General features: G+C 44.6%; 1 protein-coding gene across 1 annotated transcript; it reads left to right on the forward strand.

Annotated features, from left to right (window-relative positions):
* The first annotated feature begins 4,381 nt into the window (after positions 1-4,381).
* On the forward strand, positions 4,382-60,671 carry NGF (nerve growth factor). Its single transcript, XM_077119790.1, has 3 exons — positions 4,382-4,432; positions 52,863-52,988; positions 59,884-60,671. The coding sequence occupies exon 3, from the start codon at positions 59,896-59,898 to the stop codon at positions 60,619-60,621; it is 726 nt and encodes a 241-aa protein (XP_076975905.1). The 5' UTR covers positions 4,382-4,432; positions 52,863-52,988; positions 59,884-59,895; the 3' UTR covers positions 60,622-60,671.
* Positions 60,672-72,089: the final 11,418 nt, after the last annotated feature.

Raw genomic sequence — 72,089 nt, forward strand, 5'->3', positions numbered from 1 at the left:
AATCAAGCTCACCAAAACCACGATTTTCCTTTTATAGGCCTGGCATATACTGTACATTCAGTAAATACTTATTAAAAGAGGGAAACAAATTACCAGAAGGTAACTTCCATGCCAGAGATTGTTCTATTTACTTGCCGAATCTCCTGCACCTAAAACAGGACCAGCACCCAGCAGTTGCTCTATAAATATTTCTGTTTATAGTTATGATGACTCAAAAAGAATAGGTCTTTCTCCCAAGGTCACACTCAGCCTCTGAGGATAGACAGGATAACTGGGCTAAATTCTCCCTGTTTCAAGCTGGTATCTTTCCTAGGCTGCAGTGCCCCTGCTGGAGAAGAGCTGAACTGTCCTCAACCCAAGCAGTTTCGCTGACCTCGGTTTCCTTAATGGGATCAGTGGGGCTACTGCTCAAGAAAGGGGCCAAGGATTTTGGATGGAGGGAGCTGAGAGTCAGAGGTGAGATAGAAACACAGATCTTGCCTAGTGCTTGTCCAGGTAGCCTGAAACAAGAACCTAGGTAGCACATAATGCACATAATGGATGCTCAAAAATGTCAGTGACTTGAGTGTGGATGAGAGATCAGGGCTGAGGCCATGGGCTGGAATCATGCAATTAGGAGGGGGTTCCTGGAACAGGGTACAGGCTTGGGAGGCACATGAGTTCACAGGGCAGAAGGAGAAATCAGAGAGGTAGACGGTAAGTACAGTTAGACGTCTTCAGAGGAAAGTGTTTGATAGAAGGTCATCAGCAGAGCCCAAGGCTGCAGAGAACTCAGCAAGGAGGTAGGTGACTGGCAATGTCAACTAAATTTGGGTAAACTAAGCAGGAGACCTGGTGTTTAACAGCAAGAGCTTCCGCCTCATAGGCCTGGGTTCAAATCTCTACTATGCCATTTGACCAGCCACAAGACCTGGATAAGTGACTCACCTCTTCAAGCTTCATCTTCCTTCCTACTGACAGAGCCTTTAAAATGTCTTGCCCAGTGCCTGCAATGAGGGAAGCACTCAATAAACGCTGCTGTTATTATATTGGTGGTGGTGGTGTTACTGCAACTGTGACCTTTAAGAAGACAATGTCAGTTAAGGCAGGGAGAAGGGAAGGGGAGGGGGGAGAAGATGGAAACCAGATTGCAGGAAGTTTAAGGGGAGCCAAAGAAACGGTGGGTGTAGATCACTTTCCTGAGGAATTTGGTGGTGAAAGGAAGTTGAGAAATCCAGTGGTTGGGCCAGCACTTTCTTAAAGAGAGAAAAGCCAAATGAATGTTTGCAAGTAAAAGGGAAGGAACCTGCAAAGATGGAGAAACAAGCTATCAGAGAGAGAGAGACAGGCAAATGCTGGGAGCAGATCCCAGGAGTAGACAGGGATGGGCCTCAGAGGTGAAGAGACCCAGGTTCTGGTACTTGGCTGAGTCCTTGTCTCGTCGTCCATAAATGAGGTAGCTGGATTTGGTCATCTCTGTGATCCTGTAACCATGTCATCGCGCTAAACATTATGAAATATTTCCTCTTCTGAAGTTTTTTTCTTCACTCTGATTAGAAGGCAGGGGAGTGGTGGTGGTGATGGTGGAGGGGGGACTTTGAAATGAGCTACCACTTCCTCCAGCAATTGGGAAGATATTTCTGTGTTTCACACATAGAGCAAGCAGATCCAAAGATTTCATCCTTGCTGGCAAATCACTGCTGAGCCTCTTGGTGTTTTAAATAGCATGTGCACTTTGTCCTGGCCTTCTGCAACAAAGCAATAGGCAAGAGCTTTATGCTGGGCTGAGGCTGCTGTTGACGAGGCACTCAATGGCTTCAGTCTTCTGAATCCTCAGAAATAACAACAATTACTGTATACGCCACAATCTGAGCTCCAAGTCAGCAAATCCATCAGCTGCTGGTTATTTTGATACCCTGGATAAAAGCTCTTTCGAGAAAATCTAGTACAGAAAAACGTTCTTTTCCTCTACTTGTCTGTACCATTCCTTCTGGTCGTTGCCCTCTCAGTTCTCTCTTTTTTTTTTTATTCCTATAAATGCAGCTAGCCCAGGCCTTAAAGTCCTTGTCACGATGACCCAAGAGAAGGGCATTTCATATGGGCTTTTCATGAAAGCTGAAAAGGCCAGAGAAGAGACACCTGGCTATAATCTCTGTGCCAAGGCCAGCCTGATCTGGAACCTGCTGAAAACAGATCCAGTGTTGTCTGACAGCCACAAATGACTCCGACTATTCCCAGATAAATGCTTCGACAAACATTTATTGAACACCTACTATGTGCTAGGCCTTGTGCTAACATCTGGGGAGACTGTGATAAATGTGGCCAAGGTCTAATAATCAAGCACCTCCCCCCATACCCTATATCTGTCTCATAGCACAGATCTGGCACATAGTAGGCCCCCAATAATCTTTGGAGTTATTGTTTGTTCTTTACGTGTCCTTATTTACTCAAGACCTTAAAGTTCAGGGACTGAAACAATGCTACTCAGGATGGAAAGGAGCTCTTACTAAACCAATGTGTGCCATAAGAATATGAGCAACAATTTGGGGGCTGGGACACTGAGACTTAGATTCTGCTCACATCATTTTGAATTTCCCTCTTACACACCACATGAAAAAGAACCACAAGTGCCCCAAATTCTTTTGTCCTTCTGGGTGATGCCACAAAGACACATGCAAAAAGCTCTGTATTCAACCCCAAATTCTTTGTTATTCTAAAATTTTCAACTTCATCTCTAAATTCTTGGACAGCTATTATGTAAAGCTTAAGGCGGATGCTTTCAAACAAGTTTATACTTGATATGATTGATGAACAAATTTGTTCTATTGCCTGGAAATTTCTTTGTTTAATTGACCATGATAAATTTTCTAATGGAGCAATCTGATTGTGATGCTACTTCTGCAGACAGGGCCATTTACGGTGTTCCCTGGCCTCTTGCCCTTGCCTCCAAAGTATGTTGATCCACTAGCCAGTATTTGAACAAATCACAAGTGGACAAGCTTTTGCGGGGAAATAAGGGGGGTCACACCCAAACTAAAGCTGACTCTTAATTCTAGGGCTTTCTTCCTTTTCATCCTTCTCAGAGCATGCCTAATATGCATGGACTTAAAAGTGAAAACAGAAGTACAGATCTCGAATCTGTATGTATTAAGGGGGTTGGAAGCACCCAGGCAGGTCCCCACCTCACTCAAATGCTGTCCACTGCAAGTTAAGGACCACCCTCGAATTCATAACAGGAGCCCCTGTGCCTGGCTAAGTTCCCACGCCCTGAGGGTGGTCTTCAGCTGAATTGTGGTGTCATGGCTTTCTAGAACAGTTACTACTAATCATGCACGTTTGGTGAAAACTTGACTTTAGGGGTCTTTCTCCATCACTAGCTTTAACTTGGATGTTGAGAACAGGTGGGGCAGAAAGACAGGCATCAGCCACGGAAACTCCCCTGGTAGGATGTGAATTCAGGGAACTCAGAAATAGTAAAGGGCAGGCCGGGAGATACCATCTCATTTAGGATCCTGCAAGTGGGGTAACAGAGGTTTCCGCTAGGGCATGCGGTGGGGCAGAAGACTCTATCTAGGCCAGTTTGGGGCCGCACATCTTGCAAAACTGATGAAAGCTGGGGGCCCTTTTCCCAGTAAAATGTACAGACCTCACATGAACATAGAGATTTGCCTACAGATTTCAGAGGGGTCAGGGTCCTCCCTGAAGCCCACAGAATCCAGGGCTGTCAATCAAGGTCTAGGGCCTAGGTCCTGACTCTGAAGCTCTTTGCCTCTTATTCCTTCCCTACTGGCTGGGGCTGGGTCTTCTAGCTGGTTCCTGCTCTCGGAGCTGCCGTCCTCCCTCAGGGCAGAGGAACCCAGGCACCTGCACCTGCAGCTCCCCTGGCTGCTCGCCTGTCCAGGGTGACCAGAGGTGTCACGGATGAAGAGTGCTCGGACTACTTAGGGTGCAGCCCATTCCTGGGGCGAGGGCAGCAAGAGCAGATCCCGGAGACGCTGGAGGCAGGCAACGCGCCGTAGTGGGGGGAGGGCAGGGAGGTGAGGTGAGCACCGGGCAACCTCGCCCAGTCCCAGTCTGTCGGCCCATTCGCGTCCCGGGCCTGCACCCCTACCTTGTGTCGCACAAAAACGCTGTCCCTGCCTGGCGCACCAGGCTCCTCTGACCCCCGTCCCGAGCGTTTCCCTTTGACCTTTGTTGGTTTGGACCCTTCGCTCTCTGGGTCCCGCCGGCCCTGCTGGGGGCGATCGATCTCCAGCCCCCAAGACCCCTGCCGCGGGGTGCCTCTGCCCAGCCAGAGCAGGTGCGGGGCTGGGGGGTGGGGGGTGGGGAGGGAGGGGGCCAGGATTTGGAGCGGGTGTGACTCAGGACCCAGGGAGGAGGGGCTAAGAATTGAAAGAGCAGCTCGGCGCTCCGACACAGCAGAGAGCGCTGGGAGCCTGAGGGGAGCACAGCGGTGAGTCAAGCTGCCCCGAGCCGAGCCGGGAGAGGGGCGCAGCGCGGGCTCGGGGTGCGGTTTGGGGTGGCTGGGCGATTCGGGAGGGTATGCATGGCTCCTGGTCGGGTGAGATCTCCGGGTACCTCCGAGGCTGTCCCGGGTGAGGTGCAGACCCGGAGGAGTGTCCCGAGTGGGTGCGGGGGCGCGGGACCCTCGGCGGGCGGGTCCGGGGAACAGCGTGCTCTCTGGTCCGCAGAGGTCCCAGTCCCCGCTTGGCCCGAAATCCGGAAGGCACCCCTGGAGCGTGCAGAAGCCACTGGGCCGTGCCAGGGACAGGTTCGAGGGCTAGAAGGGGACAGCGCGCAAGTGAGGGAGAGTGAATACGTGTGGAAGGGAGAGGATGCGCGCGGGCTGCAAGCGCGCCGGGGCGGGAGGAGTGGTGGTCTGCTCCTCGGAGAGAGAGTGCGGAGCGCGCGCGGGTCGGGGTGCGCGCCAAGTCTGGAAAGTGCCACGCTGCTTCCAGGTGAGGGGGCGAGCGGGACCCAGCGCGTCAGCTCTGCTGCCGGGAATGGAGCAGAGGTCCTAGGGCTCCTCCGCGCGTCGCAGGCCGACTAGGGTCCCGAGCGAGGGCGCGGGGTGTTGACACAGAACTCCATGAGTGGGGTCCGGCGCGCTAGAGATCTCCGCAGACCTGCGCTGGTGTTGCCCAGGTTAAGGTCGGCAAGGCTCTGCCGTCCCACTTAGGTCATACGCCTCACTCCCGGCTGTCTGCTGCCAGGTGTGTGAAGAAGCTGGCATGGAGCGGTGGGGCGGCGTCTTGGGTCTGGGCCGCGAGGATCCAGAAGAGGGAAAGAAAGGACTCAGGGGTCAGGGAGCTGCATCTCTGAGCCAATGTAAACAAGCTGCTTAGCTCCGTTTGATTACGACTTTCCTTCTTTAACAAAATCTCTGCAATTCTTATGGAAGGTGTTTTCTACTCGAACTTTCTCTTCTCTTGTGACTTGAGGGATTAAAAAAGAGCTTGCTTGCTAGGCTGGTTTTTCCAAGTTGTTCCAGGTTGGAAGTTGTAACAGTTTGAAGGATGATTTATGGGTGTTTCATGCATTAAAGTGTATTACAGCAAAGCCTTTTGGGTGCTGTGGGTATTAAGGAAAACTGAGTGCACGTTCCCAGCTGGAAACCAAAATAGTGCCCTCCTCGGTGTCCCTGCCCCATTTGTCATCTGAGGCCAATGAAAATCCTAGAGAAAAGGCACTTGATTAATTGTCCTGGCTCCATCCTCTGGGCACACCCACTACCAGCCTGGCCGCCTCCTCCCCCAGTGCATGCATCGCCAGCTGCATTCTGCAAATTCAGAAATGTTAGTGGAGAGCCCACCAGTGACTTCTCTTCCAGATCTGATCAGCTATTCTTCAAAGTCTTGAAGCTGTCAGTCAGGACTGCTGGCTGGAGGGGAATATTTTCTCCTTCTCAAGGCAGTGCAAGCACTGCAGCAACAGTTGGCCTCCACCGGTTCTTCTCGCCCAGTGTTCACAGTTTCCTTCTGAGTGTCTGAAATGTTGTCTCTCTGAAGAGTTAAGGAAGCAAGGCTGCATTAGACATCTGATGGGTCTCTTCTGTTGAATAAATTATATGCCAACCTGGCAACCCGAATGTCGAACAGAGATGGGCAGTGTTCCCAGAGACTCAGAGGAGAATAGTAGACTGGGGCGTGGGAGTGGTCTGGAGGCTGAGACTGACCCTGTCCACACCAACTCGCAGAAGAAATGAGTGTCCCTCAGCCCTCAAGGGTGGCTGCAGGGGGATGGGATTAATTTTGCACTGTACCAGATCCCTCCCCCTCACTTCACCCAACATTTTTATGCAGGTGGAAAAATGGCAGCCTTGAAGGGAAAAATAGTGTTAGGAGACACCACAAATCAGAAACTAAGGTCTGGGACAGGCAGTGGGGCATGGGAACATATGTTTTGATAAAACTGTAAAAATACCTCTGGTGATTTTATAACCAGCTACTGGCACCACTGCCTTCCCTGGGCAAGCTGTCTTATTCCTAAAGCAGCCCAGCCTGCCAGAGGATTGGAGAACTGAGCCCACACTCCTGCCAGTGTCGATGACCCTTTCCCTACCCTTAGCCCTTAGTGAGGTTCCCACTTTCCCTACTGCCTGCCGACAGCTACCCTGCCTCCAGGGCCAGCAGGACCAGGGGCTGAAGCTGTGGGCTTCCATTCTCTCCCATCAAGAAATCTCTGCCTTCGCCAGGAAGGGGCCCCAGCTGCCGACATCAGCAGGGAGAGTAGGGCAGGGCAGGGCAGGGCTGGAGCCTGAGGGAAGTTTCTCATCATTACTGAGATTAAACTGATGAGAAAACCACACAAATTTGCTTTCCAATGCGTGGTGAGCACTGCGGCACGTTTATGGAATGCCCTATTGCAGCAACAACTGTCCTGGATCCTCAGAGAAACTACAAGGGAAGTACAAGAGATGCAAGTCCCAGATCTCCAAGCAGACGTGGGTGCCAAAACAGGAACCAAGGCCCAGCCATTTACCCTTTCCTGGCAAGAACGTACAAGGATTTTGGAGTCCAGAGCAGGCCACGGTGATCCTTGCTGGCAGCTAATATTCTTGCTGCTCTCAGGAGGCAGTGGAAGGTTTACTGAAGGCTTGCATAAAATCTCTGGATATCTCTGAGCAAACACCCTCTGTTCCCAGAGGGTTTCTTTTCCTTTGACTAGAACCTCTGATCTTGCAAACCATCAACTAGCCTATCAGCTTTCAGGCTGAGTTGGTCCTGAGGAATTAGTTCTTTGGTGGTCCAGTTTCACAGAACAGCATGTGGGGGCATCAAGCAAATAAAGAGGAATGCGAGGCCCTTCCTAAACCCATTTCCAGGGACCTCTCTTCGTGACAGTGGGAAAACAGTTAAGATCCTAACTCCAAATAGTGGTGAGACCAAGAGATCCTGAGGCAAGCATGCAGCTGGGGCAACTGAGGTTTGGAAGTAGTTAGCCTTTCAGTTGGGTGTGCACAAACCTGGAAAGGCCACTATTTGAGCTAAGGAAGACAGACCTTCAGCTGCAAAGTTTAGCCAAAACCAGAAGAATATTGAAAACATACAATTAAGAAGAATTTCTCATGCTTCAGGGGGTTTTCTTCAGCATTCAGTGAGCTCCTTTACAGGTTTTAAAGGCATTTCTATAATCTGTTGGCCTCAGACTATGACAGTAGGAATCAAACTGAAACATTGAGATGATCTCTTGATATTTTTTTCCCAAACTTTGGGTAGATTTGCTGTGGTAGTTTTCTTAGTTGTAGTGAAAGGAGCTTTGTGACCTTGAGCAAGTCGCCAAACTTCTCAGACTTCACTTTCCCAAACTGTAAAACAAGTATATGAGATTAGTGGTATTTCACAATAGGGTTCGTGGCATTTGGGGACAATTCTTGGTTGTGAGACTGAAATGCACAATGCAGGAAGTTCAGTACCCCTGCCCTGCCTACTGCATGCCCAAAGTCACGGCGACAACCAAAATTGCCCCAGATGCAGCCAAATGCTTATTAAAGGAACATAAATGCTGCCAGTTGAGAACTCCTCCGGAATTATCAATAAGGGCCTTTCTTCCAGGTCCTACGACCGGGGCATCTATTATGCAGTCATTGAATTGTGGCTTCAGAAGTCCAGCCCTGGGCTTCATCCTCTTAAAGCCAGCATGTGGGACTCCAGGACGCCATTGGCAGGAACCTCAGGACTCTGGTCCAGCCAGGTGTCAGCCTTTTGCCTTTTGCCGGTGGAGTATGCCTCAAATGACCCACATGAAAAGCAAACCAGAAAGGATGGGAGGAAGGGGCAGAGGTATTAGAGCATAGCAGCTTCCTTCTCTGCCATATGCTATTAAAAACACAGGCAGACTGCCTGCCCCAGGGTGTGCATAGAACCAGGGGTGAAACCTTCTCTCCTTTACTAAACAGATCACACTCTGGCATCAGGAGGTCCCTTTCCTGAATGCAGGAACAAGGAAGCAGAACCGTCCCCATCACTGACAGCATTTAATGTAGCATAAGTATTTGATACCAAATTAATACAACTGTGCCCAAGCTATGAGAATAAATGAGAATCAATAATTTAACATTTGAGTAGGGGAAAAATAAAGGTAGGCTAGCCATGCTACATTTGGAGAGATGGTGCTTGTAGCATTGGGTTTACTCTCAAGTAGACGCTTACCTTATCTTCACCTCTGCCCCACGTTCTCACTAGAAAACAAAAGAAAGAACCATTTGTTTATTTGTAGTACAAAGATCTAAAATGTATAATATCTTTGGAGCATATTATAGGAACACCTACTTGCTACTCACTCCCAAGTCATTACTAGCAAGAGAGAAAAAGTGACCATAGCACCAGCGTTGGTAGAGTTTGGAGCTGAATCCTAAAGAGGAAACAAACAAAAGAAAAGATGCAGGAGATTTCAAAGTTTGAAATCTCTTCTGCACTAGTTAAAATGTACTTTCAAAATTATTGCTTTTTCCTTTTTTGTGTATATCTTTCACAAAAAATTAAAATATGAAAAAAGTAAATTCTGCACATGACAGTACCCCTTAGGGGGTGTACATTTTAATTGTTGTGAATTTAATTAAAAGGAAATGGCCTAAATTTAAAAAAAAGAAAAAAAAAGGATGCAGGAGAGTTTAGGGGACTCCCAAATGAAGTTGGCCTGATGATAAGAGCCATTGGGCGGGACTAGCAAATGCTTTTTGAATTGCCCAATAGTCTGGCCAATCTCTTTCATGTACAGGAAAGTCTTTTTATTAATAGTAGTATTAGTCAGAGTCAGACACACAGGATTTTCCTGAAAATTTACCATGGGACAAAGAAGGTTGAGTTGCTTTGGCACTGCCTGAGGTCCTTTCTGCAGGTGAGAACTGGAAGTGGAGTGACCTGGTATGAGGTCAATGGCAATGAATGGCCCAAGCTTCACACAGTAGCTACCCCATGTCAAGGGCAATTACAATTCACTCTACTGGAATAGTTTCCCATTAACCACAAAACATTTGCTAGCTTGTATAGTTGGGCTGATTTTCTCATTTCCTCTGGCTGTTCCTTCAGTATCTGGGATTAGTAGTTTATCATCTCCCCCTGCGTGTAAACCTCTTGTGCTGTTCCTAAGTGAGCCCAGGCAAGTAGCTGTGTGGAAGCTGCACGAGCTTAGCCCTTGCACAGGTTGTGTGTGGAGTTGAGGATGGGGGTAGGATCCCATCTTCAGCCCCTGATCCCCTTGGATATGAGATGTGAAGTGACCTGCATTTCTCACTTGTCCAGTCTTGTGAAATGTTATCCCATTTTTGGACCTGAGTAGACCTTGCTCAGAGGTCAGTAGACTGAGGTATCATGTCATCACTATAGCCATGTGGTAAGCCCCTAGAGTGCAGGGGAGATACCAAGAAAGGCAGGTTCCCTTCGGGTTGTGATTTCAAAGAAAGGAGAAGCCATTCTGGGCTCTAGCTGCATGGAGGATGCTAGGCAGTAGAAGAGCAGAGAGGAAGGAGATGGGCACTCCAGCCAGGAGAGAACCTCTGGAGAAGAGATGTGATCAGGTTCCCCAAGCAGATGGTTTGGGCTAGAATAGCAGGTCCCTAAAGCAAACAGTCAGAAAAAGGCTGTCAGGCTATGGCCTGGGTCCCCGTTTCTAAATCCTATAGGCTTTGGAGGTTCACATCGGAGCTCTATGATTTAATGACTGTACCTAAATTTCCACATCTGTAAAATGAAGACAACAGTAGTACCTGTGTCGGGCTTGGCATGCATCCGATGGGATGTTGTGAGTAAAGCATCAGCACAGTCCGAGCACATAGCCAGGTATTTAACAAACATTATTCCTTCCTTCACATTCTCCCTTGATAGATCTGATCTTGCATTTTCACTACAGGTAGGACAGTAATCTTCTTTGCATTTTTAAAATGTTTCTCTGTTTATAAAGCTTTGTTGCATTGGAAGGAGGAATCTTTCTGGGAGTGCTGAAGTCTTCCCTCAGAATTTATTTACCTCCCTTTGAATCTTCTGTAATTAACATTCTCCTTTTGATAGAACTTTAACCAAACATTTCATCTTCTGAATTACCTTTGCCTCATTATATCCAGGTAAAATGAGATTCATACATACTTCTCTTGTAATTTTCTTTCAGAAGCAAACTTGTCCTCGGATTTTTATTTCAGAAATCTTATACTGTGCTCTCTAAATAAGGCATTTCTGGAAAATGGCCATTTTTCACTGGTTCTTTAAGAGTTCTTTGGTTCCTTACCCTACATAACACCTACCCCACGTCTTGAAGATTTGGGGCATCTTAACAAGCGTACACAAGAAGGAAGGAAGAGGCAGTCAGTGTTACAGCAGCAGAGCGAGGGTGGCTAAGCAGACATTGCTAAACTGGATGTCACCTGAGGTTAAAGGAGGGCCAGTCCCCAACCCAAAGGAAAGAAAGGCCCATGGAATATCAGGCCACTGGCTAGATTTTTTTTTCTCTCATCGGTATTTATTAATATACTAACTGGGGCGGGAGGGGGGGCTAGGCATTATCGGGGAGTCGATAAATATAAGTCACGATCCTACCCCAAGGAACTCACCCCAGAGTCCCAAACTCACATGCCTTCAGAGGCTCATCAGATGATGGCCATGCGGTAAGACTGTAGGAATTTGGGGACTGCAGAAACTAGAGAGGGCACAAAAGGGGACAGGCACTGGCCAGCTAGTGCTTTGCAGGATGTGGCCAATGTGACCAGGTCTTCCACCTTTTCAGGAAAGGCTGGAACTTTGGATTTGAATGTGCAATTTCTCTGTTTTCAAAATAGCCCTACGGATAGAACAAAACCTGTCTGCAGGCATTTTTATCTTCTCACCCAGATTATCACGCTAAGGGCAGTTGAGAGCAGTATTAAAATAGAAACTAGCTGAAGAGACGCTAATTGTGTGGCTGTAGAGCTCCCAGAAGGGGAAGGGCTGCAGGGTGCAGAGGCCTGCAAGGAGGTTGAGTGAAGAAGGGGGACTCCTGGGAGCCGGTAGGATTTTATGAAAGAAGCCCCCGCACCAAATGAGCCAGAGCTGGCTTCAGATCCTAGTTCACTTCTTATTAACTGTATAACCACATTACCTAACCCCTCTGAGCCTCAGTTTCCTCCTCTGTAGAAGGGGAGAGTGATGCTAATGTCAAAGGGCAGATAAAATGCCAGAGAGTCTTTAGCACAGAGCCTGGAATGTAGCAAGTACCCACTAAAAACCCAGGGACAGAAATAGAAAGAACCTGCTCTGAGTTTTGCAGCTAGTTACTTCTTAAGGAATTGGGCCTCCTCATTTTTTTCTACCCCAGGAGAAGCACAGAAGGTGCAAATTATTTTTCTCCTCTCCTGCGTTCTCCCTGCTTTGCCTCCCAGCCCCCAGGTGCTCGCCCACTTGCCCTCTGCCAGAATCCCACCCTTTAAAAACCTGACCCAGCCCACAGCGGAAAAACTACAACCCTGCTCAGTAAGAATGAGAAGTGCTCTGGGAGGCTGTATAGACACGCACGGCAAATATTCAAGGAATTCTTAGGAATAAAAAAAAAGAAATTGTAAATCTGGATTTTTTGCATGAGGCCATCCCAGGAACATGTTTTCTCAATTAGCGTGCACATTGCTTGGAGTGAAGTCACCAGGCCGCTGCTCATCAGGACCCACTCATGCCGAGCCACCTGATCTGGACCTCACGTTCCATGACTTAAATCTGATCTAACTATCCCGGCCGCTGTTCCTAGCTATGGAAGCAAAACCATCTCACCATCCCAAACTGGGGTGGAGACCCGTTCCCCTGAAAGGCCAGCGAATTTCAGATCCTGCATGGACTCTTTCTCAAAAATGGAGAAAGATGCCACCACCCTCCACGGTGGACTGACTAGATCCCCTGCAACCCCTTTGATGGTGACTGCACATTGCACCATCAGAACAGATGAGTTCTTAGTTCTGAAAGCAGAGAAAATAGTTTCTTCTGTAATTGGCAAACTCAGAGCATGAGACAAACATCGGTTTTGCAAAAGCATGTATCAACTGCTTAAAATATTACCAGTCGGTGCCTGAGATCAGTGATTATGTTTTCTGGATGGTTTCCTGGACTGACTCTTTTCCAAGCGAACAGTTCTGTCAGATACTTGTGATTTTTGAAATAGTTTATTAACGATGCCCCCTCGCCAGAGGGATGGTTCAGAGTGCATAGCATGCTTCAGAAGCATAGGTGATGCCCACTTTGTAAGAGGAGCAAGCAAACAGTTGAAAAACATTTTAAATCAACTGCCATAAAATAGAGGAAAGGAAAATGTTTTTTCACAGTACAAGTTGAGATCCATTGGGGGGGTGTGAAGTCAATTGAGTGATAAAACTCTCTCTCATTAATAGAAGAGAATACGGTAAAAAAAATTTTTTTTAATTACAAAATGAATGTGTATTGCATGTACCAAGGGTAAGTGATGTTTCATGAAACTTTTGTTCAGTAATATACATGTGTACACGTATGTATATGTAAACTGGCCCAGGATGGAAAAGTTTTGTTTTGTTTTGTTTTGTTTGACTATGACTCATGGCCAAAAATCTTTGAAAGCTACTGGTATAGAAGACAGCATCATTATAAAAGGAAATAGCTCAGAAAATGGACAAACTTGGGATTAAATCTCAGCTCAGTCATTTCTAGTTGTGTTATCTTGGGTAACTTAAGTTCTCTAAGCATCAGTGTCTTCAGCCTAAGGCGAGACTAATAACTCCCTCATTGCGCTGTTGGTAGGTGAAGTGAAGAAGGATGGCTAAGGTACCTGGTACTGTGCCTGCAAACAAGTTGCCCTCTGTAAGTGAGAGCTGCTATCTTCATCTTTCTTCTCCTCCTCTTCCTCTTCCCCCCCTCCGGGACTTCCTCCTCCTTCTCCTTCTCATTTTACCTCCTCCTTCCGTCCTCTACCTCTTCTCTCTCTCCTCCTTTTTGTCCTCTCCTGCCTCCTCCTCTGTTATCTTCTTCATTACTATGCATCCACATCAGAGCAAATGACTGCCCTAGAAGTTTTTATCCCCGAGGTCCAGTAAAGCAGCAGCGACAATCATATTTTGTCTTTGCCCCCAACTTTCTATGCCATCTTTCACCCGTTTTGAACTTGCAGATCCATCTTTCCGTGAGATTGTTCCCACAGGCGTGACGATGACTGATTGTCCAAGGGACACAAGACATGCTTCTTTCTGTTCTGGGGAGCCGTGGAGAGTCGTCAGGGCCTTTCCTGACCTTGGCATCAGGATAAGTGCTTGGGTCCGAATGTGGACGCAGTGGCTGCGGAACGAGCTTCTGTTCCTACAAATCACATCTTTCCCCCTCAGTATATTTTTACAAGGCCAACAGGGCTGAGATACCATTAAGGTGTTGACATTGTCAAACTTCTAAAGTTCCTGCCCAGAACTGAGAGCTTAACATTTTCTCATGAGTGAGGCCCCAGACTGCCCCAGAAGTGGAGACTTCATGTCTTTCTCCTGGTGTAAAAGCTTAGAGGCCCTTAATTTTGACAATGGAGCTGACGCTTTGGTGAACGAGACCTTAATCCTAATTCCAGCCCTCGCCTCCACCTGGAATCTGTCCCTGACCCAGCCCTTCTCTTCCAGCTGGGGATCCAGGAAAGAATAACGCACCCCAAGGTTTGACTTCGGGGCCACAATGGTGGCAGATCCCAATTTTCTTGAGAGCCTGCCTAATGTAACCCCTGAAGACAAGTTAGTGATGACAAATTGCTTGCCTCTTGGTTCACATGGAAACAGAACCTTTTTCCTGCTCTCTTCTCTAGTTCCCTTTGCTCCCTCGGGGCTCCTTCCAACTCTCTTCTCATAAAGTGCCCTTCCACGGGGCCCCATTTTCACCACTAAGACTCAAAAAGAATGATTAGTGACATCTCAACTGTGAATGCCTGTCTCGACCAAAGATTTAAGGCTCCTTACTAGGCAGTTAAAATCTCTGTCCCTGTGAGGTGCAGAGCGGTGGGGCAAAAGGAGAGAAAATGGACCTGGTTCCAGAGATCATTTTCATCTCTGTCGTGGTATCCCCCATTCCCTTTCACCGCTCCTTCCAGTATTCCCTGTAAAAATTAAGGTCACCAGGCTAGCTGCACATTTGAAAAAACATTTACAACAGAAGAGAGAAGTTTGTCACATCATGCCCAGCCCCAACTCTGAAGCAGGTGGATTATACTGACCCACTCATGGGAGAGTTTGCGTGGACTGCAAGCCAGCAAAGAGGACGTTTAAAATTATCACAGTTGCATCTGTTTTTCAGGAGAAAGCAATTATTGACTTACTTTTTCTGTGTCCCCAAAGAGGGGAGAAAAACACCTATTTTTACCCTTTCTGAAATTCATGATAACAAATGGAATCAATTGTTTCAGAACATGACACACCATGAAGAGCGTTCGTTATGTAGAAAACAAATTACCTTTCTTTTCATCCAGATTCAGGAGTGTTGTGTCTGTCATTCCACTGGGGAAGGGAGAACAATTATAGCTTTTTTTTTTTCATTTTTATTCTTGAAGAGGTCAAATTCCAAAAACTAACTTTATATTTCATACCCACGTGTCAGCATGTCTGTAGCTTGGAAAGGAAAGAAAATATGATGGGGGTGGGTTTTTTTAAGTGTTGTGAATTTTTCCAAAAAAGAGAGAGGAACATGTCAGATACTAGAGGGCTTAATAAAGCAAGAAATATGTTTCAAAGTTTCTTTTTCAAGTATCTTTATGATTAAGTCTTAAACAAAAAGGTAATTTTAAATTGGCATGCTGTACAAAATGTCCATCTTCTATTCATTTTAATTTCTTAAATGATTATGGTCTGTTAGAGAATTCTGACTGGCAACACTCATTCTTGGGAGAATTCCACAAATCTGTCTGTAGCTTATTTCTTTTATGGATTTGGAAAGTTTTTACGTAAGAAAGAAAAATGGTTAGGTCAGGTATAGATTATTTCAATTCAGTAAATACTGATATTCAGGAGATGAGTTTTCTTCCTGGCTCAGTCTCTCACTAGCCGTGTAACTTGACAAGCCACAGAATTTATCTAAGCCTGTTTCTTTTCTTTTTTAAAAAAGATTTTTTAGTGGTAACATGTATATAACATCAAATTTGCCATTTTAAAGTAAAATTCAGTGGCATTAATTACCTTTACAATGTTGTGATACCGGCACCACTTTCCATTACTAAAGCATTTCCATCACCCCAAACAGAAACTCTGTACCCTTTAAGTAGTAACTCCCCATTTCCCCACTCCCGGGGGTGGGGGGGGGGGACTTTCTGTCTCTCTGAATTTGTCTATTCTAGATATTTCATATAAGTGCAGTCATACAATATCTGTCCTTTTCCATCTGGCTTATTTCACTTAATATAATTAAGTTTCATCCATATTGTATCGTGTATTGGAACTCCATTCCTTTTTACAGCTGAATCATATTTCATTGTATGTATGTATGACACTGCTTATCCATTCATCTGATGGGTGGTTTCCACCTTTTGCCTCTTGTGAACTGTGCTGCTACAAACACTGGCATACAAGTATCTGTTTGACTTCCTGCTTTCAGTCCTGTGAGCTATATCAGCAAGGCCCATCATTAACTGCTAGACCACATCATTAAGCCTCCGTTCCTTTATCTGTAAAATGAGAACACTATTGTCCTACCTACCCTATAGGGCTGTTGATTTGCATATCAAATGTTGACTAATAGATGGGAAAATACCTTGTAAAGGATCCTCAAATGTAGCTATTAGTGGTGAAATGTGTAAAGCCCTGGACAAGGACTGGGGAACTCCAGATGCAAGTGCTAGCTGTGCCCTTTAGATGGGTGAGGGGTCTTAACAGTCACTTGCCCTAGGTGAGTGGTCCTAGTACCAGCCTGTCCATCCCAACAGCTGCAGCAGATATGGAAGCATATCTCCTGTAAGCTTGATGGGAGTGTTGGAGTAGAGGCCTGTGCAGGCACCAAGCAGGACTCTCTGAGGCAGAGGCCCAAGGGTACTGTGGAAAAAGCAGGAACTTGGAACCTGGCTTCCAATCCCCCAGGTAGGGCTTAAAACACATGCAATTGAGGACAAGTTTTCCTGAAGATCCTCTCCCTGATTTTTAGTTTCCTCCGCTGTAAAATGAGACTAATAGCATTTACTTTTTAGTGCTATTGTGAGGATTAAGCAAGGTGATTTTTGCTAACCCATTTGGTTGCCCAAAACATGGTAACAGTAGTGGCTGTTGTCCCGAGAAACATAACTGAATGTCTGGGAGCTCACCAACCACTTGGCCACCTGGCCAAGGAAGTCTAAAGTGGGATGTAACTAGGGTGCCAGGATGCCTTGAGGACACAAAGCTCTCCCAGTGTCCCCTCAACCACACTGGTCTTTCTTTTCAGTCTCTCATAGGTTTCTACTTCTCCTCCTGCTCTCTACATATTGGAGCACCCTGAAGGTCAGGCCAAGATCCTCTTTCTTTCCTGAATCACTCTCTTCCTAGATGACCTCATCCTCCCGAGACATTAAATATGATTTACACTTTCTTAATGTCCATTTTCAATCTGGACCTCATACATTCTGCTGCCTACAGTCATGTCCCCTTGGATGTCTAATGGACTTCTCAAATTTAGGATTTTTGACTCCCAGACGACTTGTCTCCAAGTCTTATTTCTTTGTACCCCATTTTAGGTGATGATATCAACATGCTTTCACTTGCTTAGACTCCAAATCTAGAACTCACCCTTGATTCTACCGTCCTCCCTAGCTATCATATCCAATCCACCGGCACATCTATTTGGCTTCACCCTCAAAATATATTCTGAATCTAATTGCTTTTCACAATCCCCATCACTGCCACGTTCATCTAAGCCACTATCTTCTTTCACCTTGACTACCACAGGAGCCTCTTTGCAGGTCTCTGTTCTTCTACTCTGTTCCACCACACCCTTTTAACCCAACAGCAGCCAGAGTGCCCTTTTAAAAATGTACATCATGTCATGTTTATTTCCCAGCCCTCACCCCTCCAGTGGTTTTCCATTACAATGGGAATAAAATCCATATTTTTGTCATGGTCTTATTTCAGTGTTCCTCAAGTAGGGTGAATTTGCCTCCCAGTGGGTATCTGGAGACATTTTTGTTATCACAAGTGGGAGGGGGATGTGCTACTGGCATCTAATAGTTAGAGACCAGGGGATGCTGCTGAATGTCCTTCAATGCACAGGACAATCCCCAACAACAAAGAATTATCTGGCTCAGTATGTCTGTAGCGCTGGGGTGGAGAATCCTGCCAGCTATGTTTTGCACCTAGACTCTGTCTTTCTGAATTCTTAGGTCGCTATCCCCAGTTGGCTGCTATGCTGGGCAGCCACACTGACCTTCTTGTTATACCTTCAACACACCGAATTTGCTTCTATCTCAGGGCCATTAGCATATGCTATTCTCTCTATCTAGGATACTCCAACCCACAGATCTTGACATCATTTGATTTTACTCAACAGTTAGTTCCACTCAGATGTCAACTGTGGATCACCCTGAAGTATCTATCCCCCTGTCCACCAATCCTTGCCACCATATCTTCAATCCCCTTACCCTACTTTATTTCACAGTGCTTAAGTATGGTATTTATTTGTTTTCTTGTTCATTATCTGTCTTGTCATAGGATTGAGAACAGGAACTTTGTTGTTTTCATCATTAGATTATCATATAATAGGTGCTCAATAAATATTTGTGGAATGAATGAATGAGAAGTATGGCACAGACATGGATTACTGTCAAAGCTTAGGAAAGGAAGATGTGGGATCCAGCATTTTGGGGAAGGCTTCCTGGGGGAGGTGTGGTATGGGCTGCGTTACCAGTTTCTAGAGTTCCCACCCCTCCAGATAAGCTAGTTGGCCTTGAAACAGAGCAGGGCTTTTGAGCCTTGGCTCCCTCTCAAGTATTTATGTACATGGTACAGACCTCCGATGGGTTAGAGCCAGGTGCAGACTTTAATATGTGAAAGAATAGAGAACAAAGCTAACAGATTCCAGAGAGGAGTCAGGAGAAATGAAGGGGAGAGAAACAGGACCAGAAAGAGGAAATTTCAGATTAGGGGGAAGGGAGGAACCTGGGAAGAAAGCACAACCATCTCCAGAGGGAAATCTCTGGATTAGGTCTAAGGGTAGTTCGGGAGTATGAAGAAGGATTTCATACTTCTGAAAGTATGAGACCTGGGTAATAGAAAGGTGAATGAGGGGTAAAGTCAAACCTATCATGCATCCAAGCAGAGACTGTGTCCTTATGATGCACTGACCTGTATGGAGTTGGTACTGCATGAGATCATTAGGAAAAGCATGATTCCAGGATAGTCTTGATTCTAATGACTCTGATCCATCATCACACATTGGATCCTTGCTTCGGTTGAAGGAGTAGTCACCACTTTAGGTGAGGAGTGGCAGTGTCTGCACCCTCCATTCAGGTCAGCCCCTGTGCTTTCTCACAATGACAATACTGAGATCAAGTAGTTGAGGCAGGTGGGGTGAGGGGAGACAGACTGAGTGGCCCAGGTCATGGCTCATATTTCCAAGGACCCAGGATTTCAGGGGGAGCCCCAGGCCTTGGGTATATGGATCATGTAGTCTCCCGTGCCAGGGATGCTAGTTCTAGGAGGACGGTGGACCATCAGGCAGGGTATGTGCTCACAGAACCACCCCCGGCACTTACTCATAACTCAGTTTCATTTTGCTGCCTGGATACTTCTGAATAGATGATTGCATGAGATTGACCAGCCAACACCTCATTTTATTAGTCTGTTGAAGTAGGCCTAACATAACACACCTCAGATGTGAACAGCTTACTCTGACCTACCAGAAATGAAAATTTACAAGGTCTGAAGAGTGATATAATGGTGATGAAATTCAGATGTGTTGGACTACCCTAATGTCTAATTTTGATCTGACTCAGTCCATAGAAATAAGGATTTTCCCGCTGACGTCATCACAGAGCAGCTGGGGCTGTGTGCCTTGAAGGGAGGGCTAACGCGATGAGATTGGCCATCACACATCCCGGAAGCTGGCAGTCCCTCAGTGCTGCCTCAGAGAGCTGCTGGCATGCCACGTTGACTTTTAGACCACAAAATCTGCCTGCCGATCTGTCATGCAGCCTCTTTCAATCATTAGGTCTCCCCTTCTTGGTACCCAGGGATTTGAAGCTCTCACACTTCTACTTCATCAAAGTGCGATCTCCAAACCTGCATGCATACTAAGAAATGCATGGCTGATAAAAGCTCAGACTGATGCTTCTCCCATAGGCAAAGGTTTTTAATGGCCACAAAGTTCTCTTGGGTAGGAGGCAGTGAATCACTCAGACAGTGGAGCAAGAAAAAGGCTGGCCTTGGTGCTTCCCCCTTGCTAACTGTGTGACCTTATAATAAATTATATAAACCCTCACTGACCCTCAGTTTCCTCAACTGTAAAATAGGAACAACTGCAATCTCTCCCTCAGTTTCCTAACTGCAAAAGAGGGACAATAACAATCCCCCCTTCAGAGTAGTGATTAAGTGAAATAATATATGTGACACTTAGCACGGTGTTTGGCACAGAAAAGCTGTTCAATGAATGGCAGCTAGCCACATATTATTATATATCTTGGAAAGTAAAATTCCAGACATCAACCAATGACTCATGGAAATATTTGGGAGTATGAGGTCTTCATAAAGTGAGAGGGGAAATGGGAGAAGAGTTTAAAACACACGGCAGAAATTCCTTATACAAGATATGCAGAAGTTCAAGTTAGGGTGTCAGTAACTTATGGCTCATTTAGAGTTAAGCCTCAGTTAAGCCATTGGTAAAATAGGGGCAAAAACAGGGTTGCTGTGAGGATTATGTTTAATAGTGCTTACAAAGTGGCTAGCATAGCACCAGGTATACTCAAAAATGTCTCACTTCCTTGTTGTCATTACAAGCTGTTTGCCCCATGCTAGCTCCTCTGGCATCTCATTACTCAGCTGAAGCTTCTAAGAGACAGATCTGGCCTGCGTCCCTAAGGCATATTCCAGAATTTAGGCCAGGGCAGGACACCTCCCTCCCCTCAAGGGTTTGTTCCTTTCATAGAACATTTACAACCTGTGTTACAGTCACTCTCACAGCTTTCTGGGGACCACTCCTTGCTGACTCCAGGTGACTTTGTCACATGTAAAGGCAGTGTCATGCTATGCAAGACAGGGGAACAGCCCCTTTCCTTTCCTGCCACAGGCCTGGATGTGGTCCCTGACTCTCAGCACTTAATCATGAAAGCAAAGGAGCCATGTGCCCTAAAACAAATTTATTCAGCAACCAACAAAGGGCATAGGTGCCCAAGACTTAGCTTTTACCTTTGGCCCTCCCATAAAATATTAGACTGGGATGGAAAATAAATTCCAGAGACAAAGGTACTCTAGCTCCCTTGGAGTCTGGGAGAAATAAACATAGGGTTGTCTCATTTATGATCAAAAGTACAATTTATAAAATGTATTAAATGTCTTGAAGATGCTTCTGCCCATGTGCTCAAAATCAAAATGGTACAACTTTTTGGTCTCACCAAAATTGGCAATTAGAAGTAATTCTTCCTACTTTATAGTAATTCTTACTACAAAGGTGATGTCTATCTTAAAACTAATTGTTAAGCAGGTATTATTCAGTACTTGCTGTGTACGCTGCACTGTTCTGGGTTTCAAGGGGATGTGGGGAAACTTAAGAGTTAACACCTTCCCACAAGGGACTTATAATCTAATTCGCATTTGTTATTTCAAGTTTAATTCCAAGGAAGAATTGAGCCTTTAGGGAAAAGAAGCCCTGGGATGAATCTTCCACGATGGGGCTGGCTGTCAGATGGATTCTCTGTGATCCTTGGCCATGAACATGAAAAGGAAATGAAAATATTTTATTAGAAGACTTTCTTCTCCCCTTCCTCATGTTCCTGTCATCTGTCCCCGACATCCCCTCCCAAAAGACACAAATCCATACACACCGCACAGAATCTTAAAGTTAAAGGATCATGAGAAATCATCCAGTCCCTTTTTATAAATGGGGAGCAGGGAAGGGAGAGAGGAGAGCTAGTTGATGAAGTGTCTTATCTAAAATCACAGGGTTAATATCAGAGCCCAGATCAGATCTCAGTTTATTTCTTTCTTTCTTTTATCAACCATTTATTGAACACCAACTTTGTGCCACGAGCTTTGTGCTAGGTGCAGGTGATTCAATGATAGACAAAAGCTATGCAATGATAGACAAAAGCTTCTTTGGTGGAACTTACAGTTTGTCAGGAAGGTGTGCCAAAGAGTTACCTCTGGAGGACCACTTTTGTTGCTCAGATGTGGCCTCACTCTCTCTAAGCTCAATTGTGCAAGTGAAATCTTTGCCCTCTCCCCTACATGGAACATGATATCCAAGGATAAATGTCTCCCTCGTGGCATAGGAGAGGACTCCCAAGGACGAGTCTGGCCCTGGCACCATGGGATCAACAATGCCATCCAGACCAAAAGGAGGAAAAGAAGTGTAACAAATAAGGTATCAGTGGCTGACAGAATTCAAATAGAGTCGAGAGGCTACTCTGCAGGTTGCTCTTAAGCAAGCTGCAGTTAGACATTGCTACATATCATAACTTGCCAATCCCCAACCAAAACTGTTCCAGTCAATCCTAAAGAACACTTTGGGCAATTCATAGGGTTCTACAAAGGTTCCATGCAGTAGGGTAACTTTCCAAAACCAGATAAGTCCTAAAACCTAGAGGGACCAGCCTTTCCTGAACATCAGCTAACTCTATCTCCTGACCCCTTATTATTGAAAGCCCTTCCAGCATGAAAATGTAGAATCAGCATAGCCCAAATGCCCCTGAAGAGTGGGAGAAAGCTCAGAGATGATAATGGAGTTATACAGAGAAGTGAGGGTTTAACAAACGAGTATGGTTGTTGAATCATTATGTTTTAGTCTCCAGTATCTTACAGCAACTAGGAGTAGAAACCTAAAATTGTGGAATTATAACCCATACCAAACTCTGAAGTCTGTTCTCCAACTAATTAGAGTGCTTTGAAATTTATTGCTTTTTTTGTATATATGTTATTTTTCACAGAAAAGAAAGAAAAAGTTGTTGATAAAAAAATATATATATATATATTCCTTCTAGCTTCCAATGTTCTGGAGCAGCTAGAAGGGAAAATCTAGACTAGTCAGGAAGACAGTCCATAATCAATAATCACAAATAAATGGGAAATTTCCACTCTGATAAACGCCATGAGCAAGAGTACATGTGCTGTTAAAGGGTGTGTATTTGGAGGCAGGGAAGTGTCCCTGAAGGGAGGCACAATTCATCTGACAGCTGAATGACAGCTAGAAAAAGGAGAAGGAGGGAAGCTCCAAAGATAAAGGGAAGTCCCTTCTTCACCACCCACCCTGGAGAACTATCAGGCAATGGTATGCTAGAGCCAGCTCAAACTCGTCCCACCGTGAGTTTTTCTTCTCAACTTCAAGGCTCAAGTGAGGGCCTGCTGGTAACCTGAAATCAGCCATGCTGGGAATATTAAAAACCCAGAAATCAGTAGCTGCTACAAATCAGGACTTCCTCCAGCCCCACCTTGGGAGAGCCATCTACCATCGCACCGCAGTTTTCAGATATCCCTTCTGCTTCCTGGCTGTGGGTAATACAAACAAGCCCTTGAAACTAGTCTCCTCTGTGACTCTACCAAGTGTCCCTTCTCAAGAAGGCACAGTCAACAAGAGGCCCGAGTCTTTGGGGCTGTTTATTTCAGACACGGGGCCATCTGGCGTCTCCAGGGATCCAGTACATCCCAGTGGGTTAATGGCCAGCAGCTAAGAAAGAGCCCATTTTTGTGGTCTTCGTCACCCCCTTGCCATCTAATGATATTTATCAACCACCCACTCCAGTCCGGCTTTGTATGAGACACTTGGCCAGGCAAATCTCAAGCTAGGCTTTGACCCCTCAGGAATTTGAGGGCTGGCTGAGGCTGCTAGGCTGACATTGTTCTTCCTTAATAAAACTCAGCCTGCTCGGGGCACAAGAACCCGAGCCTGGAAGCCCAGCTGAGGTCATTAGTTAGGAGGTAGCACCACTGCTGTTTTTCACAGTCTGTCTCTAGGCACAGAAAGCACCAGGTGAGCTGGAGTTAAGGCTCACAATAGATGCATTTGGTCAAGTTTTAAAAACAACTGATCCTGCTACACTTGCCTCACCATGTCCACCCCCCGGTCTCTGAAGAGACTTGCCAGAAGGAAAAATGAGTTTTGAATTTTTATAAAGACTGGCAGGAGATAAGGATGGGCAGCTAGTCTCCAGGTGGGAATCTGGCAGGGGAGACAACCTTGTTCCTAAGGCGTTTGCATGTATGTGTGTTTATCTATGTGCACATGTGTGTGTGTGTGCAGTGTGTGTTGTGCATAAAGAATATAGACAGAAAGAAACAATGGCTGGGCAGGGTGCAAGGGTGCAGATGAGGCAGTTAGGCAGGACTGTCAAATGGAGAATCTTGAAGGAGAAAACCAACCATAAGTTGGGAAAAGAAGGGGGACATCCTTGATGGACTGAATTTCTTCCCCCCATCTCCGGTCATCTCTCAGCCCTTAGAGGGAGCTAATGTCTTGCATACTTGGTCCCTATTGCAAAAGGCACCCCCTTTGCTGTTGGAAGTGCAACCATTTAGTGTCTTGACCTCTATAGTCTAGACATGAAAGCTGGATGAAACCAACTAGACTCCTATCCAGTGTTCTCAATCAGTTTCAAACATGAACAGGCAGAGTATAATTGGAGGAGTCCTGCAAAACCACCAAAAACTGTCTTCCATGGCCCCACTATAGGCACCACTGCTTGGGCTGATGGTGATTCTCCAGGAGGCTTCCTAGAGGTGAGGAAGAACTGAGGGTGATCAGGATGGCATTGCCAACCACCGACATCTAGTCTCAGACTATCACCTCTTGGTTTATCAAGCTGCACACTATAGGGCAGAGGGAGAGGTTCTAAAGAGGGTTGGGAGGACAGGACCCAGCAGGTGGCCTGCCAGGATGGTGGAGGAGGAGGTGGTGGAGGAACGGGTTGCTGTTGGAAGGTTCCTGTATATGTAGAGTTCAGAGAACACAACAAAGGAGAGGGGGCTGGCTGGACATCACAGACGATAGAGAGGGGGAGGTCAGCACAGGGCAAGCCACTCAGATAACTCAGACTGAGGATGGATGGACATGAAGACGGTCCTCGGCTGCCCTGCAGAGATGTTGTAACTCCCCTTCCCCACGTGTACTCTAATGATGGCCTGGTAGGCATAGTTCCAATTCTGTTCCTTTTCCTGACACTGCCTTGGAACCTGTGGCTATATTCCACCGACCCACTGTGAGTCAGAGAGCTGGTGTGGAAGGAGAAGCTCTGTCCAGTCATCAGCAAAGGGCTGAATGGGGGCTCTGCACACCAAATCACCCCCCTGGCATGGAGTGCCATCTGCCCCAGGAAAGGGAACCTATTTCTAATGCACACCAAGGCCCCATCTAGCTTAGCCATAACCGTCATCCTGGGAAGCCCCATGGAGCCCTGAAAGGGAGGCCCTGAGAAAGGACAAAACCCCAGGACAGCGGGGTGACAAGAGGGGCAGCCTTAGGAGAGGGAAGGAGAAGGTCCATGTTACCTCCTAGAGCATGTCGCCTGCAGCCTGCACGAGGTGCTCAGTCTACTCTGCTGAAAAGCATGTGGACTGAAGATGAAGCGATGTTTTTCTTACTAACATTGAAATAATTAATTTGTTTATGTTATTATACTCGTTGTCTAAATATTGTTAAATAAACCATCTCTATTGCTGATAATTATCCAACATTATAGTAAACATGGGCCTCCTGCCAGCAGCAGGGGTGTATTTCCAGTTACTGTAGCGAGCCCTCCACTGTTTATGTTGCTGCCACATAATCCCCTGACGGCCGTCCCTGGAGTGTGGCCGGCGCAGTGATAACTCCTTATCATTCCCAGGTGAACAGCGCTCGGATAAAGAGCAAATTATTCTCCGTGGTCAGATCTCCAAATACGTGGGTGACAAACACAGTGGCATTGTTTCCTTGAGCGACTTGTTTTCCATATGTGGGAGGAATTCCAGACTTGAGAATTCTGTACCCAGACTTTATAGATTTCTTTTTTTTCTAATCGAGACAGCACAACTAATGATAAAGAACAATACCAGCCTGGCTTCCAAGCTCCAAAAGACTCTGGGCCAAAACTTGACCTCCAAAGGGATGGGACAGAGTCCAACAGAAACTACTGTCAAGCCGACCACAAGCTCCACGAGACCAACTTTCCACTGGCTTCTGGAGCATGGAGGCAGAGCAGACGTGCCTGCCTACAAATGCACTGTAGGATGGAACTATTCTCCAGCTTATTGCAATCAGACCCATGGCACTTGAGTTACCCCTTAGCGATGCCCTGAAAACAGACGGAGGCCCGACACAATTCCCATTGCATTGGAAAATTACAAGAGCCTTGAATCTATCAACTCACCACCATTCAAAACCACGTTAACCAACTGGGCAACAGAAAGGCCTTCCCCTTTCTCACTCCACACTGAGGGTCCAGGTCAGTGCCAGGACAAAGCACTTCTGGACAGCTAAAGTAGTATGAAAGGTTGAACAACACAGACAATCCTGGAGGCTATGCCACCAAATGATAACAATAGTTCTCTCTGATAGGTGGAATTGAAAGTTTTAACAATTATGGCATTTCTGGAATTGTACATAGTTGTAAGAGAAAACTACACTCACTCTCCAAATAGCGTCCAACTTGTCACAAACAAATTCTGAGGTTATAGGGAAATATTTTTTTTAATACACAATATTCTTTGAGAGGAAATTGATCTTAAAATGCTAGCTAGTTAATAAACTGTTTTGACTTCATTCTACAAATGAAGTTTTAGCAAAGCTATATTGCATTTCTTGAGATTTTCTAGGTTAAAGTTAGTTAAGCTAGCTAAGACATTAAGTGAATGTGAACGAATTTATATAGTCTCAGTCTCTTCATTTGCACAAAAACAAACAACCCTAGTAATAGGATTTCTACCAGTATGAAATGAGATAATACATTTAAAATATTTATCATGATACCTGGCACATCCTAGGGGGGTTGATAAGTTTTAGTTATCATTTGTTCCATATATATATGTGGATTTTATTTTAATATTCTCTTAAAGATGACATCAATATCTGCAAAATAGAAGTGAGCAAATTAAAAGATATAAATTGTCTTATTTTCTGAATTTATCTGAGATGTATGTGAGTGTGAAACAAATATTGAAAACCCAACTCAAATTCTCCATCCTCCATGGGGTCTTAGATCTCTTGCCAACTACCCCGAAAGGTAATGCTCATTCCAGTTGAATTAAGCTACAAGAACCCATTTTCTCACATTCTTTCATTTATTTCATTTTTTACTGCTTTCATGGTTCCTTTCTGAATTGCCTCAGAAATCATAAAGGTAACGTACTCTCCATGTACATCGCATGCCTCTTCAGGTATGACCCCATTTCTCTGCTCCCTTTATGACAAAATTCATATGAAGAATTGTGTTTCTTTTTGCACTTCCTCTTCTCCTGTTCTCTCTGAACCCACTCCTATCAAGCTTCTGTCCACATCACCTTTTCAGCCCTGCTTCACATCAAGCCCGCTAATGGTCTGCGCATTGCCGATGATAAATTCTCAACCTTCATCTTACTCAAACGTGTGACAGCGATTTGACACAGCTGGTCGCCTGGTCGTCCATGAATAGGTGGCTGGGTGCCCACAATAGTCCTGTTGACACATGCTGTCCTCATGGGCTTATCAATAGTGCTCCCTTTCCCTCTCAAAAGTGTCCTGGCTCGATTAACAAGTTCCATGGCCATTCTATTCTTGAAGTTCTTTCTTTATTTGGGGTCCACAACATCACACACCCTGTTTTTCCCCCTTCACAGTTTCTTTGAAAGCTCATCTCCCTGATTTCTAAGTGTTAGAGTGTCTTAACCTTACTCTTTAGTTAACTTTTCCTCTTTATTTCACTCTTTCCCTAGGTGACCTCATCCAGCTCCATGGTTTTAATGATCACCTATTCACTGATATTCCCAGTTTATATTTACAGCCCTTGACCTCACCCCTTAAGTCAAGATTTCTATGTTTAATGGCCTACTCAAACTCCGCACATCTCAAACTGGTGTCCAAATCTAAATTCTTAATTTCTGCCCTTCAAATCCATTCCCCCTGTGTCCTCCATCTCAACAGATAACCTCTCCGTCCACCTTGATGGTAAAAACTTTGGGCATCCTCTCTTTCCCTCAGTCTTCCACATCATAATCCACCAGGAACGCCTACTGCCCGTATTCCGTCAGAATACATTTCATTTGCTGGGCCTTCTCACCCCCCCCCAACGTTGCCCTCCTGGTCCAAACCATCATCTCTACCCACCTGGACTATCACAGGAGCTGCCTAATCAATCTCTCTCTTTGCACTCTTGTTCTGCCTTATACATGTCCAGGCAGAGTGCTGCTTTTAAAATATATCATGGCATGTCACCTACCTGCTCACAACCTTCTAATGGCTTCTTATCTCCCTCAGAGTGAAGTCCAGAGTCCTTTACCAGGGTCCATAGAGTCCTAAAAAAGCTGACCCTGGTTGCCTCTCCTTATCTTCTAGTAGTCCCCCCGGGGATCACTCTGGCCCAGATACAGGAACATTTGCTGTTTTTAGCCAAGCATGTTCCTGCCTCAGGACCTTTACACTGCCATCCTCTCTGCCTAGAATGTCTTCCCACATTTCCATGTTGCTCTCTCCCACACTTTATTCAGCTTTCTTTGTAAACATCACCTCACCAGAAAGTCCTTCCTTAACCATGCAGTCCTAAACAATACAACACCAACTTGCAGCTGCAAACCCCATTCACTGTTTTATTTTTCCTAGTACTATCATTAATTGACAATTTGTTGGCTGTTTTTTTTTGGTTTTTTTTTTTCCATCTACCCACCTCCAACTGGAATTGAAGCTCCTTGAAAGCAGAGAACCTCTGTTTTGTTCACCACTGTAACCCAAGTATCTAGAATAGTGCTTGGGGTGTAGTAGGTGCTTGATACGTATTTGAGCAAAGAGTGAATCAACAGTATGCTCCCATTCTGTGTTTCAGTTTAGTTGTGTACTTATCTCATCACCCCTACAAGGTCAGTCATGTTCGCCTCTGTAATTCCTATAGTTCCTAACATGGAGCACCCACATGGATCAGAAGCTCTATACCTGTTGGTTGAATTAAATTTAACAATTGCCAAGCAATAGCCACAGTCAGGGGACTTAAAATTCACTCTGTAACATCTGAAGGGTCATTGTAAGCAAAGTGTTTGTTGATATTTCTGATAGCTGGTCTCAGTGTTTCATTAGAACTTGGGCAGCAATTCTGGGGAAAAGAAGCAGCACAAATCGAGCTTTGTCTGATGGAGAAAACAGTGAGGTGCAGTCACAGTCAGAGATGTTTGCAGCGACCTTTGCCAGGCCCGAGCTGTCAGGGCCAAGCTCTGAAAGAAGTGGCAGAAGCAAATGGGACCAAAGGATCGATTGGGTCTGAGCCAGCCAGGTTATAAATTCTGCCTTGGCATGGAAGGGCATGCCATCTATGCACCACAGAACCATGTAGACAAACCATGATGAGTCAGACACACCAGGATTTTTGCTTATGTCTGATTCTGTTACATTTCTCTGGAACCAGGCAGATTTGTCCCTCAGTTTTGAAACCATGTCCATTTGTTTGGAATGATGACTGGAGCCTCTCTGCAATGCTGTCCTGGGTCCATGCCCCTGTCCCTGCTCTAGATGATGCTGTCCTCCAATGTGGTCTTTCCAACCACTGGCTCCTTGGAAGGTATCCCCTGCAGCCCAAATTATTAAAAGTTGGGTTGGAATATGACACAGTGTACTAGGAATCATTTTACAAACTTGTCTGAAAATCAAAGCTACTTGTAAAAAAAAAATTTGACTCAGCTCTGTGTTCAACATTTCCTTAGGCTCAAATATCTAAAAGGAAATAATTCCCAGAATGTGTCCCTATCTGTTTGTATTTTCTCTTGATGGCAGGAGAAAGTTACTCAACTCCCCAGCTCACAATAATTATTTTTTTCCCCACCATTTTGGCTTTTAATAAAAACCCTTTGGGATCTAGAAGACTTGTTTCAAAAGTTGAATAGAAGAGGAAAAACAATTATACATTTGAGAGATGTAAGATCACTTTTAAAATTATACTTAAGATAAAAAAAAGTTTTCAATAAGTCAAAGAAAAAACATGGTGGTTATTTTTGCAATTGCATTTTTAGTGGGTTGGTACCCATAAGTGATCCTTATTATTTGAAATCGTGCAAGGAAACCCACCAAAATCAAAGCAAGTGCAGATTTACAGAAAAACAAACAACAGCTGTCCCAGATCATCTAGGGCTCTGAGGCTAACAGTCTGCTGAGAATTCATCAAGCCCAATTGAGCAGTTGAGGGCAAAAGACATTTTAAAAAGCAGAGTACAAGCCCATCGGGAATATTAAGAGAAAAGACTAATCCAAACTTATTAAAAAAAAAAAAGTGCATCCAAAGCTCAAACCATTACACAAAGCCAAACCAATATTCTCTAAACATACTTGCAAAAAAGTCAGTTGTGGAAGCTACTTAAGTAAGGCATTAAAAGAAGTATTGGTCCTTCCTTCACACACACCTGGCTTAAAGCGACAGGATTTCCTTTTACCTGTCTCTAGATAAACTTCACCAATCACAATTTTATGGTTCTGGCATGCAGGTTTTCAAAGCATTGATCAATTCAAGAAGCCATTTTCTTTGGAAGATTTAGACTAGTTTTCTCAAGTTGAATTTCTTGGTATATTGATTCATATTTGTATTACCAAGTGTTCAGTAAAAATATTTCCATGGTTAAATAAGTTTGACCCCAAATAAGTGAATTCCTCTTAGTGATTCCCAGTGCACACTGGCATATGGACAAGTCTGAATAAAAAACTGTTTATTTTTAACTTTTTAAAACTTATTTAAAATTTATTTTCATTTGTTTTATTCTTAAAAAAATTTTTTCTTAAATGAAATAGAAAGCTGTTTTTTAACCCAGCAGTTCCCAGATGCATTTGTCCATGGAGTCCCTGTTTTACCAAACCTCTTCTAACATCCCAGGGGTGGGAAACACTGGTTTAGATATTCCTGTGACTTCAACACCAAGTTTGAGGTCTACTTCCTCCACAAGACGTCCCCAGCCATGTTAAGGCCACTCATTCATTCATTAGCAGGGCATTTAATATTTGGCTTTTGCAGGCCAGGCTCTGGCTGGACCCCAAGAAGAAAGTGTCAGGGTTCCTGCACTCTGGAAGTTGTCATTGTAATACAAGAAATAAACATATAAACAAATACCTACAGTCTTATGTGATACAGGCTTCTATGAAACCTGTCGTTATTGACAGTTTGTATAACATACCCTAGACTCCAAGTTATTCACTGAATATTTCCTGTGCCCTTGTCTTATCTCCCCCATATGTATATTTTTAATTTTTATTAATAAAACCAAACACGCACATTCTTAACATACGAACATTGCATACTTGGTGTGCAATCAATGGCTCACAATATCATCATACAGTTGTATATTCATCACCATGATCATTTCTCAGAACATTTACATCTCTCCAGAAAAGAAATAAAAAGAAAAAACCTCATACATACCATACCCCTTACTCCTCCCTCTCATTGACCGCTAGTATTTCCTCTACCCAATTTATTTTAACATTTGTTCCCTTTATTATTTATTTATTTTTAAACCATATTTTTAATCTGTTCATATCATAGATAAAAGGAGCATCCGAACAAGGTTTTCACAATCACACAGCCACACTGTGAAAGCTGTATCATTATACAATCATCTTAAAGAAACATGGCTACTGGAACACAGCTTTATAGTTTCAGGCACTTCCTCTAGCCACTCTAATATGCCTTAAAGTAAAAAAGGGATACCTATAAAATATATAAGAGAATCTCCAGGATAACCTCTCAATTCTGTTTGAAATCTCTCAGCCACTAACATTTTATTTTGTCTCATTTCTCTCTGCCCTTTTTTGTTCGAGAAGGTTTTCTCAATCCCTTGAGAAAAGGGAAGGTTTCTTTTCTTTCAGAAAAGAAGATTTTCTCATTTTCTCAATCCCATTGTTGTCATTGATACTGAGTCCCAGCTTGTTCTAGGATTTCTGTCCCATGTTGCCAGGGAGGTTTACACGCCTGGGAGTCATGTCCCACGTAGAGGGGGAGGGCATTGAGTTTGCTTGTTGTGTTGGTTGAGAGAGAGAGGCCACATCTGAGCAACAAAAGAGGTTCTCTTGGAGGTGACTCTTAGGCCTAGTTTTAAGTAGGCTTAGCCTATCCTTTGCAAGGTTAAGTTTTATATGAACAAACCCCAAGATTGAGGGCTCAGCTTATTGATTTTGTCATCCCCACTATTTGTGAGAATATCAGGCCTTCTCCAAATGTGTCCCCCTATATTGTTTTATAAATTAAGAGCAGAGCTCCTGCTTTATATTTGCCTGGTATTCCTATAGCACCAAGCATAAGCCAGCCATGCTGGTTAGTAATTAAAAGCTAAACTAGAAGATCCCATGAGTTTCTTAATTTTAGGGTTCTAAGACTCTTTCTCAGATATTGGTACAATCTTGTGCCTACAACATCACAGTGAACCACAAAACTATCAAATAATTCATTAGCTCTAGTTTTTACCATCTTAATGCCATAGAAGCAACAAAATTAACATCTTGCCCTTCGAGATAGACAAGCCACAGCAGACTAAAGCAATTTATTCTCTGCTCATAGACATAGCTAATGTGTTAAAACTCAGCCATTTGACCTTGTGTTCAGAGAACAGCCAAGTTTCTGATTTTATGTATGAGAACTCTGGGAATCAACTGAATGTTTAGCTATTCCTTGTTGAATTTAATGCAGTTAGGGTTAGCCACAATTGGTAACACTTGAGGAGTTGTTAATTCCTCATTGGCAATTTCACTATAAACTCCCTTCATAAATTTCAGATTTAAACATGGCATTGTTGTCCAGATTTTATACACATATATTTGACTTACAAATGGTGAGTGGTTCCTAATTTTATGATTGGTAAACATAAACATAAACATAACTCAGATGCTTTATGTATTTGAGAATTGTTCAGAGTAACAGAAATTTAGTTCCATAAGTGAATGAGGAAGTGAATTTGATGGGGGTAAATTACACTGGGTTCCATTATGATATGTCAGGGTTTCTGAACCTCAACAATATCGACATTTGTGGTCAGATAATTCTTTGCTGTGGGGTCTGTCCTGTGCTTTGTAAGATGTTTAGCACTGTCCTTGGCCTCTGTATTAGTTTGTAAGCTGCCAGAATGCAATAAATCAGAAATGGAAGGGCTTTTAAAAAGGGAGTTTAATAAGTTACAAGTTTACGGTTCTAAGGAAGTGAAAGTGTCCTAATTAAAGAACCAATAAGAGATTACCTTCACTCAAGAAAGGCCAGTGGATCAGGAACACCGCTGTCAGCTGGGTAGTCACGTGGCTGGCATCTGCTGGTCCCTCACTCCTGGGCTTCATTCTTTCCGTCTCTGTTCCTGTGAGGGCTCCATCTCTGGCTTTCATCTCGTGGCTTCCCTTGGCTCTCTCCAGGTTCTGGCTGGCTTAACACCTCATGGCAATGTCTGCTGGACTCCAAGCATCGCCAAACATCCGTATCTCTGCTCTCTGAAGCAGCTGTTCTACAAGTGTGTACATGTGATGCCTCTGTTGACTCTGAGGCTTCTGTCATTTCTGAGTCTCTCCACAATGTTTCCTCTTTTAAAAGAATCCAGTAAACTAATCAAGACGTACCTGGAATGGGTGGAATCACATCTCCGTCTAATCAAAAGGTCACAGCCACAAGTGAGCGCCACATCTTCTTGGAAATAATCTAATCAGAAGTTTCTACCTACAATATTGAATCAGCATTAAAGAAAAGGCTACCCCCACAAGGCTGAATCAGGATTAAAATATGGCTTTTCTGGGGTACATAATAGCTTCAAACCAGCACAGCCTCTATCTATTAGATGTCAGTAGCACCTCCTCCTCTCCACATTATGACACCAAAAATGTTTCCAGATATTGCCAAATGCCCTTGGGGGTGGGGGTAGGGGGCAAAATCACCCCCAGTTGAGAACCACTGATGACAAAAGAACCATAGGTGATTAAAGTCAGTTCTAGACTAACGATAAATCTATTTTTTCATTTTGTGGATTATCAGGTAGTATGTGTCCAGAGAGTGAAAGACAGTGATTACTATGCTTTTGGAACTTGATAATTGTCCTCTTTCTGGCCTGTGTGGTCTGGGATGGGTTACCTAGCCTCTCGGTCTCAGTTCCCTTCTCTGTACAACAGGAGGAAAGCTTGTCTAGCCCACACGTGATCATAGGCATACATGAGCCATGCACTGAAAAGCTCCTGGTGCAATGTCTAGCACAGAGTCAATGCTAATAGCTCCCCTTCCCCTCCTCCACCTCCTTCTCGTTCCTTCTCTCCCCCCTTTTCCCAACATCTGGAATGAACACAAATTAAATGCACTACAAATGGCTTGGTGGTTTCTTTTCAAATTTTTCCTTCTCTAGCACAGATAATCAAATACTGACATTACATCTAAACCTCATTTGAGCTTGGGACAACAGAACAACCTAAGTCAACAACAGATAAAACAGAATATACATCCTCAACCCTTTGCCTTCACGCGCAAGAATTTCCACGTATCAGGAGTGATTCCACACACATGAAACCGGTCATCAGTTTTTTATTCTCCAATCAACTTGATAAGACCGTACATTGAGTAACCAAAAGGAGCTGCTCATAGATTGAGAATGTCCCCCATCCACACCTACCCAAGGTCACCAAATAAACCTGGTGGCTTAGGTCAGCACACTGGATAAGCCATTGTAGAATGAAAAACCAACCCAGGTTAGGCACCCTGGAGGGAACACTCACCTGAAAATGCATCAGCTACGGTCCTAAACCTGCAGGATTTACAGAAAGGACATGTGGGAAAGGTTATGGACCTTCTTTTCATTATAAAGGCATTATAATAACATTATGAGCCATCTGGGAAATGGAGGAGGAAGGCAGGAGCTCATCCAATATTCTAATTCTCAATACAACTTATTCACTTCTGAGTCTGTTTCCTACATACAGGTGCTTTCCCTGGGTTGCAGTGATTTCATCCGTATTCTCCTCTAATCTGTTTGGCCCCACTTTGCGTTGTTTCACAAGCCCAGCCCTTGCTCTCACAGTCTTCAGAGTTTTCATGTTTAATAACTGCACAGAAGTTCTAGAAAAATATTTTCCACACAGTAACGAATTATCCCTTCATTGAAGAATATTTGGCTTCTGATTTTGCCATTATAAATTATTTAGCAAAAAAATAAAAAGGCATGAGTATAGTTTTTGCCCTTTCTGGATTATTTTCTCAGGATAAAGTCTCAAAAGTGGGATTAAAACGTAAAAACTGGATATTTCTACAGTTTGAAATACAGCATTGCCAAGTTATTTTAAATTATATTATTCTGATTATAAAATCTATTCATGGGGGGTACAAGGGTAGTTCAGTGGTAGAATTCTTGCCTGCCATGTGGGAGACCCGGGTTCGATTCCCAGCCTATGCAATCCACCCCACATGCCCCCCCCCCAAAAAATCCACAAATGGTGCTGTAGTAACGGGATAATCATGTGGTAAAAGAATGAAATGTGGCCTCCACCATAGAGCATGCAAAAAAAATCTATTCATAGTTCATTATGGAATACTTAAAAAACAAAGAAAAGCATATACAATAAAACATAACTCACCTATAACCCTGTTACTTGACTACTGCTAACACTTGTATTTCCTTCCAGCTTTTTCCCCTGTCTGTCCTTAATACATACAACTACCTAAAATTATTTTCTTATCAAGATTTGACTTCCTAAATGAGCAGTTGTGTACACTGTTCTAGCCTCACTAGCATCGTCAGATGTGCTAGCCAACATAACAAAGGGGCCTTGTTAAAGTGCAAACCAGACAGTGTGCATTTGAGGATAAGGGGAATGGCCTTGAAGTAAAGCAAGGACAGTAAGGTCTGCTTTCAGAGCTGCTCATTCCCCTGTGGAATGAGTTCAAGGCTAGCATTCTCCAAGCATGAATGGAAAGCGGCTATTCATGCCATTCCTGGAAAGTTAGGAGGCCAGTAGAGGCAAGTGTTGTAAGTAGAAGAAAGCTTTGAGGTTGTCCAAACCCAGTGCTTCTTAACCATACTGTGTGCCTTGAAATCACCTAAATCGATAATTCCAGGCCCACTTTGCAAAGGTGGGATCTGGACACGTGCAGATTTCAAAGGCTGCCTTGGATTAAGAAACCTTGACAAACCAGTGCATTCATTCTTTCAGTGAGGAAATTGAGGCTCCAGGGGTTTCAGTGAATCCTTCAGGGAGCAGATCTCATGTCTGAGGGGTGGCTCAGGGTCTGTCATAATTATTTCAGTACACCCAGCAGCCTTCTGTTAAATGCCATCTATCTGCCCTGCCTGACCATAAGACTCTTTTCTTGCATTCCAATCGGGTAGAGCCAAGCCAATCTTATGCAGGGGCTGTGTTTTAAAGTCAAAGACTATATGAGAGGATTGGAAAGTATAGCCAAATCTACCTTTGAAAAACCCTTAGGAAGGCCCTGTGTTGGAGAATAACATAGTGCCTTTCAATAAGCCCAACCAGCTAGCTTTTCCTCCAACGTGAGAACAGATTGCTCTTTCTTTGGTTGAATACCAGATGAAGTTGTTAGCTTGCAAAGGGATCATATTGTATAAAAAGTAATCTTTAACACTGAAACCACGCACAGCCTTACAGAACGAGAGATCAGGGGGAACCCATACTGACTGAAAACTGGCCCATTCGAGTGTCTACCTCACATGCTCATTTGGTGGAACAAAAGGAAGAATCACCCTCACTATTTAAATTGTTGCTCATTCTCGCTTTCTCTCTCTTCCTTGCTTCCTCCCTCCCTCTTTTCTTTTATTTTTTTTCTGGTTGCTTATATCAAATCTTTAAATCATTAATGCTCTCGTAAAGAGAGTTATTCAGCCAAACACTGCTCATGACAGGGAATTCTACTTAAAAGGCAGCCTGATCCCTTGCTGGATAGTATTTGAAACCTATGTTGAGGTCCAGTCTGCTCAGGCATCCCCAGAAACAACAGAGAGCAGTCCTCCTCTCCGGTGGAAGCTTCCCTGAATTTGGATCATCCATACTTCATCTGACCACTTTTGTTACGGTGTGGTTTCTAGACACCTCAGCTTCCTGGTTTGCCTTTAAAACTTGCTGGAGAAGGATGTGGGTCTCGGGCAGAGTAGAGGCTGTGGTTTCCCTCAGCCACTCACTGAGCAAAGTGACAGGGGAATGGCAGTGGCACAAGTGGCATGGTGGCAACGCATCCCCAAGACAGCCGCCCTGCAGCTCCACCTCCAGCAGCCTGCATCCCAGATTGATTTATGGCACCTGGTAAGACAATGATGCAAGCCCAACTGAAGTCCAAGCACATCATCATTTATCTGATTTGGAGTTTTATTAATGACAGAGGATTTGATTAAACAAAGTTTGTACTGTAACCAATTCCAGCTGAATCCTAGCATCAATGGGAAACCCCAATTCCCTTGATGTTGTTCTTTTGTCCTTCTTACTCACGATTTCTTTTTCCAAGGCATGTTCTCTGAATCTGATAATGGTGAAGTCATTCAGTCTCATTTTTTTTGAAGGGCCTGTCTGGCACACCCAGCACAGCAGCCCTACAATGAAGTACATTTGGGTTGGAGAGGTTGTGTACCCTGGGATATGGCCTTATGCTAACCTATGGATGAAATCACTGTATCATTCTTCTAAGACAGTGTTATAGCTGGGTTTGGACTCAGATTTGTAATTTTTGCAGCAGAAATCATGCTCCTCTAATAGACTGTTACTTGAAGCAGCATTAGGGATACCTTGTAAGGTTACCAGAAGCTGTTTTATTGAAATTTGGGTTGTTTTCAGGAAGTTGTTGCTAATCATAAATGGGAACGGTTCCTTATTCCTTGGCCTTTTTCTATAGGGAAATCTAAGTGCCACATCTCCCCAGCATAGACTGAGGATGATGAGACTGATTTGTGCATCGACTTTTGCTGCTCACTAGAGCTAAGGTTCATCTTCAAAAGCTTTCTCAATCTCTGTCTTTTTCTCCCATGTCTCTTATTTTGTTCTTTCCCTGCTTCCTTTCTCTGGTTATTCTTCCTCTCTCTGCTATTGCTTCTTTTTCATTTGTCTCTCTCTCCACCCTCCTTCCTCTTTCTCCACTTTCTCTCTTTCCTTTTCTTACCCCCTTTCTCTCAGTTTCTTGCCCCCTTTCTCTCCTTTCACTTAATGTCATTGCTTTCTTTTTTCCACTCCTCTCTTTCTCTCTTAATTGAATCTTACTATATATAGTTTTGTCTTTCTCTTTCCACTTTTTCAGTGCCTCTCCCTCCATGGTGATGTCAGGTTTCCTAAGGGGAGGGCTAATTCCATCTCACTTTGTCCCAGTTCATGCAGGTGTTGGCCTGGTCTGAATGATCTGCTCAGAACTCATTCATTCATGCCACAAAAACTCATCAGGTGCCAAGCTGATGGGAAATAAGATAAGCATTTCTCTCTATCCCTCACTTGGGCTCAGCCTAAGCAGGCTCCTAAATGTAATTAGCAGATCCAACACATAGGTCAGGGCAGTCTTCGGTGCCAGCTTTACTCCAACCCCCGACGGTGCCTGTTGGGACAGGGCCAAGCTGCATAATTCGTGACCATTGTGTGCCCTTCGGATGTAGTCTGCTGAAATGTCACTGTTACCCTCTAAGTGATAGCCATGGCTCCCTAGTGAAGAGTATTCTTCTGATTTGCTCTGCACACTCCATTCTTGAGAAGTTAGAAAACAGTGACCTCATCTCTTTTAAAGAGTTTCTGAGACAGTAAGCTGGTGGGCTAGAAGGAGTTCCAGATTTTAACTCCAGAGCATGAAATGTAAACTGCAACCTGGTGTACACAGAACAACATGATTCCTAATATTAAATCATTTGCTCACTTCATCATGGCAAATCTGAAGGAGGCATTTCCTATTTTGGCTGGGGACCTATTTTACACAGTGTAAGATGCTCATTCTTTTAGGGAAAGGTCATTTTACCTGCTAACAATGAAAGCAACCATCTCTCTTTTTAAAAAATTGACGGCCTCTTTGCCTCTTATCTGCCTTCTGATTCTCTTTTGTTCTATGAAGCACTGACTGCTGAGAGCCTGAAACCTGAACAATTAAACCCTGATTGAGTAACTCATGAGAGTTTGGGGGAATAAAGTCAAAAATTCACAAACCGAATCCACTCGTGAATGATCATCCACCAAAGACCCTTGACATTCGAGCTCTTTGAATTTCTGCTTAGTAGTTATTGCTTTCTACGCATCCCTCCAACCCAAGTCGTTGCTTGGTAATTTCTTGTTTTAGAAAGTGACAGAGCAGGCAGAGAAAACACTGTATACTTTGGACTAAAACTGAAATCATTAGGGTAAGTTTCTATTCTTGTCAACTGGAATTTTACTCTGGTTCTGATTAAGCTCAACAAAGATATTATATTCGATGCTTTCCTGTAAATGTATGAGACGGTTTTCTATTGCATGTCCATGAATGGAAATATTAACAGACTCCACTTGGCTCCATCAGCCTCTGGCTTGGTCTTCACACCTAAAAAGCCAACCAATAGAAAATCACATCCCAATCCAGAGTGAGTAGTTCCTGTCTTATTCGCGGTTTTTCTCCATGGTCTCAGTATTAAGAGTAAATCTTATCCAGAAAGTGTATGAAAGTAATTGAATAGACACATTCTAACTGTTATAAATTGCTCTGTAAGAAACCACTGTACATTTCCAATCATCTATACTCCAAAACGCCATTTCTATCAGAATAGTGGCCCTTCCAAAAACTATTTCTTGGAGATAGAATATTCCAGCAAGGAGGGAGTGTGGCCTGTGGGCCTGCCTATAAATAAGGTGAGCCCCACAGCAGATAAATGGAGAAGTCAAGGTATTTTATAAATTTGAACATCAGCACTAGATTTTTCATATGCTTCTGAGTGTTATAAATTCCTTCCTTAAAAGCAATAAGGTAAATTTGAGAATAAAGAATATGCAGGTCTACCTACATCCTATCCGTATCACAAAAGCAGAAATTCACCCTCAGTATAAAACCTGGGGGACAAACTGTCACTCCTTTGAATAGCCAAGTTTTATAAGAAATATAGAGTAAGGAAGTAAGGAGGAGTAGACCACAAAGCAAGCAGCCATGTCCATGCTGCCACCCTATAAGCAATGTAACCTTGCATTTCCCCACTTCCCCACTGAGTTGAAGTTTTCTCTTCTGTGAAATAGGAATAAGACTGACCTCAGAAGACTTTTGAGACGTATTAAAAAATACAATATGTAGAAAGCCTTTAAACAGTGTCTGCCATATAAAACACAATAAAGGTTATTTATCATAATAGTAGTAATTGTATTCACTTCTAACCCACAGTGATGCTCAAGAAACATCTAACACATACTTTATCATATTACATTGCATCTCATTTTTCTTTTTTTTTTTGGCATGGGCAGACTCTGGGAATCGAACCCGGGTCTCCGGCATAGCAGGCAAGAATTCTGGTACAGAGCCACCGTTGCACTGCCCCATAGTGTTTAAGTTTATACCTAAAACATAGGTGAATCTATTCTCATCAGTACCCCAAAGACAGCCTATGTGTGAGGCCAGAAGGAACCCTGTTGGGAATTTCCAATTTTGGCATGCTCACCCTAGTGGCCTGGAAGGAAGAAGCTCCCCACTCAGGCTCAAGGAGTATCTGAGGAAGAAGAGGGTCAGTGAGCTGGCCAGGCCTCCCACGAGGAGAGTCACCTCATCCATAGGGGTGGAAGGGCCAGGAGAGCCATAGTCAGGTCCTGGCCTTTCACTCTCTGGAAACTCCTGTCTTACAAACTGGAGCCTATCACTGCCATGAAATTGAACTAATCACATTAGTACCTCCCTCTAGAGGCTGAGGGGAGGAGTCAGGGAGCGCTTTCCCTCTCTCCAAAGGCTTAAGCACAAGGTCCACTTGTGTTCAGATATGAAGAAATGGACAAACTCAAAGTTGATTTGCAAAAACTGTGCATTTATCCTTAATAGGTTGCATCAGGCAAATGGAAGGACCTGCCTCATTCTGGAGGACCAAGGTACATAATTCCTATTTGCCTTTTTGAATATGTGTGTGAGTGTATATACATGTAATGTATGTGGGTGTGCTGGTTTGAAAGGATGTATGGACCCTAGAAAAGACATGCTTTAATCCTAATCCCATTTTGTAAAGGCAGCTGCTTCTTCTAATCCCTATTCAGTATTGAATGTTTGAAACTGTAATTAGATCATCTCCCTGGAGAAGTGATTTGATCAAGAGCAGTTGTTAAACAGGATTAGCTGGAGGCGTGTCGCCACCCATTTGGGTGGGTCTTGAGAAGTTTCTGGAGTCCTATAAAAAGGAAACATTTTGGAGAATGAAGGAGATTCAGAGAGAACAGAGCAGAACAACATAGCCATGAGAAGCAGAGTCCACCAGCCAGTGACCTTTGGAGATGAAGAAGGAAAATGTCTCCCGGGGAGCTTCATGAAACAGGAAGCCAGGAGAAGAAGCCAGCAGATGACACCATGTTCGCCATGTGCCCTTCCAGATAAAAGAGGAACCCCAACCATGTTCACCATGTGCCCTTCCACTTGAGAGAGAACTTCATCGGCCTGAACTTCATCGGCCTTCTGGAACCAAGGTATCTTTCCCTGGATGCCTTAGATTGGACATTTCTATAGACTTGTTTTAATTGGGGCATTTTCTCAGCCTTAGAACTGTAAACTAGCAACTTATTAAATCCCCCTTTTTAAAAGCCATTCCATTTCTGGTATATTGCATTCTGGCAGCTAGCAAACTAGAAGAGTGGGTATCCATATACAGCTATTCTTGTGACAGCCATAGATATTCCTCTTTTGAGATAATTTTAAGATTTATCAGGGTCTAAACTGATAAATTCTTGCCATCTATATTTGGAAATATAAAGTATGACCCAAAATGAAGAAGAATCTCAGGGAAGAAATAAAGAAAACAACAGCTTCCAGAATGGGTGCCAGCCACTGGAAAATAGTTTTCTAGAATATACTGAAAATCAAGAATGCTGATTTAGTCTAGGCCCAACTCTACTGACCACTCGGTTGGGAGTTACGTATTTATTGTCTACTCTGGAAGGGACTAAATGACCTCTCTTCTGGCTCTGCTGATTCTATCAATGGCCTAAAAGAAGGCAATGGAACCAACTGGTCAGATGACCAGGGCTCCCCCCAGATCCTTTAACCCTTTGTGGGGATAAATGGTAATGGTGGTTGTAGCGATGGATGGCAGTGGTGGTCAGGCAGAGTTGGGGGAGAAGGTGGCGGTGACGACGGGATGGTGGTGGCAGCGGTAATGGAGGAGGTAGTGCTGGTGGTATGTGAAGATTCTGTTGCCTCTAAAGGAGAGACTTGACTTGGATAAATTCTTTGATTGATTACAGAAATGGGCAGAGAAAGGGTGGGCTCTTGGGTACAAGGGATTGATGAAAACAGAGGATTTAGTCCTGGTCTCTACCTATAACCACAACACATTCTTTGCTTGGCAACAACATGGGGAAAACAAGCACACATAGACTAATATATACTTTTCTGCCAGTTGTGGTTTGGGATAGTTTAGTTTGTTGAGTTTTGTTATTGTTGTTGCTTTTTAAAATTTTATTTATTTTTGCCTTTTATCCTTAAAAAGCTTGAATATCTATTTTTGGACCTTGGAATTCAGATCTGTAGAAAGAAGGAAAAGTAGAAACCATTAAAAAAGAAAGCCAGGGGTGGGGCGGGCCACGGTGGCTCAGCAGGCAGAGTTCTCGCCTGCTATGCTGGAGACCGGGGTTCAATTCCCAGTGCCTGCCCATGCAAAACACACACACATACACACACACACACAAGAAAAAAAGAAAGAAAGCTGGGGCTGAAAGTCCTGTCCAGAAGCACACAAATGGCTGGACACCACTCAGAGAGATGGCAAAAAGGAGGAACCTTCTTACACAGCCAAATCAAACTCTGGTTGAAGCAGAGCTTTATAATAACAGGTAAATGCACAGCCACACGGGATGGCCCAATGGCCCTGAGACAGCCTGAGCCAGGCCTGGTGGCTGTGGCCTCGCGTACACAGGAGCCGTCAGAGGTGCAGGCCTGCACCCTCCCTCAGGACAAAGGGGGACACTCCGTAGAGGCAGGAGGAGCCCCTGGAAGGTCTTTGAGGGCCAGCGCCCTTCACAGACTGAAGCCTGGTGCCAGGAACTCGGCTGATTCACAAAGAAAGGAGTGAAATGCAAACAAGTGTTTCTTATTATCATCGCGCAGTCTCCACCCTCATCCTGACAGTGTGTGCTGGGCTTTTTAATTTTATTTTTTCATCTTTTCATCATTGTAACTAAACAATGAGGTGATTGCCATCCCGGTGGATTGCACAACATAACCAGACATTGGTTTGGAGCATACCATTCTCCAAGGAAATTCTGGGCAAGAAAAATAAGCAAGCTGGAAGTAAGGAGGAGTTTGTTTTGCACAACACCTGTGCATACTTTTTAGCGCTTGCAATAAATGTGGAACTAAGAGGCTCAGCAAAGAGCTAGGATCCTCATTTCCATCGGCAGTGCACCTGTCAGCCCACCAAAATGCCATTCTGTTTCTTGAATGAAATGCCATATCACCAAAGTGAGGAGGAGGCTCACCTCCTTACCCAGGAATGTAAATTGGGACCACTTGTTATTTCCCAACATAATATGAAATAATGATTTACTTTGAATAATCTGGTGCAGCTGTGTGATGGGTTGTCCACCCGTTCAATCAACATTCATGAAGTGCCTACTCTGGGAGAGCTTATGATAGAAATATGCCTAAGACTTCAAGAATTAATCTAACGGGTCCCTAAATTTGTCCCAAACTCCTGGATAACTGTGTATAAGTTTGACCCTTCAAATTGTATTGTTCTTGTAATTTTACTTTCCCAATGAGGCAGCAATTTATCCTAGGCGCCTAGTAAAGGTACTATTAACTCTACAGTTCCTGGCCAGTTTTAGTGATAGGTAAATATCGCTGAGTGCTGGAGCAGCTGCCTCCCTCTGATTCCAACATGGCTGGAAAAAATGGATCCCTTCAAAAGCAAGTGTTTAAGCTCGTTACTCAGCATCTTTGTTGACAAATGATTGAGATAATAGTCCCGCAGCTGCAGATTGGTGCCAGTAAGTATATGCATGGCCAACCATTCCGACCAAAACCTGGGAGAAAAAGCAACAATTTCTTCCAGCTGCAGTCAGCTGGGAGCATGGGATGGACACACGGCATCTACTTTCTGTTCTGCACGCAGTCCTGCCAGTGGAGAGCTGCCTGATTTGGGCCAAATGTCTTTAGTGGTATTAATAAGAATAGCTAATATGTATTTGGCACCAACTAGGTGCCAGGCAATAAAATGCTTATTTTAATAAAATACTTTCAGAAAGGTATAATTATTGCAATTTTAGAGAGGAGACACCAAGGCACAAAGAGGTTAAGTGACTTGCAAAAGGTCACACAGCTGAAAAGTGGTGGACCTAGAAATGCTCTGTAAAGTGGAGCAGCTGGACTGCAGAACCACTTATGTCCCCTGACAGCCCTAACAGTATACCGTTATGTAAAATATTAATTGATATTCTAAAATAAATAAGTTTATATTTCTCTGACTCTTATTCATCTAAACCTGTACCTCTTTGGAAGCAGTAAGATGAATGGCCAGATTCTCTCTGTGTCTCTCATTTTCAATCTGTTTGTGGGTAGGGAATGAGTGGAACTGAGTAGAGAAAACTGCCTGTCCTCATCTTTGGGATTTCTAATTACTAATTACATACTGGGTCCCTGGAGACAGATGCACTCTATGGGTCTCTTGTTAGCTCTGGAGTGAATTTCCCTAGTGCAGTATTCTTTTGTTCATGATGTCATGATCAAATGAAACCTAAAAGGAGAAACACTAGAAGATTGGAAATGTTCTGAAATATAATTATATGAGAATCAAATTACTTTAGAGGGGGGTAGCAGGTTTTCATCTCTCTTGACCTCTCCTCCTGAAATAATGAAAGAGCTAACTGCCTGTCAAATAGCCCTTCATGATAACTCACCACCCTGATGACATTCTGACATTCCCCATCAGGCATAGATGTTACTGCATGCCAGGAGCCCATTTGGAGCTAGGACAGTTAAATGCAGCTCATAGGAAGTAGCTGAAATAGCACAAAGCTTGACAAAGGCACATGTGGAAATCAATTCTTCAGTTCCAGCTCTTATCTTCGCCCTGGGTTCCCTAGGATTTACATGTGCTGCATGCCTGGGCAAAGCTAGGCTGAGTTATCTCTTTCATGCCTTGAGTCAGATTTTCTTGGTGTGAAGTCAGCAGACAAGCCGGGAAATGCCAGCACAGAAAAGCAAGAGAGCCAAGGATGCAGTGGCAGCGGTTAATCCAGAGCTGGGTGAAGTGGGAAAGCACCTGATGTGTTCTTGGGACTTGGTTTCTCCTCTGTGATGTGTGAGGACTGGCTACTTGTGATCCATGTGTTCTTGGATGCAGGGTGTGATTTTTGCAGGGAAACTGAAGTCCAGCTGCTCAGACCAAAATGGTCTCATCTCTTGGACACTTTAAAAAGTAAGGGCAGCATTTTACTGGAATTTTTACATTCCAGTAAATGTAAGAATTACATGAGTCCCATGGCTCATCCTTTACCCCTCCTTAATTGAAGATGTACTGCCCGACTTGTTAAAAGCCCTAGAACCTCGTGTGTCTGTTAAGCCATGGTCTTTCTGGGTCTTTCCCAGGGCTCGTCTTAATTTCTGATGTTACATCTGAAATGCATTATAGACTTATGTGTTGTAACATTTCTTGACCTGTTGCTTAGAAAACATACCGCACACTGAGAGGAAAAGGCTAGCTCAAGAAGAGCTGAGGATATTTAATCCTGTAAAGCAAATAATAACATAAAGGCCTTGGATCGGAATTAACCTTCACAGGCAACGTTTTGCTTTCATTCATGCATTCGATCCCAACTGGTCATCAGAGCACTGCCATGAACCAGAGACCTCGGTACATACAGATACTATCAAATGGAATTTTTATTCCAACCAACCTGGGAGTCCCCTTTTTGCCCAGTACTGCTGTGGGTGGGAAGAACAGACCAGAGAAAGGCCCAAAGAAGAACTGAAATGGATCTTTTTCTTGTGCTTTAAGGGTCAGCTAGTTGGATCCAAGAAGATGTTTTCCTAGGGTTGCAGAAAAGTTTGAAAAACTATTAGATTGTTTTTGGCAGTTGAATGTAGATGGTAGATATATCATTAGAATTACTAATATGATGAACTATATAACAGGGACTGTTATTTCAGCAGTACATTCTTTCAAAAATACGCTGCCCTCAGCTCTGTAATGGAAGGCTGCTGCGTGTCGAGAGGTCTTCTCTCCCACGTGAATGTCCTTGTAATTAGCTGCTCTGTGAAGACCTCGCCATGGTGTTGGCCTCTACACAGCCCCTGAATCCAGTCAGATCAATGCCATTTAGTCTGTAGTCAACTACACAATAGGAGGCCACTTGCATCCACAGCAAATGCTCTTAAAATCTGAAGTTCAAGGTCAGCCAACCACAATGGCTTCTTCCTTGAGCTTGACGGAATCTCTGGGAAAATTTTAGAACAGGGTTTTGTAATTTCAACCAGATCTCCCAAGGAGCCATAAGGACAATTTCTCTTTTAGGAAAATGTGGCGAGTCACTTTAGAATTATCAGCATTGAAACTTCATTTGAAAGAACAACAATGTTTCTGAACCTTAATGCTTTCCTAAGTCCTTGGTGCCAGTTGTACTACTTTTCTGTTGGATATGCCAAAACCACTAAACAGTTAAAACACATCAGATCATCTCAAAAGGGCCAAAAATGAATTTTTTTTTCCAAGAAAAGAACTCCTAGTCAGCAAAATTCATGGTCATATTCCATAGTAGCAAACTTCTAATTAGGACAAAAAGTAGGAAAACAGACTTACAGGGCAAAAGGTTTCAAGTTCCTTTTCCCTTTGTGTATAGGTCCAGGGTAAGGACTAGCAGTAAGAGGGAGGGAAAGGAGAACAGCAGTGAGAGTGACAGCAGCCACGCTGACAATTCTTAGCCCTCAACATTCCTAGTGAGCCTTCCCAATTCACAGAAGTCCAGTGGGTGAGAACTAGTAGAAAGGAGGCTGGAATTCCACACCAGCTGCCTGAGCATCTTTGAGGCAATGCAAACTGCTCTTGGAATGAGCCATTGCTTCTGAGCATGGGGGAGGAGTGGTCCAAGAGATCTTTTTGGTGAAGGATCTCTAAATCTTAAGTGTAGAAAATGTCCGGAAACAACGCTTTGGCTTATTATTAAGAAGCTAACAGTAACTCCAACACCAAAGAACATTTTAAGTGATGTGCAAGGAGTAAACAGAAAACTTTCTGGGGGTTGGGTGGGTGGGGGACACAGGGACAACATCCCCCAGAGAGCGTGCAAGCTATTTTCTACACCTTCTTGTTATTTATAACATGACCACACACGCACTTTATCTTCTCTGAGATGTATTAATTTCCTGATAATTTCTCTTAAATGCTAGCCCATCACAGGCAATGTTGGGCTTCCTATTCACCCAGTGGAGCAGTGGTCAATCCTGGCTTTACCTTGGAGTCCTCTGGGAGCTTTAAAAAATCCTGATGCCCAGCCTGAACCTTAGACCAATTAAATCATAATCTCTGGAGGTGAGACACAGACAACAGGATTTTGAAAAACTTCCAGGTGATTCCAGCGTGTGACCAAGGTTGAATATCCGGTGCCCATCACTCCCTGATAAACAAGCAGCAGAGCCTCAGGTAGTTTCCTTAAACTGTGCCATTAATCTAAGCTTCTTGACTGAAATTGCCCAAAATATCATCAAGACTTTAAGAAGTTATTCTAGTTTGTAAGCTACCATAATGCGATATACCAGAAAAGGAATGGCTTTTAAAAAGGGAAATTTAATAAGTTACAAATTTACATTTCTAAGCCTATAAAAATGTCCAAACCAAGGCATCCAGGGAAAGTTATTTTAACTGAAGGAAGGCCTATGCGTCAGGAATACCTATCAGCTGGGTAGTCACGTGGCTGGCATTTGCTGGGCTCCATACTTTCAGCCTGTTCCTATGTGAGTTCCTCACTTTGCTTCTCTGGGGCTGGCTTTCATCTCTTGGTTTCCCTTGGCTCTCCTCCAGTTTCTGGCTTGTTTAACATCTTGTGGTGGTGTCTTCTGGGCTCCAAGCATCTCCAAACATCTGTGTCTCTGTTCTCCAAGCGTTGGAATCTGTGTCAGCTCTGCTCTGAAGTTTCTGTCAGCTCTGTCATTTCTAACTCTCTCCAAAATGTTTCCTCTTTTAAAGGATCCCAGTAACCTAATAAAGACCCACCTGGAATGGGTGAGGTCACATCTCCATCTAGTCAAAAGGTCATACCCACAGCTGGGCACCAGATCTCCATGGAGATAATCTAATCAAAAGTTCCCACCTACAATATTGAATCAGGATTGAAAGAAACAGCTGCCTCCACAACATTGAGTCGGGATTAAAATGTGGCTTTTCTGGGGGTACATAATAGATTCAAACTGGCACGGAAGATGAAAGAAGGAAGCATCAACCTAAAGAGCCACACAGATAGGCTTAGCCTCAGGGGCCTCCAGAATAGCTCTTTCTCCTTCTAGTCTAGTTGGCTCCCTCCAAACCCAGAGAGAGCCCTGCACGCCAGGGAATTGATGGTTACATTATTTTTTTGGAATCCAAAGAGCACAGTCTAATTTAAGTGAAGCAAAGAGAGAAACCACAGTCATCTTAAAATCCAATTTGAATCACTCAAGGCTCCTTATGAAAATCATCCTTTTAATGAAAAAAATTCTCTACCACTATATTCCAAACTCCTAGATAATGTGAACCCTCAATGCCTCTGCTTGACTTGGTTGGATTGTTGGTCATTGTCATCACTGGTAGATAAGCAGTTGTTATCTTGTTGAAAGCAATGAATTATATGTGAAATAAATTATTTGCACAATAGATAAATTAAGGGTATTGTTCTCAAAGATTTCCTACAGGAACCCTTCAGATGGTCAGCTGTCTGGGGAATTAAAGATTCGGTTTGATTTTTCTAAAGTAAATTTGACAGAGATGTTCAGGGACACGTTGATTTTACAAAGTCACGCACACCTGGGTTTCCCTTAAGTGTTTGCAGAGCAGTGAGTCTCTCACAGAAAAGAACAAATTCATCTTTAGACCCAAAGGGAGCAGTTTCGGTTCTGTAATAGCAGGCCGCAGTTCTGCTCCTCCCGTTTGTAGGGCGGGGGTAAGAGGAATGGAGGCCCCACCTTTTCTTCTCCTTCCTGTCCTATACCATAAAGGGCTTTTCTGTGCAGGTTTGCAAGCACCTGAGCCCACAGATGCAAATTTCATGCAAACCCCTCTCCCTACAAGGTTGCTTCTTGGCTGTCCTTGCCTAGGTGTGTCCACGTTAGCATCGCTGCTGCCTTCGGGAGCTGGGGAAGTAGCCTGTGCTGTGCCCTGGAAGCAGGCTCAGTGCTGGTTGGGCAGTGGGGTCTTGGTGGGAATATGGCCAAGAAGGGAGAAGGAGCTATGCTGTGCATAGGCACTTTCTCTTTGCCCCATGGATCCCTCACCCCATGGGGAGCTTGTAGCTGGAGGAGCGGCAGAGTGGAACCCTCTAGAGCAATGGTTCTCAAACTTGAGCGTGCATCAGAGTCACCTGGAGAACTTGTTAAAACACAGATTACTAGACTTCACCCCCAGAGTTTCTGAGTCAGTAAACCCATGGCAGAGACCCCCAAATTTTCATTTCTAACAAGTGCTGAGTTGCTGCTGATGCTACTCTCTGTGGCCCACACTTTGAGAGCCTAAGACCCAGGCCAAGCCAGGGTTATCTGGATCTAGAGGAGGTACAACAGACTTTAATAGTATGCCCTTGTGCCCTAGAAAAAGGAACAGAGCATGGTCCTGAGATGAGCAGGAAATTATGCCCATGCATTTATCAAACATGTGAGAGCCATATGATTTCTGCTTAAGTCATGATTACCCCATGATGGGAGCACACAGGGCTTTAAGTGTAGATATGCATTTGGGTTGTTTGTCTTTACCATCTTCACAATAGAAGTTGGTAATATTTAAATTGAGTTTTATTTTAGAGTCCCAATCTTCACTAGCCTGAAACTAAAAAGTGACAATACAAAAATTGCATCTTATTTTCTGGAATTGCTCCCTAGCCAGATTAAAACTAAACAAGAGGAGGTCAGAGGCAGAGATGCTTGATAGGGTTTAAGGATAGCAATCAGACATCTAGATGAAATTGACAGGGGTCCTGGTATGCAGCAAGGTGGCTTGGGCCAAAGATTGCAGATGTATGGGGCACACTCTTGGCCTATACCCCAGGGCTAGGGAATTTATTGTGATTGATCTAGAGTCAATCTCCCAAGATTGCAGTTCTGCCTAAGAGTCGTTGTGTAATGTTTTATTCATACCACTTATCTCCACTCTCCTTCTAATCATCTAGATTGAAAACCATCCTGGCTGGTGGTGGAATATCCAGAATATTTCCAGAGAGTCTCTCTTAACTTCCTTGTTGTCCCACAAATTAACAATGGAAACTTATGTATTTCAGAGAAAGTCAAGTGAGCAGTCCAGAGCTGTGGGCTCTGCATACTCAGTCCCTAACTGATGTATAAGAACGTTTCTCACTCTCTCCCACATGCCCCTATATTGAGCCATGCTGGACAGCTAAGCAGGCCATGAACTTTGTGGATCTGCGATGACTTTCCTTCCCTTCTTCACCTAATGAACTTCTATTCATCCTTAAGAACCCTATTCAAATGTTACTTCCTCTATGAACATAAGTGTCTGACTAGTCTGGCCAAATAAAACTAATTCTTCCCGTTCTCCTTCCAGATCATGTCAAATATACATCATACATACAAAGGACAAACACATTATACTTTAAATGTTTGTTCTTGTGCTTGTCTTTTCTCATCTCTAGATTATTTGCTTTTGGAAGGTATGCTTTATTCTTCTTTGCATACCTATCACCTAACACCAGCTTGCACAGTGTCTGCAAGTTTAAGGGCTTAGTGAATGAAACAAATGAACTCCAGTATTTGGGTGGAGGAAAGCATTACTTATCCCAGTAGAGATAGAGGGTGAAAAACATTAGCTCTCACAGAATCACAGACAATCGAAGGGACCTTAACCATTATCTGTGGAAGAGGAAGCTCCAGCTTAGAGAAGGTGCGTATCAGAGCAAAGTGAACCAGGATGCAGGTTTTCTCGGGTTCGGTCTAGCAACCCATCAGATTTGACCACATACCCAGAGGAAGGACTTGTAGTCCAGATCAGATTCTATTCCCTGTGAGTATGGGGACCAGGCTACATGGTGTCCACACCTTAGCCTGGAGGACATGCCATCCTCCCTCTCCTGGCTAAGTCCAACCTCAAGAGAGTATGAAAATAACATTCTTTGCCCCAGGATCTAACTTTTTCAGGGTATTTGAATCTGTTTTCCACTGTGCATTGGAAGTTTATGTGGTGTTGTCTGAGGGAAAAGGAATATTTGGGTGGAGTGTGGATGGAAGAGAAATGGAAATATCATAGTCCTTAATTTTATTATTTCTGGTCGCATAAAAATCACTGCAGAGCCCTTTTTATCTCCCCTGCTCTCCAGTTCTTCTTTGTCATGGGAGCTTTGGGGGGCCATGGTGACTTCACTGCCTTTTGCTTCCCATAGCATAAGGTGGGGGAGGTCCAAAGAATATTGATGGTGGGGTTCCATGCTGAGAAAAAACATGATGAAGCCAGGGTTTGCAAGTGTTGGAAAGAGACTACAGACTGTGAGGATAAAGATGTCATTCTAGAACTTTGGGGGAGGGGGAAGAGGGGGAACTCCATCCTATCCTACAACAAACTCAGCAATAGACATAATAGTTCATACATTCATTACAAAGGCTATAACTCTCCCTATTCTAAGGCTTTATCACTCCCCACTCCTCCACTCCCTTCCTGTTGCCCTTAGAATAAAACTATGGCTCCTTATTATGGCCCTGTAGACCTGGCTCCTTCTACCTCTCCAACTCATTTCATCAGTCTCGTCCCTCCATGCTCAGCAGCTTTGACTTGTTTCCACCTCAGAGCCTTTGCCTTTGCTGATCCTTCTGCTCTCTCCTCAGTTTCTTCTCATCTTTCAGCTCCCAACATGAAGGTTACTTCCTCAGATAGCTCTTTCCTGAGTGCCCTGGGCACAGAGGCCCTCGCTGCACCCTGCAGTTGCCCTTTATCACCATGCTTTATTTCCTTCATGGCACATAAAGAATTTGAAGACATCTTGTTCATTTACACTGGAACATAAGCCTCATGAGAGCAGGGACCTTATTCATTGCTGCATCCCCAGCACTTAGGATGGTGCCAGTTGGTGCTCAGGTAATATTTGTTGGATGAATAAATGAATGAAGCAGATACATATATCAGGTGTATGGGAATAAGGGGAAAATGGAAAACTCCCATTGCATCAGGAAACTGCAACTTAAAATTAAATACATTGTTTTTCTCATTGTTTCCTCTCCATAGCTTCCAATCCCTAAAATTTTACTTGGAGCATTGTTCTCTGAGATTCATGGCCTATTTCTGTAAGATCTCTCTGTTATCTACCATGTGGTTAGACTGTTTTTTTTTGCTGCTATTGATCATCTTTAGTTTCACCAAAGCACTAACTTGTTCTGAATTGTTGAGATGTTTTTCTTCCTGTATAATTTGCCTTAGGCTGCTCTAGAGTTGGGTGCACACATGCTCATGTGTATAATGTACAGAATATTTTCCCTGGTGGTGCTGGATTCAGGTCTGCTGGAGCAGGACTCCAATGTGGGTCTGGAAGCGCCTATACTGGAAGTGAGATTAGCCATGGGCCGTGTCAGAGCATAAACCAGGAGGCTTTGGCACAGAGGTGAGAAGCAGATGTCACCCCAGGACCATGTGAGGCCTGGCTCCTGGCAGTTTTGGAATCTAGTCCCTTCTACCTTTCTAGGTGGGCTCTGACACTGGTAAAATCCAAGAAGTCAGGGAAATGGAGTATGTCCTTTTGGCACATTCATCCACTCCTGCCTGGGGCATGGTGTCTACTTGCTGGGACCATGGTGAAGTGGCCATCTAACACCAGCTTTCTCCCCTGCAGAGTCTTTTGGCCCGTGATTGTGCAGTCCAGGGGGCTGGATGGCATGCTGGACCCAAGCTCAGCTCAGCGTCTGGGCCCAATAAAGGCTTTTCCAAGGGAGCAGCTTTCTGTACTGGTGACGCTGAAGTAAGTATCTGAGGGACATCTGCCTCCTAGCTCTGGAGCTGCCAGGAGCAGAGCCCCAAGTGACTAGACAGCTGGAAGTAAGTTCCAACCTGAGGAAGGGGAGTCAGATGCAGCGGCGGGCACCTGGGTAAGCCCTTAGTGATCCAGCAAATGTGGCCCTCCAAGCCTGTTTGGAGAAAACCCTATGCTCTCAGGCTGGCTCCCAGGGCCGTGCTAAGAATCTGAACTGTCCCATCTCTGAAGTCACAGAGTGCAGGGCCTCGAATAGTCAACATCAGTCCAACCCTCCACACAGCTCCCTGGTCAGTCTGAGCAGGTGACCTTGCAGATAGAAGGTTGGTAATCACTCCTCATCCTCCCAGCCAGCACAGCAGAGGGAAGGAGTGAGCCCCAATATGGGAGACAGGCAGGCTTGGCTTTTCATGCCAGTTCTGCCAGGTGTGTGGCCACAATCAAGTTATTTGGTTTACTCAATCTCTGTTTCCTCATCTGTAAAATGGGACTAATAAAGCCTACTTTCCAGGGTTGTTGTGATGGCTAATGAGAAAATTACAGCTAATAAACAATAATGACAATAATTATAATCTCACCTCATTCATCTTTAAGATGTGCCTCTAAGAATTCAGACCAGTAGATTCTGTTCCCGTCAGTGCAGCCAGCACACCTGTCCTGGAGGAAACCAATAAATCCACAGTGCCTGCACCTGCCAGTGTTTTCTGGCTACATAATTTTGTCGTGAGCATTTTAAGAATTGTTGATGCCCAGAAAACTGATAAACTAGATACACAAACGATGAAATATCCAAATGTTCCCAGGTATCTGGAGTTATGGCATCAGGAAGGTCAAATTTACAATCAGTTAGACAGAATGTTCATTTCGATGTTGGGGCTGAGCAGTGCACCCCAGGACTTCTCCATTAGCTGTGGCCTCAGGTCCCGCTCCTCTAAGAGGTGCCCAGGCCAAGTGGCAGACCCACATCCATGTGCTGCCTCTTCCACTCACGACCTACATGACCCCAAGTCACTTGGCCTCTCTTCGGCTCATTTCATTCCTCTATAAAGTAAAAGGATTGGATTAGCTTAGTGGTCCTCAAAGTGGGGTTCCCCAGACCAGCAGCATTAGCATCACCTGGGAACTTTGTAGAAATACAGATTCTCAGGCCCCACCCTGACCTACTGAATAAGAAACTTTGGGTGCGAGATACTGCGCTGTGGTTTAACAAGCCTAATGGGTGATTTCGATGCACACTGAAGTTGGAGAACTAATGGACTTGATAATCTTGGTCCTTTCCAGTCCAAGCTTCCCCCCACTAAATCCTGTCTGAGGATGCTTGCAGACTCACTGGATTTTATGCTGTCAGTGCCTTTCTCTGTTGTTCTCCAGGATGTCTCCCTGGGGAGCTGAGGAGCCACAGTATTCCCATCACGCTCTGTGCAGGCTCTAAGAACCAAGGGTGTCCGAATTCTTAAACCTAAGACAGCAGCCAGTTTACATTTAGAACACAGGCCAAATGTAAAACAAGAAACGAGCCTTGACCCCTCTCTCAAAATGTAGCTAGTGAGAATAAGGAGGAGGAGGAGGAGGAGGAGGCTGAATTTCTCCAGCCACAAGAATTTCGTCTCTCGCCAACTGTTAGTGACCCTGGTTCACCCATCCAACTGATCCAATCTCTACCCCAAGAATCACTAACAGTTCTTGGCACCTCTCTCTCTCTCTCACTCTAAGACATGAATTTTCCTACTCCCTTCCACAACACACCTCCATAGGCACTGTTGGCAAGTCTCCCTGTACTATCAGCCCTCCTACCCACAAACAAATATTTGGGCCAATTGCTTAGCTCTGTCCAGCAGCTTCATTGCCTATTTAGGTGAGGCCAGCATCTGGTGAAGATCATTCATCTAGTGCAGGGCAATTCTCCTGTTACATAAGGGTGTGAACCAATGGAAAGCCACAGTACATACCCCAGGCCCAGGAGAAGGCAAGAGGGCTGGGAAACCAGCGGTACCTGGATTCAAAGGCAGCCAAACTGGGCCCCCCACTCGGAGCCATTTACCTTTCATTCTGGATAGGAACAGGACAAACAAAGAACATTCACCCATTAAACAGAACACGTTTCTACATGTGCAGTCCTGGTTCCATCTTCCCCCAATGAATCATTCAGCTTGCAGAGCTCAGGTTAGTGAAACCACAGAGAGGACTGTCATTTGCTCAGCAGAAAGGCTTCAAAGATTGTTTTTCTAAGTAAATGATAGATAGATAGATAGATAGATAGATAGATACATACATACATACATACATACATACATACATACATACATGGATGGATGGATGGATGGATGGATGGATAGGTAGGTAGGGAGGTAGATAGCTAGCTAGCTAGCTAGCTAGCTAGATAGATAGATAGATAGACAGACAGACAGACAGATAGATAGATGCATAGATACATAGATACATAGATAGACAGATAGATAAAGATAGATCAATCTCCTCTCTTGGTTCACTTCAACCAAGGAGAGGATATTCTTTTCTAAACTGTTCTTAATGCGTTATATCACTGGGAAGAAAAACACACTAGTTCTTTTCTTTTCTTTTAATCCATTGATATATTAAAAGAAGAGAGACTTTAAAAACTTAAAAATTCATAGGGAACATACTCCTTTTATGATTAAACCAAACATTGTTTTTTTTTAAAAAGACACCTTTTAAACAAAAACACAAATGAAAGATATATTTGCAACATTTTCAAATCTTAACGAAACAATCTCTCCATGATGCAAATCCTCATTGTGGTTAAATGCCAGGCACCACACATTGTCTTGACTGAAATAACAAGTAGCATTAGATTTTAAGATCTTCGGGAAGTTAAGTAGAACAAGAGCGCTAGGTGGGGTAGAAAATTGTATAATTGCTTAAAAGTAGAGAATGCCAGAGTTGGAAGATACCTTCAATGTCATCATTCAGATGGGGACATTTACGAACAAAGAAGAAAGGAGACTTGTTTACACTCTGATTCTTTGAGATGCAACTAGTCTGGGAGTGCTAGGTCACATGGTGGCAATAAAGATGAATAGGACAGGACACTTTTCTGTTTCCAGCAGGGTTACAGTCTAGGAGAGAGGATGAGAGGAGAATACAACTACCCTAAGAGAACAAGAAGGAAATGCTTTGAGATGGGGAGAAGGGAGGGAGTTTGTCTGGTTGGAATTAGAAAAAAAAATCCCCATTTAAGTTGGGTATTGGAAGACAGCAGTGCTCAATCCAGCAAAGGTAGAAAACAGAAAAAGCTCAGGGAGGGACAGGGGAAGCATTCCTGGTATGGAGGAGTACCAACCAAGGGCAATGGGTGGAAGCTCAGAGCAAAACTTCCCTTGAGGAGTTCTGTTAGCCTGGAATGCAAAGTATGTGAGGGGAGTAGAGGGAGCAGAGGGAGAGCAGAGACTGCTTGTCAGAATGAGGATTCCCTTCTGACTCACCAGGCAATGGACTCACCACGGGATCCTCTGAGCAGGGTAATGTGATCAGAGTAGTGCTTGAAGCAGCTAAATGAGGCTGCCAGGAGTAGTGGGCATTGGAGAAAGAGAGATAAGGGTCCAGGACATCAGCTGGGAGACTGTTTCCATGACCTGAACTCGGGACAGAGAAGTGAGAATGGAAAGGGAAGTACAGCTCCAAGAGATGCTGTAGCACCACAAAGGGTGGATGGACGACTGGATGAAGGGCATGGAGGAAAGTACAGCGTTCAGGATGGTCTGAAGTTTGGGTCTGTTCAGTGAAGGAATAATGGTTCCATTAACAGTAAAAGGAAAATACGGAAAAGCAGGTTTAGGTGATGGGGAAGGATGAGCAAAAGAGATAAGAGCTGCAGGTCTGTTTTGTAAATTATCAAGTGCTCCAGAATGAAGCTGCTGATGTTAAATAAAGAGGAGGAAGAGGGGGAGATGGTGGTGATCATAATGATTCTGAGAGTGAAGATTTTTGTTCCAAGTATCTTACATTTCAAATCCAGTATCTATGGAGATTTGCCCAACAGGAAGTTGGAGGTTCAGAACTGGCTTTTAAAAGAGCTATTGGGCTAGAAACCCATATTGGGTCATCAACCACACAGAAATTTCAGTTGATTCCTTAGAAGAAGGTAAGCTCGCCAAAGGGGAGACTATAATATAAGATGTGAACTTTGATAATGGGGAATAAGGAGCAGTATGAACCATATTTCCATAAATACTGTAGATTTTAGTCCATTTTCTCCTCTCCCTATCCAAATTTTAACAAGTGCTACTAATTCAGACATAAAGGGATGAATTTCAGTTTTGTTTCTTTTCCTTCATCTACTCTCTGATAGAGAGATCATGGTACTGAGAAGAAGAAATGAAATAAGAGAAGGAGCAAAAGTAAACAGCTTGAGTTGGCTGCTAACTGAATAATCAGTACTCTAGGAGTTGGCTGGACATTTATCTGCAAGACAATTAACAAACCGGAATGGATGGCGATTGAAAGCCCAGACATGCCACCACCTCTGCAGAGCTGACTGGCACTGGAAGGAATGCAGAATTGGAGCAAACACAAACACTTTTCCAAGTAACCAGAGAAAAGAGAATTTGGTAGTTTCCTTCTTGGTATCTCACCAAAGAACTACCTATTTCCAGCTTAATAAAAGCATGGTATTAAGAAGAATGCATTCCTGTAAAACAGTTGGGAAAGCAGCATGTAAGCATATGCACTAAGTCCAAAAGAAACCATGCACTATGGTGGAAAGAAGTTAGATGGTGAGCTTCTCTGTTCCTCTACCATCTACTCTTTCAGTCATTCTTACATTTTTTTTTGAGGATCTACTACCTGCCAAGCACTGCATATGGCCCCAGAAATATTAAAATTCAAATGGCACGGCTTCCAAAGAGCTCTCAGGGAAATAGACACAAAAATGATTAACGCACACTTTGGGAAGTGATAGGGCTATGCACAGAGCACCATGGAAGACAAGGGATGTGCATGCTGAAGGATGGTGTAACTAGCTTCTAGGTGGATGAGACATACCTCTATCCTCCAGGATCTTACAGCCAATAGGGTGTTAGACTCAAATAATGACAGTGTCTTGGAGGAAGTCTGATAGAGATAAGACGATGTGCTATGTAAAGGCTTAGACAGAGTATCCTCAGCAATAACGGTGTGTGCTGGAACAATATAACTGAAGAAAACAAGTCCTTGATCATAGGAGATTGAAATGAATTAACACAGATTTCTGGAATATCCCTTTAATCCTAATAACAACCCTGTGAAGTAGTGTTTATTGCCTCCCTCTTATGAATGAGGAAAAAGCTCAGAGGAATTATATGGTTTCTCTCTGCTAATAAGTAAGCCAAGTCAGGACTCAAAACAAGTTTTTCTAACTCGATATCCAATTCAGAGTTCTCTTCATTTAACTGATTTAGCAGGAAAGAACGAGTACACACAAATATACTATTCTGGAATTTAGAATGGGAAGAGATCGCTTTTCATTGGGATAATCTGAGGAGGCCTCCAGGAGTAGGTGGTATCTGAACCACACTGGAAAAGCAGATGAGTAGGATACCTGTGGGAGTGAGGAGAAGAAATGGCAGAAGGAATAGAACTGGAAGTTCGGAGGACACCGTCTAGATGCCTACCAAGAAGATCTGGGGAAGTTTCACATTGGAGGTGACATTTGATGAGTCTACAGATATGAATAGGAGCTCACCAGAAGGAGGTGAACGACCCTCCAGGGCAGAGCTGATTCCACAATACTTACCCCAGGGGGTGGTTGCTGTTGGATACTGCAGTGCCGGCATCAAATGCTGTCCTCCACATATTGAAAAGACCCTTGCACTGCCCCTGAGGGATAGATAGATTCATGCCATTTGCTCTGTACTCACATGAGAACAAATCATAAAAGGAAAAGGCATATCTAAGAATGAAAGAGAAAGTGAGAGAGGGAAGGATGGAAGAATGGACTGGCTTAGTAAGGAGTCAGCTCTGGATTCTATTTCTAGTCCAGCTTCTATGTGTAACTTTAGACCTGTTGGTTAATTTTCTATGGATCAGTTTCCTTGCATGTGAAAAAGAGCTAAAAATCCTATCCTAACTCACAGATTAATGAGAAATTATTAAAGAGCATATGTGAAATGCTTAAACACATCACACAAACAAGAATCATTATCAGTATCACGCTTTTATGTGAAGGGTGATGGCTGAATAAATGGTCTCTCTGAGATGAACCCAGAGCCACAGGTTTTTGTTTTTTGTTTTTGCCAAACATCATGCTCTGTAGATTCACAACAAGGGTTCAGAGTCACCAGAACCCTTAGAGTGCTGTGGTCTGAAGAGGTATGATTCAGTGCTGAGGCTTTGAGATGGGTCCCCAGCAGCCTCTCCCAATGCCTTCCCAGGGACATCAAAGCCACTGACTGAGACCAGCAAACACTGTCACATCCAAGACACAAGTTTCTAGGGAGACCTGTCAACTCATTCCACCTGCCTGCCGGGCATACATGCACACAAAGCACCCCATCTGATGCCACCACAAGCTGGCAGCCCAAGAACTCAAATGACTTTATAAGTGAGGCCCCCAAGTTCATGCCAAGCCACTGGGCAGCATTTCAGGGGCTCTGTCCCCTCCTAGGAAAGGTCGCCCCATAGGTGGGGTGACCATACATCCCAATTTGTCTGCGTCAGCTCTGGTTTATGCCCTGTGGTCCCAGAGCAATCATCACTAGCCCCCTCTTCACTCTCAAAAGGGTCCCAGTTTGAAGGACAAATTCAAGGGGGCACCTTCCCTGTGACCACCAGATGAAACCTCCTCATGACCCTCTTGGGAAATCCATCCCGGAGCGTCACAGCACTCGGTCCCCCATGTAATAGAATCCTCATTTCTTCTTCCTTCCAGGTGCATAGCGTAATGTCCATGCTGTGCTACACTCTGCTCACAGCTGTTTTGGTCGGCACACAGGCGGAACCGCACGCAGGGAGCTATGTGGCTGCAGGACCAGCCATCCCGCACGCGCACTGGGCCAGGCTTCAGCACTCCCTGGACACAGCCCTCCGCAGAGCCCGCGGCGCCCCGCCTGGGGCGATAGCCGCGAGGGTGGCGGGGCAGACGCGCAACATCACCGTGGACCCCAAACTCTTCAAGAAGCGGCGGCTCCGCTCACCCCGGGTGCTGTTTAGCACCCAGCCCCCGCCCGTGGCCGCGGACGCCCGGGACCCGGACTGGGAGGCGGCCGGGGCCGCCCCGCTCAACAGGACTCGCAGGAGCAAGCGGTCCTCGTCCCACCCGGTGTTCCACAGGGGCGAGTTCTCCGTGTGCGACAGCGTCAGCGTGTGGGTTGGGGATAAGACCACCGCCACGGACATCAAGGGCAAGGAGGTGATGGTCCTGGGGGAGGTGAACATTAACAACAGCGTCTTCAAACAGTACTTTTTCGAAACCAAGTGCCGGGACCCCAATCCCGTGGACGGCGGGTGCCGGGGCATCGACTCCAAGCACTGGAACTCGTACTGCACCACGACCCACACGTTCGTCAAGGCGCTGACCAAGGAGGGCAAGCAGGCGGCCTGGCGGTTCATCCGCATCGACACGGCCTGCGTGTGCGTGCTCAGCAGGAAGACGGCCAGGCGGACCTGACCCCCCAGCGCCCCGCCCCCACCCCTCCTTCCACTGACTCCCCCCTCCTGGGCCCCTCCCTACCTCAGCCTGTAAATTATTTTAAATTATAAGGACTGCATGATAATTTATAGTTTATACAGTTTTAAAAAATCATTATTTATTAAATTTTTTGGAAGCATCCCGTGTGCCGGCCGGCCGCTGCTTTGCCCTGGGTATGATCGCTGGCGGGTTTTAGGGATACGCAGTGTGAATTGTCTCCAGCAGAACAGCCCGTCAGCCAACCCTTGGTGGCCCCTGAGGCCCCCCGCTGGCCGCTGTTCCAACTCCCCCCACCACCCCACGCCCCCAGCACTGCAATTTAAAAAGGAAGGCAAACTGGTTTCAGATATTAGCCTAAGCCAGGCATGATTAGGAAGGGAAGTCTGCGGAATGCAACTTTGTTCTGCATTCCAGAGCCAGAGCTACCTAATCCTTGGATTACCTGCCCCACAGTCTGGATCCACCGCCCTGATTGCTTCACTGGGAGAAGCTCGTGGAGCCTGATCAGAAGGCGGGTCACCGCCGGGCGGCCCAGCCCAGGCACCACAGGGAGTAGATGGGAGGAGATTTGGGCCAACGACCTGTGCGGCTGGCTTGTTTGGAGGGGGAGGTCTGCTTTTTTGCTGGAAAGCTGTCTGAAAGAGTTGTAACAAAATAATCTCATGAGATCTGTCCCGGGAGATCTGATTTCATGTTAAGATTGCCTTAGTACTAAACGGCAGGTCCTCGATTTTTCCTCCAGTGGCTTCCTGCAAGAAAGACTCATCACCCCGAGAAAACATCAGGGCCTCCAACACTCCTGCCACCCACTAACAGCCCCAGCAGCTTCCAGTGGTCTGTCAGGAAAGAACTTTTGAAAACGTTCTCTTATTCCTAAGTGAGTGGTTTCCACAAGGGACGAAAGTTGGCCGGGGCCATGGGACACCTAGAGAAGAGTCTGGGAGAAAAGACAAAGAAAACTGGAGTGAGAATCAACACAAATAAACAGGGAGAGGACACGGAGGAGAGATGTTCCTTGAGAAAAGGGAAAGATGACCACTTGCATTGCCAGGACCTAGGTTTCCTGCCTGACCGAGGGGAAAGCAAACAGGAGGGAAGGAAACAGGAGGGAGAGAAGGAACGAGCAGAGGGGGTGTGAGAAAGCGGACGAAGGGACAGAAAGAGGAGGGTGTGTGATCTCATCTTTACCAGCATCCCCTGCCCGCAAGAAATCCAACAGCTTTCATAGTGTTCCTTCTTTTCTTTTCTTTCTTTTTTATTAAATGAGCTCATCATTTAATAAACTTACTACATCATTTAATAGACTTACTACATCAAGAGCATTTTAAAGAGAAACAAAGGTAGCAGTGAGATTCCAGGGCACAGCCAGGAGAATACTAAAGCCTCTCCCTGAAAGTTTCATTTTGTATTTTCCCTAAAGCCACAGTCCCCCTCCCCCCTGCACCCCCCCACAGGGCACTTACATTGACATGGAAATTTTCCTTCCCTAGTCTCCCTCCCCCAAGGGTGAAATGCCTACTCTGGTTTTTATGAGAACAAGCCCAAATTGTCCCTCTGATAAAAAGCAAAAGGTCGTATTCATTCCCTCTGCAACTCTCACTGTCCCGCCCCACCCCCACCCCAATCCAAATAGGGCAAATTAGAAATGGAGAGAGCTTTGGCATGAGAGACATTTGATTAGGGTAAAAGCATGACGAAATGTGCCCTGTTTTTTTTTCTATCAAAGCTACTGCAGTTGGAATAAAGATTTATGCTCAAGCAACACCAACCAGAACATTCTGTGCTGAGATACTTGGTCAGATAAAGGCCATGGGGAAGGAGCCCTCCCACTGACCTGAGTCTGTGGCTTTTTACTGGGCTCCAGGGCCAATGGCCTCAGCCTTCCGAAGCCCCTCCTACAAACAGTTCCTGGGGGCCCTTTCTCCTAGGGCTGGACCGGCCTGCTGGGTCCTGGATGTGATTAGAGGGTTGGTGAGGGGAAGTGTTCAGGAAGGGCCCAGCCCTCTGTGTTTTGCCTCTGAGCAGTTAATGCCATTGTGGAGAGCTCTGGAGAGCTGCTTCCGGCTCTGCCAGACCCTTGGGACACCTAAAGCAGGTGTTCGGCTCCCCTGGACTGCCCGGAGGCAAGACTTAGCCTCTGAACCCCTAAGTCAGGACAGAACCCCAGGGTGCCTCATTTCTGTGTGGGTTGTTCTCCTGCCCCTTATGGTAAAAGGAAAGGCTCCTCAGACAGGACACTGCCCTATAATCCTCAAAGGCAAAATTTGTCGAGGCCAAAGCTCTGGAGACACAGCGTGGGAGCCAATGTTTTCACACAATTTGAGGGGATATCAGTTTGGCTGAAAGGCGGTGGAGCGGTCCAAAAACAACCCGAAGCCCGGAGGTTTCTGCAGCTTGGACTCTGCTTGTGCTCACAGGGTGGTGGGGGAGCTCTGGTTTGGACCCACCAGGCTGCCCCGGGGAGAGGGCGTGGGTCGTGAGGGCCTGGCCATTTGGACCCACTGGAAAAACAGCGCGAAAACACCCATTGTGCTGAGGAGAGGCATCTACCTTTTCATGCCACGCTTCGCAGAGGCTTTTCCACCCTGGTTCCCCAAAGGTCCAGAGGGTTAGAGGCAGATGCTTCTTGCTCCACAATGCCTTCCCTGGGAGGCACCCTCCAGCCCACTGCAGCATGCTAGAGCATGCAGGGTCATCCTCAGCCTGACACAGCCCAGCCCTCCCAGCTAACCATTCATCACATCAGCTTGGTTCTGAGAGGTGACAGCCATATGGTGCCTGACTAGTGGATGCTCCAAGTCTGTGTCCCCCGAATTCCCTGTTGAATTCCCTGTTGCTAGAGCACTGCCTCTTCTTTCCCAGTTAACAGAAAACTTGCAGTTGGGGATACAGATACAACAACCAAACAGCTATTTCCATTCCTGTGGATAGTCTTCCTAAAAGCCTCACCCCTTTCTCCTCAGCATAATCTGAATTAAGGAAGGAGCATCCACCCCAGACCTGGGATGTCCACGGGTCCTTCCTGCTGGGACCACATGTTCTCCATTCCTCAGAGAAAATGAAGAGTTTGGCAGGGGAAGCGGAACTAAGTGCAACTATGGGCTATCAAGAACATAAGAAACTCAGCATTTATCTCAGAGTCTTTCTTCCACAGGCCTGAATGAACAGTGGATACCACCTGGCCCTCAGAATCCAGGTCAACCACCCAGCCTGGTGCCTGAGGACACAGTCGTGGCATTGCACCCTGGACTTGGCACTGGCAGAGCCGGGTTCCAGGCCAAGCTCCCTCATTACTGTCTGTGAAACCTTGGCATGCCACAGCCTCTCTTTGAGCTTGGTTCCTGCAGCTGTGAAATGAAAGGAATCATTCCTGTATCCTGGAACTGTAAGCATGATGAGAAATTGCATATTTGAAAATAAACAGTCAAGTCCTATGCAAGTATAAGGCAAAATAATTGATTTCAAACTTAGCAACGGCTGTGTTGACTGTAGGAGAGTAATACGTATGTTGGCACTCACTAAATATTTGTTTTCTGGCGGATGTGTAGATTGGGTAAGGCCTATCCGGGAGCAAGGGTGTGGCCTAGCCAGGCCCAGGTGGGCAAGAGCAAAATCAGCAACTTTTCAGTTTCAGGCTGTGTTTGAATCTGAGGAAGGTCACTGTCAATTCTAGAGGCCCAAGCGCAGTGGCTAAGAGCATGGGCTTTCGAGTCAGACAAGCAAGTTACTTCTTCTCACTTAGACAAGTTGCTTCACCTCTCTGAGCTTCAATTTCTTCATCTGTGAAATGGAAATAATAATAGGACTCTTCTCCAAGGGTTGAGAGATAATTAAATATGGAAATATAAATCAAGACAAGTGCATGGCACTTAAGTAATGTGTAATAAATTTCAGTTTTGAAAAGTAGAGATGGCTGAGGAATGCTGAGAGGATGTTGGAAAGCCAGGAATCTCATGAACAGACAGTTTTATAGATGTACCATAGGTTCATGCGCTGACAAGCAGTATTAATAGTAACCATTAGCATTTATTAAGAGGCTTGCTTTGTGCCAGGCCAAGTTCGAAACATTTCATGTGGATTAGTTCTGAGTGAGCCGCTGGGTTCTAAAACTAAGACTACCCTAAGGAGAGTGGCTGGAAGGCTGTGTTCTGTTTGCCTGCATCACTGCCAGAGAACTGTTCCTTGGTTCTTTGGGATGTGTTTACTCCCCCAGCCCTTGGCAGGTTTATAAACCGCTGGCTCTGAGAGTCTCCACGTGGCAAGCACGTGGGATCTGTTTTGCTCTAACTCACTCAGGTCTACAGTCGAAAAGCTCTGACCTTCCCGAAGTTTACTTGGGTGTGTGGAGACGGCTCAGGGGTCCCAGGGTGGAAATCAAGTTGGGAAGACATTCCTACATCAGAAACTTGAAGAGAATCCCCCCAGCCCAGCGCCCGTAAACTCCTTGAAGTCAAGGATGTGTCATTTCTGCGCTTCACTGCATGCCTGGGCCGCCATTTTGTGTGTGGTAGATGTTCAGTGAGTGTGCAAGGGTGGGTGAGGCAGAGTTTATTCCCATCTTTTTCCCCACCGCTACCATCTCCATCTCTATTCCCTGCCCCTACCATGTACCAGCCATAAATACAAATCGCCTTATCTCTCTGTGCTTCAGTTCTCTTATAGGTAGAATGTGTATAATAATAGAACCTACTTGGAGTTGAGTTGTAAAGAACTTAGTCCAATGCTAAGTTAAATGTAGGTATATTTAATCACAGCTTTATATATACATTTATGTGCACATATATACATAATATACAAATGCACACACAATATATATTATCTGAGAGCTAAGATGTAGCCAGGAAATGTATAGTCTGTGCTTACATGCTCCCCTACACTGTCTTAAAAACACAGAGCAACACACAAATCAATGCAAATAAACATTTAAAGAATGACGATAGTACTAAAAAGCAATCAGATGGAAAGAGTAAACCAGGGACAACTTCCTGAAGAAAACAACCTTTGAACTATGTTTGGAAAAAGACGCTGGTGAAATTATTGTCTTGTGCTGGGACTTATTCCAGAAGTACAAACAAGGTCAAATCCAAACAAGGGGCTGCCCAGCCCTGGGTGGAAGAAAGAGAGAAGAACTGCCTCTGTTCTCTCACCTCGTTCTGATACGACAGGCTAAAGAACTCACTTCCAAAGATACAGAACTTGGGAAATTTACAACAAGGAAAAGCAATTTGTGAAGCCCTGTCGGGGGACTGAAGTAAAATCCCTGTATGGTTTCCACAAAATCTTGTCCACGTTCAGACCAAATGCTCAAGAGTTAAATACCTTCCTGAAGATGGGATCTCCTCCTGTCAGATCATCTCAGTTCCCTCTACTCCTAAAATAATTAGGAAAAAGAGAGGTTCTCAGAATAGATGTCTTGTGCCCCCAGCTTCTAAGAGCAGATTTAGGTTGGGGGCCAATTTGGCACCTTGGCTAACATTTGGAGCCACAGCTAAGTGCAGTCTCCAGCTTGGCGGCCTCTCCCCCTTTATCTCGCCCTCACCATTCCTTTCACTTTGACATAATGAAAGTGCAACTTGCACACTGTCTCGAGATTGCATATGATAATTGGAAACATGTGTCTGAGCTGGCATCCCTTCAAAGGGCTTTGGAACTCTGACTTGGGCCGCCTTCTGATTGCAATAGCAATCCCCTGAGCTGGCTCTCTAGCCTTCGCATGCCTTCAGCTGCACCTTAGAGTTAACTCTTGCCAGGAGAAGGCTGCTGCAAGCAGAGCTCATTCCTGAGGTTCTGCAGAGGCTGGCAATAACAATTCCCCAAGTGCACAGCAAAGCTCTGGACTTGGCATCAAGGCACCTACTTTTCAGAAAACAATTGTGAGAATCAGCAGGTCCATTTCCCCTTTTGTATAAATTGCATGCTGATGTGTTGACACCCAGACAGGAGCCTGGATCTTTTGGGGTTCTGCCTGGACTCTCAAGAGATATGATGACGGGTCCTTTCTGATCAAACAGAGTACTTTTGGCTGACAAAAATGTCAAAATGTCATTATCTCACCATGAAACTACTGAAGGGAAGAGCAGAATCAGTGGTGACTCTCCACTACAATAATCCCAAGCTGTGTGGCTGACATGAGATGCCAGGTGGGTTCCATTCGGTTCAGTCGAGACTGAATGCACAGCTGTGCTGCACAAGGCACTATGCTAGACCCTGAATAGCTAGAGGAACAAAATGGGTTCTCTGTCCTCCTCCAAGCACTAGCATCCAAGTCAGCACCTGAACAGAGGACTTTTGTCCTTCTTTCAGTTTTCTGTCTGGATACACCCATCTACCATCTATCCATAGCTCATAGAGGCAGACTTCAAACACCCCCTGGTGCTGACAGTAATCCCTGCCCTCCCACCTTGGCCTTTCCCCTGCTTATTCCAGACCTGCTTTGACTCCCATCTCTTCCCTATCGAGTTTCAAACTCTGGGTCCTGTGACATGACCCTGACCCTGGGTTCTCTGGGTCCTGTGACCTGAACCTGACTTGGGTTCTCTGACCAGCGCTTCTCAAATTTAAATGCTCATCTGAATCACCTGGAGAACTTGTTAAAATGCAGGTGGGGGAGGGGCTGAGAGCCTCAGAGTCTGCATTGCTAAGAAGTCTCCAAGTTGTTGCACTTGATGCTGGTCTGGAGGCCACACTTTGAGTAAGGAGGTCCTAGACCAAACGTGGTCTCCCCATGGTTTAGACCTTAGTTCTCAGTAGGAACCTGGATCCGGCTCATCTCTCTGACTCTCAGCATCAAAATTGGCCTTGGGTAGAACAATCCTGGCTTCAGTTCCAGCTGCCAGGAATACAACTTTTGCCTCAAGCTTCTGGGCTGGTGTTCCACAAAGTCAACCTCATTCCCTCCCTTAATGCCAGACAGACTATCAAGGAGGTAGGAATTCATCCCAAGGGGAAGCCAGGAGGCGGGGGCACGTGAGTCAGGTTTCCAAGGTACATTCGGAAGCGAGGGAGAAAGACAGAAAGGCACCTGCTGCTCAACACCAGGCTCGATCCTACTTGTAGAAAAAATGGCAAAGAAAGCACCATGATGGAGGCCTAATGCAGCCTTTCCTTCTCAAAATGAGCAAGTTTTCTTTCTTCTTTGGTCCTCAGTTTCTTCTCTTTGATGAGAGGAGAATGAAAAGCCAACCTCATCAAAACTTATGGCTTCTCAGGGCCAGATATTCTGGACTGTCCTAAAACTCCCCAGAGAGACTGTTTTTCTGCACTCAGGAAAATTTATGGAACACTTGATATAACTATTGGCAGTGTTCATACCAATGAAAAAATTCACAGTTAAATGTGTAAAACAAGTAGCTCCCATCAGACTCAAAGAGTTTGTCTCCCTTCATCTTTAAGTGGATGAATTCCACAGCCAAAGCATGTCAGGAGTCACTTGAAGCATTTGAAAACCCCAAACCAGATCTCTCGATGGCCATATGTGGAGTTTCCACCTCAGCCTCTCTCCCTCAAAGGCAATATACAGTTTATTTACAGTTTGTCATATTTGAAGAATGTCATTTAAAAATAACCAGTTCTATTCCTTCTCTCTTTAGTTGGCTCCTTTCTGGGTCTGTAACAGTTGCTGCTGTAATTATGATCTCTATTTTACCCATTAAATAAACATATCACTCTATTTTGGGGGGGAAAATTTGAAAACAATAAAAAATGAGACTTACCACTGCTCTAAGAAAAGTTTTGCTGGAAGATACGTTGCAAAAAACTCAAACCGGGCGGGCTACGGTGGCTCAGCAGGCAGAGTTCTCGCCTACCATGCCGGAGACCTGGGTTCGATTTCCGATGCCTGCCCATGCAAAAAAAAAAAAAAAAACTCAAACCACCTAAAGTTTATCAGAATAGATGGCCAGGAAATTCTCACTGATTTAATAGTTGCTTGAAGCAATAAAATCAAAGTAAATGTGTTTTGTGTACACCAGAAATCATATAGTCAGATGACTTAGTGAATCTATTTGGTTTACATCTAGGTACGTGGTACCATTGACTCATAGCCTCGGGTGGTAAATAGAAATTTAACTCTGGAAAATGTGTCATTTCAGAGACTGGTTGATTTTTTCTTTTATTTTTTTTCTTTTACAACATGATTCCATACAGAACAAGAGCCAGAAGTCCAAAATATGGGCAAAACTGTTTTAAGCCATTCTTGCTCACTCATTCCACTAGCCTCTAAATTCAGCATGAGCAGACTCCAGTTGGAGAAGCTATCAGTTCGCTGCTGATTTTCTTCTTCTGAGCTTACCTCTCACTTGGGCCATTTTCGGATTTTTCTTCACATGTTCCAGGAAGCCTTCTCTCTGCTCCTCCTGTTGGACAAGCCTTCTTCTCCACTAAGCAATCACACTGGCCTAAGATTGACGGCTGGGGAAAGTGATGATAGGGCAGTGGTCCATGAGCAAGAGGGCCCAACATACATCAAAGGGTTTGGATGACTTGTGGTAACTGAGAGCAAAGTTCTACTCATTGAGAGATTTATTCTACACAGGCCTTAATCACAGCTTTATTGGGTTGTGGTTTGTGTATATTTGGTGAGTCAGAGAGACACTTATAAGGAAAAAGCTTTTCAATTTTTTTATTCATTATACAAGGCTTTATCCTACATAAAGCAATAAAGACACAATTAAAATGGAATTCCCAGATCCCAAGTGGAATGAAGAGAGAGTGTGCCAGGAAAAGAAGTCAATGTTTAAAACAGAATCTCAGCTGTGCCATTGAGTAAAGAGGACTTAGCCTAGAGACACGTGGAAACGACCTGGGCTATAAGGGGGCTTCTGAGTGCTAATTTCTTTTAACAAAGATATGATGCACAGTTCAGGTGGAAATAATGGCAGATCCAGGAGAACACACTGAACACACTGTCTTCAACATACCCATACACACTGCACATTCATCTCTGCCTTCCATTTCTATCCTTTCTTCACCAAAAACAAAAACCTTATCTCTCTCCCATATCTTTGAAATACTCCAATACACCAAATTGGCCAAAAGCTCCTAATCATCCCAGGTTTGGGGTTGTTGTGTTTTATAATGAATTTATATTTTGTTGGGGGAGAGGTTCAGGAAACAGGCTAATGGATGCAGAATTCTTGGGTCCAAGTACTGGCTTGACCACTTACTAGCCATGTGACCTTGGGCAAATTACCTAAGCTCTGTTTCTTCATCTCTAAAATTGGAATGATAATTACATCTAACCCGTACGTTTGCGTTAAGGATTCAGTATGTCAGGTCTGTAAAGTGTTTAGCACAGTGTTAGTTGTCAATATTAAGCTTCACTCACATAGTAGTAAATCCTAAAGCTTCATTTCATTCAGTGACCAAGAAGAATCAGAGGTTTGAGACTGCCAAAGAGAAAGGAACTTTCGCACCCATTCTTATTATGAGGAGAGCCATTAAAGGAGACAAGAAAGTGAAGTGCTAAGAAAAGAGACTAACCCAGTCCACTGTTGAATGGCCTGGGTGCTAGAAATTTCCTCTGCATGTTGCAGAGGGAAAAATCTTTCCCCAACATTTCTATCCATTCACCCAAATACCATCTCCAGTAAGTGTTCTCTGGAGCAACACATGGAGTTGATCCATATTCTTTTCCATCTGACAAATCTCTGAGAATAGCTACCTAAGTCTTCTTTTCCAGGCTAAACATTCCCAGGTCCTTCAGTCATCCATGGATAACAGGGCTTTCAGACCCCTTACCATCCTGGTCAGCCCTCTTTGGACACACTCTAATTTGCGGATGTCCTTCTTAAAATGTGGTGTCCAGAAAGAAATGCAATACTCCAGATGTGGGCTAACCATCACTAATTACAATACTCCAGATGTGGGCTAACCATCACTAACTACAATGGAACTATTAACTCCTTTGATCCACAAAGTACAATTCTATTAATGGAGTCTAAAATTACAAAAACTTTTTCAGCTGCCACATCACTCTAGATTTTTCTATCTGAGTTCATAGCAAATTATAACCCTTTGTTTTGTTTTGTTTGTTTTCTATTATTAAACCAAGACTCTTCCGTCTTGCATTTTTGCCAGTGATTATTTAGCCTAAACACAGAGGAGTTTGGCTGACTAAATGGTGAGACTTGAGGTCTTTGTGGGCAGGAACCATGTCTAACTTGTTACGATATTCCAGAGCCCATCAACATGCCTGCCCACTATGATGTTTATTGTACCTTCCGCCAGTACCTCCCACCATGATGAGAGCTTTAGGAATAAAGACACCAAGAACCCACCAAGAAAATGCTCCTTCTTTACTCCTAACTATTGCACTAGCTCCAAATTCCTATGCTGTCTCCCACTCCAGCAACCCGGACAGGAGCAGCTCCTATATTTGTAGATATCTAGGAACTCATTTCAACAAGCCTCTCTGATGGCAAACATGGCAGGGAAGAGAGCAAGGGGAAAAAAAAAAAAAGAGCCAACTGTACGCAATGGGAGGTGAATAAAAGAGTGTTGGCTCAAGGCAGCTCCATGTAGAATTGCCTTATTCCTTCCCCTGGGAGCTCCACCCCTTCTGTTTTGGTCACCTTGTGAGAATAGGGGGAAGCCTTGCACTCCCCCTAGAGGTGAGAGTAAAGGACTGACAGAGGTACAATAACTTGAGTGATCACTGACCTTGAGTTCTCTCTGAATCTTGACTGGGTAATTCAGCATATCGAGTCATCCTCTCAATGATTACAGAATTGTGACTTTATGAAGCGTCAGACCAAGCTGAAGTTTTTAACAGAAGCATCAATGTATGTGACCTTAGTCTAAGGAAATCACTGCAGACTCATTCGGTCACAATCCTAACTCTCTCTCCTTGTTTGTTTGCTCCTGTCAACTTTGGACCCCAGGCAATCTCCCACAGACTTTCAGTCCTTGCATTTGCTTAATTTGGATTTCAGCTTTCTTATCCATTCATTTGTTCATGCCAGCTAAAGCCTTGTAGAGGCTACATGTGAGAAAAATCAAGACAGGTGACTTACAGTCTAGTGAAGCAGAAAGTCAACCCACAAATAAATGAAAATTACAACCATGATAAGTGCTTATGAAATGAATGGGGCCACCATGAGCACCAAAATAAAGGGGTTTTACCCAGTTGGGAAGGAGAAAGCAAAATATAAAATGAGAAGTAAAGGGATCAACCAGATAAGAAAGGAAGTAAAAGATTTCCAGGCAAAGAAAACGGCCTTCTGCAAAGCTCTGGATAGGGAGCTCAGCAAGTGCTAGTGGCTGAAAAGAGAGGCCAGCATGGCTAGAGCAGAAGAGCGAAGAGGAAGTTTCAAGGAGATGAGATTATGGAAGAGAGCTACTTGGCTTGTCACCAAGACCCGCCCCTGGATTAATTCTAATCCACAGCCAACATTCTTTGAGCTGATTTTCAAATAACTCTTAATCTACTTTTCCCACCCTGTCTGCAA

The sequence above is a fragment of the Tamandua tetradactyla genome, chromosome 11 (genome assembly GCF_023851605.1).
Source record: "Tamandua tetradactyla isolate mTamTet1 chromosome 11, mTamTet1.pri, whole genome shotgun sequence".
In the NCBI taxonomy this organism is placed as follows: Eukaryota; Metazoa; Chordata; class Mammalia; order Pilosa; family Myrmecophagidae; genus Tamandua; species Tamandua tetradactyla.

Bases quoted from the DNA above. Each gene is read 5' to 3' on its own strand.
- NGF (XM_077119790.1), top strand. From the start codon at position 59,896: ATGTCCATGCTGTGCTACACTCTGCTCACAGCTGTTTTGGTCGGCACA.